General features: G+C 45.8%; 1 protein-coding gene, 2 non-coding genes and 2 pseudogenes across 4 annotated transcripts; 4 read left to right on the plus strand and 1 right to left on the minus strand.

The window, feature by feature from the left end:
* Positions 11761–12366, plus strand: ORNANAV1R-PS4029 (vomeronasal 1 receptor ornAnaV1R-ps4029 pseudogene; annotated as a pseudogene).
* Positions 17892–18003, plus strand: LOC114808980. Its single transcript, XR_003756728.1, has one exon. It is a non-coding gene; the product is annotated as a U5 spliceosomal RNA (small nuclear RNA).
* A 7284-nt stretch (positions 18004–25287) lies between these two features.
* ORNANAV1R3031 (vomeronasal 1 receptor ornAnaV1R3031) lies at positions 25288–58603 on the plus strand. Of its 2 annotated transcripts, XM_029057276.1 has the most exons (5): positions 25288–25800; positions 28013–28082; positions 35037–35122; positions 52751–52976; positions 57168–58603. In XM_029057276.1, the coding sequence occupies exon 5, from the start codon at positions 57216–57218 to the stop codon at positions 58146–58148; it is 933 nt and encodes a 310-aa protein (XP_028913109.1). In that variant the 5' UTR covers positions 25288–25800; positions 28013–28082; positions 35037–35122; positions 52751–52976; positions 57168–57215; the 3' UTR covers positions 58149–58603. The 2 variants fall into 2 exon arrangements, with proteins under 2 accessions (XP_028913109.1, NP_001240352.1); NM_001253423.1 differs by lacking the exons at positions 25288–25800; positions 28013–28082; positions 35037–35122; positions 52751–52976 and having other exon boundaries at positions 57216–58148.
* On the minus strand, positions 54337–54474 carry LOC114808976. The gene has a single exon (XR_003756724.1). It is a non-coding gene; the product is annotated as a small nucleolar RNA SNORA7 (small nucleolar RNA).
* On the plus strand, positions 69691–70668 carry ORNANAV1R-PS3038 (vomeronasal 1 receptor ornAnaV1R-ps3038 pseudogene; annotated as a pseudogene).

The raw sequence follows: 71939 nt of genomic DNA on the forward strand, positions 1-71939 counted from the left end.
TCTCTTTCCAATTTTGGCCCTCCATCATTTGCCTTCCAGGCCTTGCCCCGAATCCCTCTCTTTCCAGTTTTGTTCTCCCAACCTTTGCTTTCCAGGCCTGGCCACCAAACCCTTCTTATTCCACTTTTGGTGCCCCAGACCTTTCCTTCCAGGCCTGACCCAGAATGCCTCTCTTTCCAGTTTTGGCCCCCCAACCTTTGCCTTCCAGACCTGGCCACCAAACTCTACTCATTCCAGTTTTGCCCCACCAGCTTTTGCCTTCCAGGCCTGACCCCAAACAGATCAGTTTCCAGGTTTGGCCCTCCAACCTTTGCCTTCCAGGCCTGGACCCGATCCCTTCTCTTTCCAGTTTTGGCCCCCCAGTCTTTGCCTTCCCGGACTTGCCCTGAACCCTTCTCTTTCCATTTGTGTCCCCTCCAGCCTTTGCCTTCCAGGCCTGACCCAGAGCACTTCTTTTTCCAGGATTGGCTTGCCAGCCTTTGACCTCCAGACCTGGCCAAGAATGCTTCTTGTTACAGGCCTGGCTCCCCACAGCCTTTGCCTTCCAGACCTGGCCCCAAACCCTTCTCTTTCTTGACTTGGCCCCCCACCCTTTGCCTTCCAGGCCTGGCCCCGAACCTTACTCGTTCCAGTTTTGGCCCCCTATTCTTTGCCTTCCAAGCCTGGCCCTGAACACTTTGCGTTCCAGTTTTGGCCCCAAGGCCTTGGTCTTCCAAGCCTGGAGCCAAACGCTTCCTGTTCCAGGTTTGGCCCCCCAGCCTTTGCCTTCCAGGCTTGGCCACGAATACTTCTCTTTCCTGTTCTGTCCCCCCAGCCTTTCACCCCACACATCCAATCTGTCATCTAACACTGCCAGTCTTACCTTGACAATATCGCCAAGATCTGCCCTTTCCTTTCCATCTAAACTTCTACCGTGCTGGTACAAGCTCTCATAATATCCTAACTGGATGATTGTGTTAGCCTCCTCTCTGATCTCCCTTCCTCCTGTCTCTCCCCACTCCAGTCTATTCTTCATTGCACTGCCCAGATCATCTTCCTACAGATATGCTCTGGGCATGTCACTCCTCTCCTCAAAAACCTCCACTGGTTGCCTATCAACCTTCACATGAAACAAAAACTCCTCACTCTTGGCTTCAGAGCTGTCCAACACCTTTCCCCCTCCTACCTCACCTCCCTTCTCTCTTTCTACTGCCTACCCCATACACTCTGCTCCTCTGCCGCTCACCTCCTCACAGCCCCCCGTTCACGCCTGTCCGCTCAGTAGTCCCTGGCCCATATCCTACCGCTGTCCTGGAATGCCCTCCCTCCTCACATCAGTCAAACTAGCTCTCTTCCCCTCTTCAAAGACCTACTGAGAGCTCACCTCCTCCAGAAGACCTTCCAAGTCTGAGCCCCCCTTTCCCTCTGCTCCTCCTCCCCTCCCAATTCCCCCCTCTCCAGACCTCTGCTTTTCCCCCTTCCCCTCCCCTCAGCACTGTGCATATTTGTATATATTATTCATTACCCTATTCATTTTGTTAATGATGTATATATCTCTATGATTCTATTTATCTTGATGATGCTGTTTTGTTTTGTTCTGTTTTGCTTTGCAATCTGTCTCCCCTGTTTAGACTCTGATCCCGTTATTGGGCAGTAATTGACTCTATGTGTTGCCAAATTGTACCTTCCAAGTGCTTAGTAAAGGGCTCTGCACATAGTAAGCACTCAATAAATACTACTGAATGAATGAATTCAATCTCAAACTCTCCCAGGGTAAGAAATTGCCCAGACCCTAAACAGAACTATAACCTTTAAGTTAACCTGATCCGGCTCTAACAATAGCAATAATCCTAACTCTAACCCTAAAGCCCTAAACCCTGGATCAGGCTGGCCTTAACCAGAATTTAACCCTAGAGCTTACCTTGTGCATCAACCTGACCCTAACACTAGCCCTCGCCTAACCTTAAACCTAATCTTGACTCCCAGAAATGGGTCTGTGGCCCCTGTGTCTGTGGAACCTTTCAGCCACAGTTATGTCTCTCAAATGGTAACTCTTCCAGGGCAAAAAATTAACATAAACTTACCCCTGGGCCTAAACCTAACACCAAACTACACCTAACCCCTAAACCTAGAATTCATCCCAACTTCAAACCTAACACTAACACTGAGTCTAACTTTAGTCCTAATCCTAAAACTAAATCCAAATCCTCAGGGCTGCCTGTCTAGGGGACTGTGGAGGGGGGAACATTCAGCCCCAAGATTGGTGCTCAACCTACAATTTTTGTTCTGGGTGAAAATGTTCCCTGATGTTAACCCTGGCCCTCAACCTAATCCCAACTCTATCCCTACTCCTACGCCTACCCCAAAACCAAAGCTTCACCCTAATCCTATATCTAAACATAACACTAACCCTAACCTAACTCTAGACCTGAGGTTAACCACAACACTAACACTAGGCCTAATGCTATTATTAACCCTAGGCTTAGCCCCAACCTTAACGTTAAGCCTAACCCTAACCCTAAACTTCACCAGAAACCTAGCCCTGGGCCTAGCCCAAACCTTAACCCTCTCCCTAACTTTAACTCTTGCCCTAACTCTAACCCTAACTCAACTTGCCCTAACCCTAACCCTAACCTTAACACAAACCATAAGGTAAAATTAATCCTCAGCCTGAGTCTAATCATACTTCTAAGCACTAATCCAAACTCTAACACCAGCCCCAACCCTAACCATAGCATTAACACTAAACTTGGCCCTAATCCTAACCGTAACCTCAACCATAATCTTCATCCTAACCCTAACCCTAACCCTCAGCCCTAGCCCCAACCCTAATCCCAAACTAATCTTAACCCTAGCCCTACAGTTAAGATTAGTTAACACTAACCATAACACTACACCTCAACCTAACCCAAAACCAAACCCTACCCTGAAACCTAGCCCTAGCTTGACTCCTGACACTGACCCTCACACCAACTAGGTTTGCCCTATACCTCACCTTAGCCAAGCCCTAGGCCTAGCCTAAACTCTCGCCGTACCCTAGCCCTACCCTTAACCTTCAGTGGCTCAGTGGAAAGAGCACAACATTTGGAAGGAGTTGCGCCCAGCAAAGCAACAAAAATAATCTGCGCCGGGACCGGCTCTCCTTTCGAGCCGCACCTTGGACCACCAGTTCCTTTATTCCTGGCTGAATCCGCCACCTCGTGGGCTCAGGATCTCCGCTCCCTTGGAGCTGCACCTTGGACCGCCCGTCCCTTATTCCCGGCTAGCTCTTTGGCTGCTCACCGCCGACTCATCTGCGCCAGGCCACCTCTTCTTTAGAGCCGCGCCTTGGACCGCTGGTCCCTATTCACGGCTGAACCTTTCTCCTCCTGTCATCACCACCACGTAGACTCGGGACCTCTGCTTCCTTGGAGCCACGCTATCAGTCCTCAGTGACCTGTCCCCGGGCTTATCGTCAACTCTCCAACCTGGATTTCTGTACCCCCGCTCTAGGATTCCGACACTGAGGATCCCCCCCGCCCCCCATGCCACCATGGGCCCCACAGCCACCAGATCCACGAATAACTCCCTGACCTCCCCACAACTTTCCCTGACCCTCGTAGCCCGTCCCGGTAGCAAACCCTATCCCCAGAATTCTATTCTCCCCAGCACCGGCCCCCGCCCCAGAGTCTTGGGACGTTGTGTTCCCCTGCTCGGGCCGTGGGACATTGTGCTCGCCTGCTCCTCCCACCCCCGGGCCTTGGCAAATTGTGCTCCCCTGCCGCCCCTCCCCCCCCCGGGCCGTTGGACATTACCTTCCCAACCGCCCTCCCCCCACTCCGCATGGAAGTGGCCATCCTTTGGGAAGCCCTCACTCCCTCCTCTCCTGTGAGGTGATTGATTTCCCCCGCCCCCTTCCCCTATCCCCGGGCAACAACGCCCTTGTTCTCACTATGTGACCTTACCTTAGCCACCACCTGCACGCGCAACCCACATTGGACATCCTCAGGGCTCCCTCCGCCGCCTCAGAGACATTTGGACCATGAACCCCAGCACTCTCCTTGCCTCTAGCCTTTTGACTTTGATTTTGATCAGGTCGACCCTTAGTCAAGTCAACACCCGACCCTAGTCATCACCCGCTTATTAACAATATTTTATTGTATCATGTTACTATATTACCGCTTTCACATGTTATTGTTAATTGTTCTCAGTGCTGCCATCTACCTCTCTGGCCTCACCATGTCCTTCCAACCCCCCTCCCCTCATCTGCTCCTTCCAGTCCTCTCCTTCCCCTTCCCCTCTCTCGCCCAGCTCTTCCTTGCTCTCTCCTCTGCCTCCTCCCTTCCTCCCCATCCCCTCCCTAGAACCCCACTTTACCAGCGCCACCCTTCTTCCCCCCCCCATGCTCCTCCCCACCAAACTCCCTCCTCCCACCCTCCCCCCTTCCCTCTTCGCCACCCACACCCCATCCCAGTCCTCCTGTCCCACCGCCACCCCTCATCCCCTGCTCCCCGTACAGAGCCCCGCTATCTCATTCCCATCCAAACCCTCCCCTCCCCCCGCTCCCTTCCCCCTCCCCGCTGCACACACAGCTACTTTCAAGTGTAGCCTCTGGAATCTCGACTCCATTACAGGTAAACTACCTTTCATTCTTGACCTCCTTTCCTGCTCTCTCCTCCTCTCCTTGCCCTTACGGAGACCTGGCTCACTTCTGAAGACACGGTCTCCTCCGCTGATCTCTCCAGCGGAGGCCTCTCCTTCTCCCACTCCCCCAGACTCACCGGAAAGGGAGGAGGCGTCGGCTTCCTTCTCTCACCCCGATGCCGCTTCCGCACTATCCCTCCCCCTGCTTCCCTCTCCTTCCCCTCCTTTGAAGCCCATATCATTCGCCTCTACCACCCCATCCAGATATTTGTAGCCGTCATCTACCGCCCTCCTGGTCCCACCTCCGACATCTTCAACCACCTTGACCCCTTTCTCACCTTCCTTCTCTCATTCTCTCTGCCCACTCTGATCCTCGGAGACTTCAACATCCACATGGATGTCCCCAGTGACTCCTCTGCCACCTGCCTGCTATCGGTCCTCGACTCTGCCAACCTCCTGCTCCATCACACCTTGCCCACTCACCAACTTGATCACACCCTCGATCTCATCATCTCCTATCGCTTCACTATCTCCTCCCTCACCAACTCTGAAATCCCTCTCTCAGACCATAACCTTCTCACCTGCCTCCTCTCTCATACTCTCCCCCCCGCAAATCTGTATTACTCCCCCACAGAGACCTCTGCTTTCTTGATCCCAACCATCTCTCCAAAAGCATCTCTCCCCACCTTGCATCCCTATCCTCTCTTCCCACTCTCGATGACCAGGTTAAGGCTCTCAACCCCACTCTCTCTTCTCATCTCAACTCACTCACCCCTCTTTCCCTCCACCGCTCTCACTCCACTAACCCCACAGCCCTGGGTCACTGCCTCTGTCAGCCTTTCTCATTTTTATGTTCGAGCTGCTGAGCTCGCTGGCAAAGGTGCAAGCACCAAGCCAACCTTATCGACTGCAAATATATCCTTTCCTGCCTTAACTCTGCCCTCTCCTCCGCCAGGGAAAACTAATAATAATGTTGGTTTTTGCTAAGCACTTACTGTGTGCAGAGCACTGTTCTAAGTGCTGGGGGAGATACAGGGTAATCAGGTTGTCCCACGTGAGGCTGACAGTTTATCCCCATTTTACAGATGAGGGAACTGAGGCAAAGAGAAGTGAACTGACTTGCCCATAGTCACACAGCTGACAAGTGGCAGAGCCGGGATTCGAACCCATGACCTCTGGCTCCCAAGCAGAGGCTCTTTCCACTGAGTCACGCTGTTTCTCTACTTTTCTTTCATCATTGACAGCCATGCCTATCACCCCCGCCAATTGTTCCAGAACTTTAATTCTCTCCTCAGGCCCCCTGTTCCACCCCCTCCCCTATCCATCACCCCCAACGATCTGGCCACCTACTTCATCACGAAAATTAACAGAATCAGGTCTGAGCTCCCCAAAGCCACCCCTCCCTCTTCTGTCTCCTCCCACCCTCCCACCAACCCTCTCCCCTACTGTCCCATCCTTCCCCGCAGTATCCTCAGAGGAGATCTCCTCCCTTCTTGCAAGTGCCACCCCTTCCACCTGTGCTTCGGACCCCATTCCCGCTCACCTTATAAAAAACATTGCCCCTTCGCTCCTCCCCTCCTTAACTTCAATCTTTAACCGCTCACTCTCCAATGGCTTCTTCCCCTCTGCCTTCAAACATGTCCATGTCTCCCACTTCCTAAAAAAACCCTCTCTCGACCCCACTTGCCCTTCCAGTTATCGCCCGATCTCCCTCCTACCCTTCCTTTCCAAGCTCCTAGAACGAGTCGTCGACACTCGCTGCCTAGAATTCGTTAACTCAAATTCTCTCCCGGACCCCCTCCAATCTGGCTTCTGTCATCTTCACTCTACCGAGACTGCTCTCTCAAAGATCACCCATGACCTCCTTCTTGCCAAATCCAATGGCTCCTACTCTATCCTAATCCTCCTTGACCTCTCAGCTGCTTTTGACACTATTGACCCTCCCCTTCTCCTCCACACCTTATCTCACCTTGGCTTCACGGACTCAGTCCTCTCCTGGTTCTCCGCTTATCTCTCTGGCCGTTCATTTTCAGTCTCCTTTGCACGCTCCTCCTTCCCCTCCCATCCTCTAACTGTTGGGGTTCCTCAAGGATCATTTCTTCACCCTCTTCTGTTCTCCATATACACTCACTCCCTTGGTGAACTCATTCGCTCCCACGGCTTCAACTCTCATCTCTATGCAGATGACACACAAATCTACATCTCCTCCCCTGTTCTCTCCCCATCCCTTCAGGCTCGTATCTTCTCCTGCCTCCAGGACATCTCCACCTGGTTGTCTGCCCGCCACCTAAAACTCAACATGTCCAAAACTGAGCTCCTCATCTTCCCTCCCAAACCCTGTCCTCTTCCTGACTTCCCTATCACTGTGGATGGTACAACCATCCTTCCCGTCTCTCAGGCCCGCAACCTCGGTGTCATCTTTGACTCAGCTCTCTCGTTCACCCCACACATCCAATCTGTCACCAAAACCTGCCGGTCTCACCTTTATAAAATCACCAAGATCCACCCTTTCCTCTCCACCCAAATGGCTATTTTACTGGTACAGGGTCTCATAATATCCCGGCTGGATTAATGTGTCAGCCTTCTCTCTGGTCCTCCTGTCTCTCCCCACTCCAGTCTATTCTTCATTCCACTGCCCAGATTATCTTCCTGCAGAAACTCTCTGGGCATTTCACTCCCCTTCTTAAAAACCTCCAGTGGTTGCCTATCAACCTCCACACAAAGCACGAACTTCTCACTCTAGGCTTCAAGGCTCTCCATCACCTTGCCCCCTCCTACCTCTCCTCCCTTCTCTCTTCCTACTGCCCACCCTGCACGCTGCATTCCTCTGCCGCCCACCTCCTCACCATTCCCCGTTCTCGCCTATCCCACTGTCGACTCCTGGGCCATGTCCTCCAGCTGTCCTGGAATGTCCTCCCTCCTCACCTCCGCCAAACTAATTCTCTTCCCCTCTTCAAAGCCTTACTGTGAGCTCACCTCCTCCAATAGGTCTTCCCAGACTGAGCTTCCCCTTTTCCCTCTGCCACCTCTGCTGCCTCTCCATCCCGCCTTCACCTCCCCTCAACTATGCCCTCTTTACCCTCCTTTCCCTCTGCTCCTCCCCATCTCCCTTCCCCTCCCCTCAGCACTGTGCTCATCTGCTCATTTGTATATATTTTTATAACTCTATTTTGTTAATGAGATGTACATCACCTTGATTCTATTTATTGCTATTGTTTTTGTCTGTCTGTCTCCCCCGATTAGACTGTAAGCCCATCAGTGGGCAGGGATTGTCTCTATCTGTTGCCAAATTGTACATTCCAAGTGCTTAGTACAGTGTTTTGCACATAGTAAGTGCTCAATAAATACTACTAAATTGAATGAATGAATGAATGAATGAATGAATGAAAGAAAGAAAAGGTAAGACTCCCAGCTAGCAGGAAGGGAGGGAGGAATGAATGAGGAAAGGGAGGATAGTGATTATCTAAGGAATAGTACAGCAACAACAGTGTATTAATAAGATCGGCATTCATTTATCTATTTTTATGATATTTGCGTGCTTACTATGTGCCAGACACTCAGCCACGCGCTGGGGTAGAAACAAGCCAAACAGGAAGGACACAGTCACCAAGCCTGTTGGTGCCCTGTCCCATGTGGGGCTAACTGTCTTAATCCCCATCTCACAGATGAAGCAACTGAGGCATTGAGCACTAAAGGGACATGTCCAAGATCACACAGCAGACAAGTGGCAGAGCCAGGACTCAACCCAGTTCTTCTGACTCCCAGGCCCATGCTGTATCCACTCAGCCATATTTATTATTATTTATGAAGCAGAGTGACATAGTGAAAAGAGAGCAGGCCTGGTGGTCAGAGGATCTGGGTTCTGATCCCAGCTCTGTCAGCTGTCTGCTGTGTGATCTTGGGCAAGACACTTAACTTCTCTGTGCCTCAGTTCTCTCCTCTGCAAAATGGGGATTAAGATGGTGAGCCCCATATGGGTCAGGGCACCATCGGATGCATACATGTCTGCTAAGCCCTTCTAGACTGTAAATTCATTGTGGGCAGGGAATGCGTCCATTTATTGCTATATTGACTCTCCCAAACACTTAGTACAGTGCTCTGCACACAGTAAACACTCAGTACATACGATTGAATGAATGAATGAATGAATGAATGAACATAGACTGCGTTCAACCTCATTAGCTTGAATCTACCCCAGCACTTAGAACAGTGACTGGTACATGATAGGAGCCCAACAAATACCAAGAAAAAATAAGCCCATCCCATTCAAGTGTAAACACTCTTAGCTCATCTAATATCAACTGTCTCACTGTCTATTCTTTGCTCATGTCCTCCCTCCTACTCCTTCAGATCTGACAGACTACTCCTTTCCTCACCTTCAAAGCCCTAATTGTATTGACTCCAGGAAATCTTCCATGAATAATCTCTCCTCCCTCCACCTTATCCACCCTCCTTCCTGTGTCACCTATGTGCTTAAATCCATACCCCCTAAACAATCACTCAATGGTATTTACTGAGCGCCTACTGTGTGCAGAGCACTGTACTAAGCGGTTGGGAGAGTACAATCCAACGGAGATCATTGACACTGTTTCCTGCTCTCAAAGAGCTTACAGTCGAGAGGTAGCCTCCTTGGAACCGTGTTTGGCACATAGTAATCTCTTAACAAATGCCATCATTCTTATCGTCTTTTGCACTCAGCCCATCTCCTTCCCCACTCCCACAGCAGTAATGTACATCGCCTTACACTTGGTCGCTTCCCTTGCCTTCAATTTATTTTATTGTCCCCTCCACTGGATTGTAAGATCCTCAAGGACAGGGCTCGCATCTACCTACACTGTTGTACTCTCCCAGAGTGCTTCTGCACACAGTAAGAACTCAGTAGATACCACTGAAGATGAAGACAATCAGAATCATTGTGGTCTAGTGGGTAGCGCACAGGTCTGGGAGTCAGAGGACCTCGGCGCTAATACTGGCTCTGACACCTGTCTGCTGGGTAAGTCACTTCATCTCTCTGTGCCATTCTCACCTTTCAGAACCCCTCATCCACTCTCTCATCTTTCCCAACCATCTCTCTAAAGATCTCCAACCTCTTTTCAAAATCTACTCCCTCAAACTGCATCCATCTCTTCACTCCTTTTTAAAACACTTGGACCCCTACTTCCTTCCCTAACCTCGGTCTTCAGCAGCTCATTCTCCAGTGGTTCCTGCCAATCAGTTTGAAAAAAATCCTCCCTCAGTCCTCTGCTGCCTTCAAATTATCACATCTCCCTCCTACTGTTCTTGTCCAAAATAAGGTTTTGACAACTACTGAATCCACTTACCTTTAACTCCCACCTCAACACCTTAAATTTTGTTTTATACCTCACCTTCCACTCCACAGGAACTGTTCTATCTATTCTATCCCCCTAATATACGACACCAACACAGTCTGCCCCTTTTCTCTCCACTGAGAATACTATCGTACTGGTCGAAACAATTGTCATATCCCATCTAGATTATTGCATCAGCCTCCTTGCTGACCTCCCTGCTTCAATCCCTCTCCTCTACAGTTCATACTTTGTCTACTGGATCATTTTTCTAACAGATTTACTCTCTGCACACTTCTCAGAACCCTCCAATAGTTGCCCATCCATTTCTACATCAGGCAGAAATCCTTCACGTTCAGTTGTAAAATACTCAATCAACTTTCTTTCTGCACCTAATCTTCATTTCTCTTTCTCTACAAATCACCCCATATACTACACTTCTGTAACACCAACCTACTTACTGTGTCTCAATTTCATTTGGCTCACCATCAACCCCTTGCTAATGCCCTCGCTCCTGCCTGGAACTCCTTCCTGCTTTATGTCCTAAAGACCACCACTTCCCCATCTTCAAATCTCTACTAAAATCATATGTCTTCCAGGAAACCCTTTCTGACTAGTGTCTCATCTCTCTACTCAATTTCTTTCTATTCTGTACCTAGTGGGAAGAGAACTGGCCAAGGAGTCAGAGGACCTGGGTTCTAATCCTAGTTCCATAATTTGCTTTCTGTGTCACAAGCTTGGGCAAATCATGTAACTTCTCTGTACCTCAGTTTACTCATCAGTATAATGAAATTCCTGTTCTCTCTCCCCTCTAAATTATGAGCTCCATGTAGGACAAGGACTATCTCTAACCTGATGCTTTTGTATAAACCCCAGTGGTTAATACAGTGCTTGGCATATAATATAAATGTTTAACAAATACCACAATTCTTCCCCTCCTCCTCATCCTCCTCTCCTTCCTCCGTTTTCATTCTTTCTTCATCTTCATTCTGTCTTCTCTTCTTTCTGTTTTTTCCTCCTTCATTCTGTTTTTTTTCATTCTGTCCTCCTTCGCTCTTGGGTACTCACTCTAATTCCATAGCACTCAGGTAAACCTCTTTCTACTCTGTTACTTACCTTACCTGTAATGTATTTTAACATTTGTCTCCCTTAATAGACTGTATGCTTCTTGAGGGCAGGGATCCTGTCTACTTACTCTATTGTACTCCCACAAACACTTAATATAATACTGTGCATATAGTAAGCATCCAACAGATACCATTAATTTATTTACCACTGATTGACTGACAAATATTTTCTGCCCTTAATCACTCCCATCAACCCCTGAGAGCTCAGCACATAGAAACTTTAATACCACTTTGATAAATTGACCTCTTAATTAATTTTAGATCCTTTGCCTTTTTTTCCAGGAGCCAGATGTTTGACAACCAATTGTTTACATAGTGTTTGTGCCATCCACTTTCCTCCAGCCTCATTACAGAAATTTGTTCCTGGAATGATGAGCACTGATGTAATCAAAAGCATCTGTTTTCTCTGCCTGATTGGACTGGGCACTGCGGCAAACTCCTCCTCTTCGCTTTCTATTTTTCCATGTTCCTCCTAGGTCTCAAAGCAAAACCCACAGATCTGATCATCATCCATCTGGCCCTGGTCATGATGTTACTCTGCAGGAGAATCATCACAGCAGCTGAGATGTTAGGGCTGCATCTCAACCCAAATGATGTCGGGTTTGTGATTCTCTCCTATTTGCCATGGCCTCTCCATCTGCATCACCTGCTTGCTGAGTGTGGTTCAGGCCATCACCATCAGTCCCAGCAACTCCCACTAATTTCAGCTCAAAGTTAGCATCCCAAACTCATCTTCGCCATGTCAGTCATCTTGTAGATCCTCAACCTGCTGATAAGCACCCCTCAATGTCACCAACATTCATGACAATTGTTTGATTGTGCCCATCAACACTTTCCTCCAGAGCCTAATTCTCATCCTCATGACTCTCCGTGGTGTCCTTTCTATAGGGCTTATGACCTATTTCAGAGGTCACATGGTCCTTCTCCTCCTTCAACATCACCGCCAAGTCCAACATCTCCACAGCTTCCACCTCTCCTCTGAGAACTCCCCAGAGAGAGGGGCCACCAAAACTATCACTCTGCTGGTTACCTGCTTTGTGTCCTTTTACTTTGGAGATTATATCCTCTCCATGTTTCTAGAGACAACCATGAAGAATAATGCCTCCCTTTCTAATGCTAACACATTTGTGGTCAATGGCTATGCCATTCTCGGCCCTTTTGTGCTGCTCACCTGTGACACAAGAATCATTAAGTTCCTAAGAAATTTTTCAGGTAAAAGTCCACATAGATTCTGATGCTCTCTGCAAACCCTCTTCTTCACACCAGAAACCTTTGTGAAGCTCCTGCCTGAATGTGGAAGACTCTGAAAGACACAGGTATCCCTTGAAGATGACCTGGATGTCCATCCACCTCTGCATCAAACAAAAAAACTTCTCACCATTGGCTTTAAAGCACTCAGTTGCCTTGTCCCCTCCTACCTCACCTCACAACACTTCTACTCAGCTCAGTGCATGCACTTTGCTCTGCTGTTAACCTTCTCACTGTACCTCGATCTCGTCTATCTCACTACCGACCTCTGGCCCATGTTCTGCCTCTGGCCTGGAACACTCTCCCTCCTATCCAACAGGCAATTACTCTCCCCACCTTCAAAGCCATACTGAAGGCACATCTCTTCCAAGAGGCCTTTCCTGTCTGAGCCTCTTCTTCTTCTCCCACTCCCTCCAAGTCGTCTTGACTTGCTCCTTTTATTCATCCCCCTTCAATCCCCACAGCAAATATGTACATATCTGTAATTTATTTATTTATATTTATGTTTTTCTCCTCATTGGGACTGTAAGTTCACTGTGGGCAGGGAATGTGTCTGTTTATTGTTGTATTGTACTCTCTGTAGTGCTTAGTGGAGTGTTTTGCACACAATAAGCATTCAATAAATACGATTGACTGACTGACTGATCTGGATTTCACTGAGGGGTCGGATTGAAGTACTGAGAAACTGACTCTCCTGAATTCAGTCCTTCCATTCACTCTAACATCTCCCAGAACACTACTAAATCTGTCTGTTGCTACTGTTGTGTGGCCTTGTATGCATCTATTTCTGTCTACAAAGTTCAATATCAACTAAATTCACGTGGGACTTAGACTCAGATTTTCACCTTCTCCTCCATCTCCCATTTCCCCAGTTCACATGTCTTTAACTAACACCTTTATGTGAAAGACTCCCAAAGCTACTTCTCCAAACCTGACCTCTCACAGAATCTCCAAACTTGTTTCTCCACCTGGCCCCGTGACATAAGTACAGGGCTGTCCCACCAACCACATAAACTCAAATGTGAACTTCTCATCTTCCTAAATCCTTATTTATTTTGATAACACCCACACCATCCCTGTCCCAGGAAGTCACAATTCTCGCATCATCCTAGATGCTTCCCTGTCTTTCAGCCTTCACATTCAGTCATCAGCTAAAGCTTGTTTATTCTTTCTCCATAACATTTCCCAAATCTATCTTTTGCTCTCGACCTAAACACTATCACCCTGATCTAACTCCTGTCATGTCATGATGAGAGTACTGTGCCAGTTTACTCGCCAGTATCACTGGCTGCAGCCTCTTCCCCCTTTAGTTCTGACATAGATAATTTTCCTGAAGTAAAGCTTAGCACACATGCAGCATTCCTATAAACTTGTAATGACTGCCTCTCCCTCCTTTTGTAGCAAAAACTCTTTATCATTAGCTTCAGAACTCTCCACTAGCTTTCTCCAGTTAACATATCTGCTCTCTTCACCTGCTGTTTCCTCAACCCACAATCCTCACTCTTTTATCAATCAATCTACAGATTCATATAGACATATAAGACTAGGATGCACATACACACAGGTACATAGAAAAGCAGGGTTGCCTAGTGGAAAAAATATAAGCATTAGGGGGTCCTGGGTTGTAATTCCAGCTCCTCCACTTACCTACTCTGTGACATTGGGCAAATAATTTAACTTCTCTCTGCCTCAGTGTCCTCATTTGTTAAATTGGAATTCAATACCTGTTCTTCCTTCCCACTTAAACTATGAGCCTTTTAGGTATATACGCCAGGGCTTAGTAAAGGATTTGGTTCATATCAAATGCTTAATGATTATTATCATCATCATCATTGTTATTGTTACTATTGTTATTATAAAGCTTTTACATATAAAAGGGAAAGTCCTATACATTTGGGACTAAATAAATGGGGCCTCTTGAAAGAGAGGGTTTTTGGAAGCTCTGCTCAATATCATTTCTACCTCATCACTTTGACCTCTGATCTTCATTCACAGTGATTTTCAGGAGGGTAACATGTACATCACAGTGGCACAGATTAGATTGTATTAAATATCACTAATCTTTTCTGATTCGTCTTCTCAGCTGACTAACTGCAGAACAAAGAGGCGAAAACAGTAGCCTCTGAGGAGGACTTACATAGTGTGTGAATTGTAGAAAGAGTCCTTTTCCTTTTTATTCTCATTCACTCTAGTTTTTAATACTCACCTGAGACTTTTCGGGGTTTGGGGAAGAAAAATAGTCCTGTTGGCACCTTACTTGAAATAGGCAGATGACTGATCAATCAATCAATCAATCAGGCAAGCATAATTACTAAGCACTTACCTTGTGCAGAGCATTGAAATAAGCACTCCGGAATGGGCATTAAAACAGAGTTGGTACACACATTCCCTGCCAACGATGATTTTATATTCTCGAGGAGATAGACATTAATATAAATAAATAAATTACAGATATGTACAAAAATTCTGTGAGGCGAATGGAGGAGTGAATAAAGGATGAAAGTTGCAAGAGCGTTGCAGAAGGAAGTGGGAGAAGAGGAAATGAAAGCTTAGTCAGGGAAGTCTTTTTTTTTCAGTGGTATTTATAAAGATCTTACTATGTGCCAGGCACAGTAAAACACAATGGGGTAGATACAAGTTAATCAGGTTGGATATAGTATTACTGTATTCTCCCAAGTACTTAGTACTATGTTCTGCTCACAATAACTGTTCAATTAATACCACTGATTAATTGATTAATGGGTAGTTTAATAAAATCTCCTGTCCTGTTATCAGCTCCCTTATAAATTTCTTTATCCTGGTATCTTGGAAAGAGTCTGTGCCCAAACTCCACGTCCCCTTACCAAACTGGTTTTTTTTATGGTATTTGTTAAGGACTTTCTCTTTGCCAGGCATGGTACTCGGGTATTGGGGTAGATACAAGCTAACCAGGTTGAAGACAGTCTATGTCCCACATGGGACCTACGGTTTTAATCCCCATTTTACAGAAGAGATTACTGAGGCACAGAGAAGTTAAGTGACTTGCCCAAGTTCACAGAGCCGACAAGTGGCAGAGCTAGAGTTAAAACCTAGAATCTTCTGATTCCCAGGTCCATGCTAACTAGACCTGAAGGTAGATTTAAGAGTCACCTGTAGAGAGGTGGTAGGTGAAGCCAGAGAATGGATGAATTCTCCAATAGAGGGAATGTAAATTGAGAATTAAAGTAAGATTCTTATAAGTGGCTGTGTGATCTAGTGATAAAAACACGGGCCTGGGAGTCAGAACTCCTGGGTTCTAATCCTATTATTTATTGAGCACTTACTATGTGCAGAGCACTGTACTAAATGCTTGGAATGTACAATTTGGCAACAGATTACTATCCCTGCCCATTGATGGGTTTACAGTTTAATCACGGGTTTACAGTCTAATCCACCACTTACCTGTTGTGTAAATTTGGGCAGTAACTTAGCATGGCATAACACTTAGTTAATGTCAAACTTAGCATGTTCAAAACAGAACTTCTTACCTTCCCATCCAAACCCTGCTCTCCCTGTGATTTTCCCTTCAGTGTAGACAGCACCTTCTTGTCTACATTCCAAGTGCTTAGTACAATGCTCTGCACATAGTAAGTGCTCAATAAATACTATTGAATGAATGGATGACAAGTGGCAGAACTGGGTTTACAACCCATGACCTCTGACTCCCAAGCCCATTCTCTTTGCATTTAAGCCATGCTGCTTCTCTGGGTTGGGTTGGGATGTACATAATCCCTATCTCACATGGGGCTCGTGGTCTTAATCCCCATTTTACAAATTCAACCCTCATAATTAATCTGTCACTAAATCCTCTTGATTCCACCTTCACAACAATGCTAAAATCTTCCCTTTCTTCTCTTTCAAACTGCTACCATGTTAATCCAAGCACTTAACCTAAACCACCTTGATTACTCTATCTGACTCCCTGCTGACCTCCCAGCCTCCTGTGTCTCCACGTCAGTTCATATTTCAATCTGCTACCCAGATCATTTTTCTACAAAAACATTCAGGCCATATTTCCCCCGACTCCTCAAGAACCCCCAGTGATTGTCCATCCACCTCTGCATCAGACAGAAACTCCTTACCATCAGCTTTACAGTTTACCCCACCTGTCTCAACTTGCTGCTCTCCTACTACCATCCTGTCCACACGCTTCACTCGTCCAATGCCAACATACTAACTGTACCTCGACCTCATCTATCTCAACACTGACCTCTTACCCACATCCTGCCTTTGGCCTGGAATGCTCTCCCTCTTCATATCCTACAGACAATTATTCTCCCCAGCTTCAAAGAGGTTTTTGCCTACTAAACCCTCATTTCCTCTTCTCTCACTTCCCTCCGTGTCACCTTTGCACTTAGATTTGCTCCCCTTATTCACCTCTCCCTCAGCTCTACAGCACTTATGTACATCTCTGTAATTTATTTATTTATATACATGTCTGTCTCCCCACCTAGACTGTAAGGTCGCTGTGGGCAGGGAACTTGTCTATCAACTCTATGTTGTATTTTCCCAACATACTCAATAAATATGATTGATTGATTGACTGATTATCATCTCAGTGCCTCAGTTCCCTCATCTATAAAGTGGGGATTCAATACCTCTTCTCCCTTCTATTTACACTGGGAGTCCCATTAGTGAGAAGGACTCTGTATTAACGTGGTAGGAGTTTGGAGGGTGGATTTTAGTGATGTTGTGAAGGTGGGACCAACAGGATTTAGTGATGGATTGACTATGTGGGTTGAATGAGAGAGAGGAGTTAAGGATAACGCCAAGGTTCTGGGTTTGTGAGACAGGAAGGATGGTGGTGCCATCTACAGTGATGGGAAAGTGACAGGGAGGACAGATTTTGGAAGGAAGATAAGGAGTTCTGTTTTGGACATCTTAAGCTTGAGGTGACATGAAGTAAAGTGTCAAGGTTCTCCATCCCAGGGCATCCTTAAGAAAAGAATAAGCTCTTTGGTTATTTCATTATTCTCCTTTCCAGAGTATTGAGTTGGCCCTGATGATCTTTGCAAGTCACTTCTAAAGATTCTACAGGATTCTGGAATTTGAAGACTTTCTCTAAATGCATTTTGACCTAGTAGAGGATTTTTCTTTCTCCCAGTTCATAATTATTTTGAAAAAGCGGCCACACAAATCTGTTGCATTCCTTTGTGTATTTTTCTTCCAGGACGCTGCACCCCTCCCACTTTAGATCTCTCCGCCACCCCGCTCTCCTGCCCTCCCCGCTGCTTCTAGACTGTAAGCTCCTCATGGACACTTAAAGTGTCCACCAACTTCCTAGTTTTGTACTCTCCGGAATGCTTAGACAAGTCCTCTGCACACAGTAAACACTCAAGAAATACCACTGATGGATCGATTGATTGCTTCTGATCTAGAGAAAGGGGCACCCCTGGAGCATTTGCATACCCATAATTCATGGCGTTTGGGACAGCAGTCTAATCATCGATGAATGGACTGAAAAGGGAATTCATCAGTTGTCTACCTGTCCAGTTTCTGTCTGTGCCCCCCGGGGGCATGACCATTCCTCCCAGAGAATAGGATTGAAAAATGCTGACATTGCCCACTGTGACCTACTTGGCCTTATAGGATAGCTTGCTTCTTTTCAAAGAGACTAAGTATTTTGCATTTTACTAAATGTTTCCATGGAAAGGACAATGCACAGGTTGAATACAGTTTTTGAGGCAGTTGATGGTAGATGCTCTTTTTTCATGTCTGAAAAGGAGGGATGTGTTTGGCTGGGGGTGCTGACTGTACTAGACAATGACCATCCTGTCTCCGTTCTGTCTTCTTCCAACATTATCCTAGATATCCTGTCTCCGTTTAATCTCCTTCCTGTGGTAGATCTATCATTTTAAGTTTGGGCACGATGTGTCAATTACGTTATCTTATATGGACCACTCCTCAGAACTGGTTCTGATTGGAGGCTGGAGTACGGGCAACACAAGGGGATTGGGTAGTTTGGGCGCGCACTGGAAGAGTTGCGGTCGAGTGGAAAGCGGAAATGCTTGCATATAAAGGTACCAGTTTGGGACAGCTCGGGGCTGATCCTCACTCGTAACCCCTGGGGTGAACGGGCAGGCAGCCACTTGCCGCCCTTTCCTGCTCTCTCGGCTTGCTCTGTTGAGTCTGTTCATTTCTACACCAAGGTCACAAAACCCTCTCATGCGATTGTGAGATCAGAGTCGTTTCTCTGATAAAATTCCATAACAGTTTTAGCGACTACAAAGGGACCTTGTGCTCAGGATTGGACTGACCAGCTCGAGAATCTCCAGGGACCAGGTGCCCAAGAGCGCTCAAAGGAAAACTGTAAGTAAGCCCGCTTTTAGGGTCCAGACACCCCTTCCTTGAGATTTCTCGAGCCTAATTTCGAGCGCCCGCAGGTTGAGCAGGTAAGCGGGTAGGATTCTCTCTGTGTTTCACAGAGAGGAGACTGTGCAGTTTCCGCAGAGAGGGGACTTCTCCGGGTTTGGAGAAGGGGATCGCCCTAGAAGACGTCCTGTGGGGAGAGTCTTTCCTGGTTTAAGGAAAGGGGCTTCCCGGTACAGAGAAGGATGGGGTCTCGTCAGTCTAGAGATGGCTTCTGTATTCAAAAGTTGTCCAATCCTGGGATCAAGGTAAACTTCCGTTAAAAATGGAATGATGAAAAAGTAATTAAGATGGTGCTGTGACTCTTGGATAAATTTAACTGATCTGCAGGGTCTCTATTTTTGGCCAGAAGGGTACTTTTGATCCTAAGGCTCTGCAGACTTTATGTGAAATTCTGATCTACTTAAGACCCGGTGAGATGTGTTATTGGTATTGTTGGGTAAAATTGTCAGAGCGTTTGCCGGGTCCCATGAAAACCCAAGATAAAAACTCCCTTACTAAAATTAATTCAAATGCACCAGAGAAGGCAGATGTTGAGCAACATTTGATACACCTAAGTTGTGGTCAGTCCTCGGCAGTCCCTATAAAAACCCTTGACTACCCAGCCCACGGACCTTCCTTATATCCACCTCTCCCGGTTTCCCCTCCCTCGCTACTGCCAATTTATAGTGCCCCTTCCACCCTCCTGGCAGATACCACCCTTCTAGCCCCAGTGTAAACTTCAGGCCATGCTTAAATGTGAGGAGGAGGGAATCACGCTAACTATTGAGAAGCTCCTTGGTAAACCGGACCTGCTGAGCACAAAGAGCTAAGCTTCCCTAATGGTAGTTGCTGAAGTCCCCGTGGAAACCGATGACCCTGTTTTGCTTACTTTGTCACCAAGCCTTTGGAGCTCTGGCCTGACAGGCGTGGGTTTTGTCCAGGGAACTGAACCGATTAAGGTCAATACCCTGCTCCATAAATCTCCTCCCTGTGTCCGGCAATATTCAATGTCACCTGAAGACTGTGCAGGGTTGGACCCAATTATCTCTGACTTCTTGGAAATCAAAATCTTCATTGACGGCATTTCTCCCTGCAATACTCCAGTGCTGCCAGCACCTAAGCTAGGGAACCCCCCAACTTACTGTTTTGTACAGGACCTGTGGGTCATTAATATTTATGTCACCCCTATTTATGCAGTAGTCCCTAGCCCAACCTCAGTAATTAACAGAATTACATCACGGGCTCGGGCATTTACCTGTATTGATTTGACTGGGTTGTTCTTCACTATCCCAGTTTCCCCTGAAAGCCAGTACCTTTTTTCTTTTACTTGGGATAACTATCAGCTGACGTGGACACGATTGCACCAGGGGTTCGTGCATTCCCCTACTATCTTTTCTAGAGCCCTTTACAAGGCTCTTTTACCGGTCCAATTTCCCAGGGCAGTGAGAATGTTTCAATATGTAGATGATATTTTGATTACTGGGGAATCTGAGGAATTGTGCAGGCAGGGCTCCCTGATGGTTCTGCAACATTTGTTTGCTATTGGCCTCAAGGTTAGCCGTAAGAAGTTGCAGTGGTGTCAAAGGCAGGTAAAATATCTGGGGTTCATTCCCTGGGCAGGGGAGAGAGAGATTGCCCCTTGTCATGCCAACCTCATCCAGGCCTTGCCCCAGCTCACCACCAAGAATGACCTTTGGGATTTCCTCAGAGTGGCAGGATTTTGCCGGATTTGGATCCCTGAATTCGGACCGATAACTCATTTGCTCTTTCAGCTCCTGAAGAAGGAATCCCCTAACCCCCTTGATTGGTCCCCAGAGGCAGAGTCTGTCTTTCACAGCCTTAAAGTCAGCTTAAGTTCAGCCCCTGCTCTAGGGCTGCCGGACTAGGAAAAACCCTTCTTACTCTATGTGCATGAGAAGGTGGAGGTGGCCTCCAGCGTCCTCTGCCAAACACTGGGGCCGCATTGCCGCCCAGTTGCATATTATTCGATCCAACTCGACCCAGTGATGTTGGGACAGATCCCCTCTATATGCTGTATTGCTGCAGCGGTCCTGCTTTTAGAAAAGGCGCAGGACATTCTTCTAGGCCACAAGATTATTCTGCATGATCCACATGATGTAGTCCTTTTGCTTCGGGGTGCTGCTACACAGTCGCCGTCAGTTTCTCATTTAACCCGATATGAGCTGGCCTTGCTTGCAAATCCCCAGGTTCAAGTGGAAAGGTGCAGAGTTTTGAACCCCGCCACACTCATGGTCCCCGATCTCCTGGCTAGGGGTGGGGAGGAACACAATTCAGAGGAGGTTGTTCAAACTGTGGTGGTGGCCTGCTCTGATCTCTGTGATACTTGTTTGGAGATGGCAGATGTGGATTTGTTCACTGATGACTCGTCTTTTATGTACCAGGGTAAACGCTACACTGGCACCGCGGTGGTCACTGACGATTCTGTTTTATGGGCCAGATCTCTCCCTTCCTCATGTAGTGCTCGGGCAGCTGAGCTCGAGGCTTTGATTCAGGCCTTTCACCTGGCTAAGGGATTGTGCGCTAATATTTACACGGATTCTAAGTACAGCTTTGGCATTTGCCATGTGATCGGTGCCTTGTGGCAGAGCTGAGGTTTCTTGACCTGCAGACGAAAACCGGTAGTGAATGGTGAGTGAGTAGCCCACCTTTTAGCTGCCATCAGACTTGCTGCTGCTCTGGCTGTTACCCATGTTAGAGCGCACACCCGGGGAAATGACTCGGTTAGTCTGGGAAACCAGAAAGCTGACCAAGCATCTCACTGGGCTACGTGACACATGCCCGAGCCTCCTCTGGAGGCTCTCAACACCGTGGTCACCATGCCTCAGCCAGGTTTTCTAATTACGGAGGAGGAGCGATCCGAATGGCCCACTAAATGTAAGGTGTCGAGCGTAATGGGTTTTTCTGGGTTCCAGATGACCGCCCTATACTTCCTGCAAGTGCTCTTTAAGTCATTTGTCTACAGACTCACCAGAATACCCACTATGGAGCCAGTGCCCTGGCTGCCGCAGTTTTACATCACTGGTTTGCTCCTGGTATCCATCCTGTAGCCAAGCGAGTAACGATGGCCTGCCCAATCTGCCAGAGCTTTAATGCCAACCGACCTCGGGCCCTTCGCTGGGGTGGCCAAGCCTGGGTTTACCATCCCTTTGAGGGGCTCCAGATCGATTTCATTACCCTTTCTAGGGTTGAAGAGTATCATTATGTTCTGTCCATCGTCGACCACCTCACAGGTTGTTAGAGACCTTCCTGGCCCGGCATGCTACTGCTGCGTTCATTGCTAAGATGTTTTTACGGGAGTTTATTCTGCGTTTTGGGCTCCCTTCTATCATTGTTTTAGATTGGGGTTCCCATTTTACCAAGTCCGTTTTGGCTGAGGTCTATCGCTGTCTAGGTAAAGAGAAGAGCCTGCACACTCCCTACCATCTCCAGAGCTCAGAAAAAGTTGAGAGGGCTAATCGGGAATTGAAAACTACGTTAGAGAAATTGTGTATGGAGGTACATTTAAAGTGGCCTCAGTTCCTCCCAATGCGCTGTTATGATTGTGTTCCTGTCCTTGAGGGGACTTGAAGTTCTCCCCATATGAATTACTGTTTGGTCATCCCCCTTCCGCTGGGGAGGTCCCAAGACTGGATCAGTCTATCACTCTCACTGGAGGTGATGAAACGTTGGCAAAGTACTTAGTCTCCTGGCAGCAGGAATTGAACACCTTCCAGCAAGATGCCATCAGCTGCCAGGCAGTACCCTTTTATCAGTCAAGTCAGCTGTCGTGGACGGTTCTCTGGGCAAGTGACCTGTAGACAGTGGAACTGACCCCACAGAGAATCAGCAACCCCCCACACAAATTCCTGCTCTGTCTCAGACAGTCCTTGACTGGATGGATGATCTCATGAGACTCAGGAGGACTTCGGCCACCATTATTGGAATGATCTGTGATCCTGCAGTAGTTAGTTCACCTAAGATCAAAAGGAATTGTACTAGATGATTGACCATCCTGCCTCCGTTTTGTCTCTTTCCAATATTGTACTAGACATCCTGTCTCCATTTAATCTCCTTCCTGTGGTAGATCAGTCATTTTAAGTTTGGGCAGTGATGTGAACTGGTTCTGATTGGAGGCTGGAGTACGGGCAACGCAAGGGGATTGGGTAGGATTTTGGGTGTGTGCTGGAAGAGTTTTGGTCGACTGAAATGTGGAAATGCTTGCAAATAAAGGTACCAGTTTCGGACAGCTCAGGACTGTTGGTCACTTGTACCCCACTGGGGTGAATGGCAGGCAGCCACTTGCTGCACTTTCCTGCTCTCTCGGCTGCCTCCCTTGAGTCGGTTCATTTCTACACCAAGGTCATGAAACCCTCTCATTCCATTGCGAGATCAGAGTCGTTTCTTTGATAAAATTCCGTAACAGTGACTCAGTGAGGTGCTGTGCTGTGTGCTTGTGGTCTGCTTAGTGACTTTGGGTAAGTCACTTAACTTCTCTTTGCCCCACTTATCTCATCTGTGACATGGGGATTAAGACTGTGAGCACCCTGTGGAAACAGGGACTGTGTCCAGTCTGATTAGCTTGAATTCGAGTCTGATTAGCTTAAATCTACCGCAGCAGTTAGTGCAGTGCCTGGCACATAGTAAGCACTTTACAAATACCACACACACACATAAAAATGTGCAGAGGTTTGCAGCGGTACCCCAAGCCCCGGGATGCCTAGGGATATCCCTGCCCTGAGGACACTGTGAGTGTTTTTGTGGGGAGGGGTGTGGAAGAGAGGTTTGGTCCACCCAGGGAGGCCTTCTTTATCCCAGCCCATGCCAGCCTCTTCCTGAAAACCCTACACGATGTTATAGAGGCAGGCTTAACGGATAGATTATGGGCCTGAAAGTCTGAAGGACCAATCAGTACTCTACTACTTGTCCGATGTGTGACCTTGGGGAAGTCACTTCACTTCTCTGTGACTCAGTTCTCACATCTGCAAAATGGGGATTGAGACTGGGAAGCCTATGTGGGACATGGACTGTGTCCAGCCCTAATTTTATCTACCCCGGTGCTTAGTACAGTGCCTGGCACATAATAAGCTCTTAATACCACAATTTTTATTATTAGCTACTTGTTGGTCGGGGACAGGGCTTCTCAGAAATAGAGCCAGCTTAGTGGTAGCCCTTAGGTCCTCTCCTCTCATGTTCCCATCATGCCCCCCAATCTCTGTACCTCTTTGCCCCCTCATATCCCGTCTGCACCTCGGGGCGTTCCTGACCAGCAGTTACAGTTGACCCGGCTTAGCCTGAAATAGGGCAGCTCGTCTTGCAAGTTGGCCTCCCCTCCCCTACTCTCCAATTTACCTTGCTTTCCCTCTCCCTCATCCCCCTCTGGGCGAAGTAAATTTCCCACCACCAGGGTTCTAATCTCGGCTCTGCCACATGTCTGCTTTGTGACCTTGGGCAAATCAATGGGATAAGAGCATGAGCCCCACGTGGGAGAGGGACTACGTCCCACCTGATTAACTTGTATCTATTTTAGGCGCTTAGGGCAATGTTCGGCCCAAAGTCAGTGGTTAACAAATACCATTATTGTTGTTATCATTATTAATAATACTAATAAATGCTTCAGCACCTCGGGCCTCGCCTGCGCCAGTGCCGCCCGGGCCAACGCTTGGACCTGCGGGCGCGGCCAATGGCCCGTGGCGAGGCTTGGGGTCCGCGGGCTCGGAGAGCGAGGAGGGGGCGAGAGCAAGGAGCTGAGCATGCGCACATCGGCCAGGGAGAAGGGTGGCGGGGAGGGGGGCGGTTGTCAGCGTGCGCCCTGGCGGCGGAGGTTGGACCTGCAGCGAGAGCCGCCTCCTGCTCCTGCTCCACCTGCCGCCGGCCCCGCCGCCGCCGCCCCCGCGATCTCCAACTACCCGAGCAGTTTGGGGCGAAGCCCGCCGTCCCGGGCTCCCCACGAGGAGCAGGGCCGGCCGGCCGGAGCCCCAGGCCCCCCGGCTCCGGCTGCCTTCGGACTCGAGACTCCCGTGGGGTTTAGGGATCCGGGGACGGGGCGGGACGGGTCGACGCTGTGGCCGGGATGGGTGGGCGCTCCGTGCGGGGGACCGAGCGAGATGATGGAGCGGCGGCTGCGGGAGGAGGGGGAGGGGAGTCTCTCCCCCTCTTAGACCGTGAGCCCGTTGTCGGGCAGGGATCGTCTCTCTCTGTTCCCGAATTGTAGGGTCCAAGCGCTTCGTCCTGGACTCTGCACATAGTAAACGCTCCATAAATACGAATGAATGAATTAATTAATTAATTAATGGGGCGGGGCAGCCCTGGAGGCGAAGCTGGTCCTGCTGGTTGAGTCCGATGGGGGTGCCAGGTTGGGAGATTGAGGGTGGGGGGTTCTCCCGCCCCCTTCCTCTCCCCTTCCCTATCCCCCCAAATCCCCAGACTGCCCAGGGGGAATTTCCAAAGGGAAAACTCTGATTCACGCAGAGAAACGGTTTCCCAACGACTTCGCTGGGACTCAGGGGGAGGGGGGCGGGGCTCTTGTGAGGGGAACAGACCCCGCCCCCCCTTCATTCCCAACCCCAAAGCCCCATCTCAATCAATCGTATTGATTGAGCGCTTACTAGATGCAGAGTACTGTACTAAGCTCTTGGGAGAGTAAAACCCAGCAGAATTAGCAGACTCATTCCTTTTCCCTAACAAGTTTACAGGCCCTCCCTTCTCTTCCCGCTGATCTATTACCATCCCCTCCTTTCGGTCTCTTCTCTCCTTCCCTTCTCCCCCCGTCTTCCTCTGATCATCTTTCCCTCCCTTCTACCTCCTGTCTCCTTCCCTTCTGCCCCCTCTCTCCCGCCCCTCCCTCTCCAGTTCACATTCACTCAGTATTTCAGTTTTCCAAATAAATGTGTGTTAGGAGACTCTGTTGACATTACTCTTGCCATCACGGCTCATCTTGACTAAGTGAGAACTGACAGGTTGGACGAGCCTCACAGTATCTATTTTTCTCCATCAATCCGAGACAACAAAACAGTCACTGACTGGAATAGTATCAGTAGTTTTCTTTGACAAGGCTTCCTTCACCGTTTTTTTTTTAGTGATTAAATGACGGGCAGAAGAGCTGAGGAAATGTAGGTTTGGCATCACAGTGGCTTTCCCTTCCTGCTCAGGTGAGTGCTCTTGAAGTTCTCTTCCCCTCTTCAAAGTCCTATTTAGAGCTCACCTCCTCCAAGAGGCCTTCCCAGACTGAGCTTCTCCTTTTCCCTCTGCCCCCTCTGCTGCCCCTTTACCTCCCCTTCACCTCCCCTCAGCTGAACCCCCTTCCCCCCGCTTTCCCTCTGCTCCTCCCCCTCTTCTTCCCCTCCCCTCGGCACTGTGCTCATCCTCTCAATTGTATATATTTTTATTACCCTATTCATTTTGTTAATGAGATGTACATCACCTTAATTCTATTTATTGCTATTGTTTTAATGAGATGTACATCCCCTTGATTCTATTTATCGCTATTATTTTTGTCTGTCTGTCTCCCCCGATTAGACTGTAAGCCTGTCAATGGGCAGGGACTGTCTCTAGATGTTGCCGATTTGTACCTTCCAAGTGCTTAGTATAGTGCTGTCCACATAGTAAGCACTTAATAAATACTATTGAATGAATATTGAACGAATGTATTGAATTCTCTTTAGACTACTACAAAATAAGGAAAGAACTATTCAATTAATATTTCATCCTTTCTTTCTTGGATGATAAAAAAAGGAAAGCAGTGTGGCCTAGTGGAAAGAGCCCAGGACTCGAAATAAGATTTGGGTAGTATGGCTTAGTGGATAGAACATGGGCCTGGGAGTCTACCCCAGTGCTTTAAAACAGTGCTTGACACATACTAAGTGCTTACCAAGTGCCGTTTTTATTATTATTACCATTGAATTAATAGTTATATAATAATAATAGCAATCCCCATTTGACAGGTAAGGAAAATGAGGCCCAGAGAAATTAAGTGACTTGCCCGAGGTCTTGCAGCAATCAATTGACAGAGAGGATTAAAAACACACATCCCCTGATTACCGGGCCCATGCGCTTTCCACTAGACCATACTGCTTTTTGCACACATATACATATAAATACATTTGTGTTAGTATAGCTCTCCTTTGCTTTTGAAGATAATGTCATTCACGGTGAAATTCCATCACTGAGGGAAGACTATCATAGTATACTACTGAAATAATAATTTCAGTAAACTCAACAAGTAGAGTACTTGCTATCTGTAATTTATGTATGTATGCATATATATTAATGTCTGCCTCTCCCTTTAGATTGTGAGCTCGTTTTGGGCAGGAAAGTCTGAATGTTTATTGTTACATCGTATTCTCCCAAGGGCTTAGTACAGATTGTTGCACACAGTAAATACTCAGTAAATACAGTTGAATGAATGAATGAAAAAAACTTATTCTTGAATAGGCAGTGAAAGTGAGAACCCAGGTAGACTTTTGTAATAAGCCTCTGTATTAATAGAGGCATTCCAGAAATAAATTGAGGCCATACAGAGGTAGAAGACAAACATTTAGATGATAGAAAATTGAATTTTATATCAAGTTTGGGGTTTTCATAATAAAGTAAGTGTGGTAAGAGTGCATCCATCTTGTAATGCAGAAGCCCTTTCATAAGAGACTGTTCTTTGACCCCGTGAACAACAATATCAAAGGAGGAATTTGAGGAAGAACTTCTCACCCCAGGGGATCAGAACTCTGGATGAGGTGGATCTTAGGAGCCTAGGGGAAGCCAGTCAGGGCAAAGATCTCAGTCGGGGCTCTTGGCATTAAGTAAAATCAAGAGTAAAAATTTTATGAATGAAATACATGAAATTGGATGTCCCTAGATCATATATTGATTATATTTTTATAAACACATTTCCTTGTCAATATTGTAAGTGATCATTGTTCAATATTTATGAAACTCCAGAAGGTTGTATACTCCAAGTTAAACCTAACCGCAAGGCAGTTCATATTAGATCAGCATTCTGAGACAATGCTCTTTGTAAAATCTGAACCCCAAATGCTTACCCCTATTTTCTAGAAGGGTGTTTGCAATGCTTTCTTATGCTGTCCAGTTGTCTCTGACACAACAACGCCATGGACACATCTCTCCCAAAATGCCTCACTTCCATTTGCATTCGTTCTGGTAGTGTACCCAAAGCCAAATGATTTTATTACATTTTAAGTTTTATTTAATCTTGCAGTTTATCAACAATGTTACAAGAACCATATCCATTCAATGTAAAATTTATTAGTGATGATATCTAATCGATTCCAAGGGGCAAAGGGTAATGAAGCAGAGCAGAGAATATTTTTTTCCTAATTAATTTCTTTGAAATATTCTGATTCTTTCTAGTGGCTCCTTGTGACCTTGAAGATGATTGGATAGAAATTCCAATGATACTAGTAAAGAAAAAAGGAGATTTGTACGTATTCTAGGACTACCTTGTCCTGGAAGGTCTAGTATTTCATATGAAGAACATATAGTACTCTATACAGTAATAATGATGATAGCATTTGTTAAGTACTTACTGTGTATCAAGTATTCTTCTAAACACTGAGGTAGATACAGCGAATCAGGTTGGACATAGTCCAGGTCCCACGTGGGGCTCATGGTCTTAATCCTCATTTTGCAGGTGGAGTAACTGAGGCCCAGAGAAGTGAAGTGATTTGCCCAAGGTCACACAGCAGGCAAGTGAAGGAGCCGAGTTTAGAACCCAGGTCTTTCAGACTCCCAGGCCCAGGCTTAATCTGCCAGGCCACACTGCTTCTCAATATATATCCTATGCACATCTACAGATATGTGCATATTATGTATGTAGGTGTATATATTGTTTGGTGGATAAAAATAGCCACGTATTTTAGAGTTGTTTGTGACTACTTCTTCTTGGAACTTTCCAGTTGGAGGAAAACACTGATTACAATAATAACAAAGTCAGGATTATTTTAGCTAGGCACTGTGGGATGAACAGAGAAACCACACCTTGTCAAATTTAAACAATAAGTGATATTTATTGAGCACATACTAAAAGCAGAATACTTGGGAGAGTAAAATGCAATAAGTTTGTAGACATGATCTCTGCCTTCAGGGAGCTTACAGTCTTGTATGAATTTAAGTAAATGTGATATTTCCCACTCAGGGTCACACCTGGAGAGTTTCCATTTCTCTGCCAGTCTCGACCATGGGAGGGAAAGTCAAGTAGAGGCATTTCCATTCCTAGCTTGGGCAGTGGCCAGCGAGTGGAAGGGAATCTGCCCCAAGTCAAAACTCACTTTTGCTGGGCATCAGCAGCATGGGAGAGAGTCGAAGGTGGAGACTAAAATTTACCGTGCAGAAGGAGGCAATGGTAAACCACTTCCATATTTTTACCAAGAAAATCTATGAATACACTACCAGAATGATTGCAGATGGAGGTGTGGTGGTCTGGAAGAGATGTGTCCATGATGTCGCTATGGGTCAGAGATGACTCGAGGGCATGACAAGAATGTATCTAAGTGCTATAGGGCTGGAAGGGAGGATGAGTGAAGGGAAAAAGGGTGATGCAGAAGGGAATGGTAGAAGAGGAAAGGAGGGCTTAGGGAAGGCCCCTTGGAGGAGATGTGCCTTCAATCAGGTTTTGAAGGGGGCGGTGGGGGGAGAGTAATTGTTGGTTGGATGTGAGGAGGGAGGGCATTCCAGAACAGAGGCATGATATGGGTGAGAGGTCGGTGGTGAGATAAATGAGATCAACGTATACAGAAAAAATTAGTATTAGAGGAGCAAAGTGTGTGGGCTGGGTTGTAGGAGAGTAGAGAGGTGAGGTAAGGGGGCAAGATGATTGAATGCTTTAAAGTCAATGGTGAGGAGTTTCCGTTTGATGTGGAGGTGGATGGGCAATCACTGGAGGTTACTGAGGAGAGGGGAAACATGACCCAAATGTTGTTGTAGAAAAAAATGATCCAGGAAGCATATTGAAATATGGACTGGAGTGGGGCGGGTGGGAAGCTAGGTGCCCATCAAGAAGGCTGATATAGTAATCAAGGCAAAATAGGATGATTGTATTAACATAGTAGGAGTTTGGATGGAGAGGAAAGGATGGATTTTAGCAATGTTTTGAAGGTGGAACGGACAGGATTTAGTGATGGATTGAATATGTGGATTGAATAAGAGAGAGGATTCAAGGATAAAAACAGGGTTCAGACTTGTGAGACGGGAAGGATGGTGGTGCCATCTATAATGATGGGAAAGTCAGGAGGGGGGACAGGGTTTGGGTGGGAAGATAAGTAGTTCTGTTTTAGACATGTTGAGGTTGGACAGAGATTGGAAACAGTCATTAATTAATTCATTCAATCATATTTATTAAGCGCTTATTATGTGCAAAACACTGTACTAAACACTTGGTAAACTGCAATAAAACAAAAAAAAGTGACAATCCCTGCCCACAACGAGTTCATACTCTAGAAGTGGGGGGAGACAGACCTCAATACAAATAAATAAAATTACAGATATATACATAAGTGCTGTGAGGTTGGAGCAGTGGGGGTGAAGAGAAAAGGGAGCAAGTCAGGGCAATACAGAAGTGATTGAGAGATGAGGAAAAGTGGGGCTTAGTCTGGGTAGGCTTCTTGGAAGAGATGTGCCTTCAGTAAGGCTTTGAAGAGGTGGGGAGTAATTGTCATATTTAAGGATAGGAAGGTGTTCCAAGCCAGAGGCAGAATGTGAACCAGGGTTTGGCAGTGAGGCAGGCAAGATCGAGGCACAGTGAGAAGGTTAGCCCTAGAGGAGCAAAGTATGTGGGCTGGGTTGTAGAAGGAGAGAAGGAAGGTGAGGTAGGAAAGGGTAAGGAGATGGAGTGTCTTAAAGGCAATGGTGAGTAGTCTGTTTGATACGGAGGTGGATAAGCAACCACTGGAGATTTTTTGAGGAAGGGGGTGACGTCCTGAATGCTTCTGTAGAAAGATGATCTAGGAAATGAGGTAAAGTGTGGACTGTATGCAGAGGCAGGAAGTTGGAAGTCAGCAAAGAGACTGATGCAGTAATCTAGGCAAGAGAGGATGAGTGATTGTATTAATGTGGTAGCAGTGTGGATGGAGAGGAAAAGGCAGATTTTAGTGATGTTGTGAAGGTGGGACTGACGTGATTTGGTGACAGATTGAATATGTGGATTGAATGAGAGACAGAGGAGTCAAGGATAACACCAAGGTTATGGGCTTGTGAGACAGGGAGGATGATCGTGCCATTTACAGTGATGGGAAAGTCAGGGAGAGGACAGAGCTGGGGTGGGAAGTTAAGGAGCTCTGTTTGGACATGTTAAGTTTGAGGTGACAGGAGGACATCCAAGTAAAGATGTCTTGAAGGCAGGGGGAGATGCGCACCTGGAGAGAGGTAGAGAAATCAGGGGAGGAGATGTAGATTTGGGTATCATCTGCATAGGAATAACAGTTGAAGCAATGGGAGTGAATCAGTTCTTCAAGGCAATGAGCGTAGATGGGGATAGAAAGGGACCCAGTACTAAAACCTTGAAGGACCCACACAGTTAGGGAGTGGGTGGCAGAGAAGGAACCCATGACCAACAGTCAGTTTGGAAACAGGCCATGTCCCCTGTGGGGCTCACAAGCTTAATCCTCATTTTACAGATGAGGCAGTTGAGGCATAGAGAAATTAAGTGATTTGCCTGAGGTCACAAAATAGACAAATGGTGGAATCAGGATTAACCCCACTCCTTCTGACTCCCATACCCATGCTTTAACTACTAGGCATGGCTGCTTCTCCCAGCATAGTTATAGCAATATTGAAGCATATGCAGTCAATCAAGCAATCAGTTGTATTTATTGAATGCTTTTTGTGTGCCAAGGACTGAACTAAGTGCTTGGCGGGGGGGAGGGGTACAAAATAACCAACTTATTCCCATGAAAGAAAGACTCCTCACTCTTGGCTTCAAAGCTCTCCATCACCTTAACCCCTTCCTACCTCACCTTCCTTCTCTCCTTCTACAGCTCACTCCGTACACTCCGCTCCTCTGCCTCTCACCTCCTTACAGTTCCTCATTTGCGCCTGTCCCACTGTTGACCCCTGGCCCACGTCTTACCACTGACCAGGTATGCCCTCCCTACTCACATCCGCTAAACTTTCTTCCCCTCTTCAGTGCCCTACTGAGAGCTCACCTCTTCCAAGAGGTCTTCCCAAAGTGAGCCCTCCCTTTCCCTCTGCTTCTCCTCTCCATTCCCCCTTTTCCCACCCTCTGCTTTTCCCCCCTCCCCTCCCCTCCCTCCCCTCCCCTCCCCTCCCCTCCCCTCCCCTCCCCTCCCCTCCCCTCCCCTCCCCTCCCCTCCCCTCCTCTCCCCTCCCTACAGCTCTGTGCATATTTGTATATATTATTTATTACTCTATTTATTTTGTTAGTGATGTGTATATATCTATGATTCTATTTATCTTAAAGATAGTTATGCGAGACTACTTGTTTTGTTTTGTTTTGTTCTGTTTTATTTTGTTCTTTCTCCCCCGTTTAGACTGTGAGCCCGTTGTTGGGCAGGGATTGTCTCTATCTGTTGCTGAATTGTACATTTCAAGCAATTAGTGCAGTGTTCTGCACTTAGTAAGCGCTCAATAAATATGATTGAATGAATGAATGAATGAGTTGGTAGACATACTCCGTGCCCATAAGGGAATGCAGACATGAAAATAAAATGTGGATATGTTACATACATGCTGAGGGGCGGACAGTGGAGTGGAAAAAGGGCTTAAAGCTATATTTTATACTGAGGACATTGTTGCTTGTCAAGCTTTCAAAATGGAGATTTATATTTAAATTCTTCTATAATCAAGAAAACATAACAGTATTTTGCCACATAATAGTACGAGGATTTATTTTTACTTTCCAAACAAGAATGGTGAAGAATGGCAGGCATTGAAAAGGCAAGCGGCAAAATTCTGTAAAGTCAAGGCTAAGGTTCATTCTTCTCACAGCGGCCATATGTAACAAAATTGGCCCAAATACAATTGTTAGGAAGTGGAAGCATGACTCCTAATAATAATAATTAATAATTATGGCATTTGTTAAGCACTTACTGTGTGCCAGGCACTTTACTAAGCACTGGGGTGGATACAATTAAATCCCATGTCCCTGTCCTAAATCCCAAGCAAATCCCTCTCCCACGTGGGGTTCATAGCCTCAATCCACATTTTACAGATGAGGGAACTGTGGCCCAGAGAAGTGAAGTAACTTGCCCAAAGCCACACAGCTGACGAGTGGCAGAGCTGGTATTATAATCCATGACCTCTGACTCCCAAGGCTCTTTCCACTAAGCCACGCTACTTTTCTGTCAAAGGAAGTTGAGAGGTTGAAAAGGATTAGGATGGAGTAGAAGTCATTGGATTTCGCAAAAAAGAGATCACTTGTGACCTTTGAGAGAGTGGTTTCTGTGAAGCGAAAGGGATGGAAGCCGTATTGGAGAGGGTAATCGAGAAAATTGGAGAAGAGGAACATGAGACAGCAGGTGTAGACAATTCATTCAAGGAGTTTGGAGAGGAATGGTAGGAGGGAGATGGGGCAATAACTGCAGGGAGCTGTGAAGTCAAAGAGGGTTTTTTTTCAATATAAGGGAGAGACATAGGCATATTTGAAAGCAGAGGGGACGAAGCCTTTGGAGAGTGAACAGTTGAAAATGGCAGATATGGTTCTGGGCAGGGAACGTCTACCAACCCTGTTATATTGTAGTCCCCCAAGTGCCGTCACACTTTCAGTATCTGTAAATTTTGGCTAATTCCTCCCTTCTAGAGGGCCATAGACATGTATCTGGCACCTGCTGAATTGCCCTAAGGGTTTAATAAAGTGCCTGGTTTCCGCGATTCAAAGACACAGTGATTGACTGGGTGTGCCCAGAGGAGAGGGGTGGGGGAAGGGCAGCACATATCCTTTCCGCATGAGCCCAGCTGAATCACCGACCCATAGAGCATTCTGCGGGGCCAAGAGGGCACAACGATGCCACCAATTCTCTCCTCCATCCACCTCAGGGACTCTGAAACTTCCAGAAGAACAGTGGCTTTTTATGGCGCTAGCGCCTCCTTGCAATGTTGTTAATTGGTCCCTGCCTTGGGCTGCTGAGCCAATGACCAGGTGCCTCAAGGGCACGTTCCTCGGGCCCCTGGGTGGAGCCGGCGACTGGGGGGAGGGGCACTCGGAGGAGCCGCCCGAGGGGAGGCAGTGATGCCAAGGGCCATACAAGCCCCTCCCCTGCACACGTGGCTCCTGAGCCTCCTTTCTGGCCCACATCTGAGCTCCAGGCCCAGAGCCACAGGGCTTCTGTCCTCTCTTTGTCAGGGGTTCCTCCCCACCCCGGCGCCTGTAGTTGCCACAATCCCAAAATTGGACAGGAGGACCGGTCCAGCCCCAGGGAGGCCCAAATTGTGGCTCTGCCTCAGCGGCCTCACTCCTAAAGCAGTAGAAGTCAGAAGAACCTGGGTTCTAATTTTGTCTCAGCCACTGTCTGCTGTGTGACCTTGTGCAAGTCATTTCACTTTTCTGGGCCTCATCTGTAAAATGGGGATTAAGATTTTGAGCCTCATGTGGGACAGGGACTATGCCAACCTGATTGACTTGTATCTCGCCCGGTACATAGAACAGTGCTTGACACATAGTAAATACTTAAGAAATACCTTTATGATTATGCTTATAATTATTATTACTCTGCCACCCAAGTGCTGTGGGGAGAGAGCTGCTCCGGGGGCTGGGGAATGGGTCAGGGACCAGTGTCCTGAGCCCGAGCCAGTTGCCTGAAGGAAATGAGGCTTTATGGTCAATAATCCTGCTATCTAGAGAATTCCTTCCATCCCCAATCAAGCCCTTGTTCCCCTGGCTCATTTTCCTTTCTGTGTCATCTTGCATTTGGATCTATGACCTTTGGACATTTAACATTCATTCAAGCTAATTTAATGAGCACTTACTGTGCTGTACTAAGCTCTTGGAAGAGTACAATATAAAATAAGCAGACACATTCCCCTCAACCCACAGCACCTTTAAATGATATATTATTAATGATTTATCTATTTTGATGTCCGTCTCCCCTGCTGGACTGTAAGCTTATTAATGGGCAGGGAGCATGTCTGCTAATTCAGCTGCATTGTGCTCTTCTAAGTGCTTAGTACAATGCTCTGCACATCTTAAGTGCTTAATAAATACCATTGATTGATTGATTGATTCCTTAAAGACTGGTGGCTATGAGGCCAGCCTAGCTGGCTCAAGTGCTTTAAACATCGCCTTCACACGAACTCGGGAAGACAGATGAGATGATCTGGGGGTGTTGGGAGGGTTGGGTAGGGGGGCTGGAGAAGCTGGGGCGCTGGGGCAGACTGGGTCTCCTGCTTACCATCCCTCCTTCTCCCTCTCTGCCTTCCGTGGCAGCTACAGTTTGGTGTCGGGGAAGAGAGGCAAATCTAACTGGGGTCAGAGTTCAGCAAGCAGCAGCAGCCTGGTCAATGGTTGGAGAGGTGAGTTTGGATCATAACTTTGCTAGGGAAGCAATGGATTTCTTGGCCGCCACTGCTTGGGCACTTTTAAAAACATGTTGCATTGTTTGTTCATTTCTGAAGACATTGAATCACTTAGAAGTCCTAGTACATATGTTGTTGTATATTTCTTTAGTCTTGTCCTCTATGCTGTTGAAATTGAATGGTTTCATGGGAGCAGGGAGTGGGGAGGGGCTATTTATAAATGAGTGGGACTGCAAAGGATTCATTATGCACATTTTAAAACAAAAACGTGATCTCGTTTTCTTCAGGGATTTTTGCTTGCTACCAAATCTACTTGGTTTTAAGGGAGTAGAATACTTTCATTTTCCAATGGCTTCTTCCCCCCACCCCTGGCCCAGCCCCACAGAACTTATGTACATATCTGCCTATATTTGTTTATATTAATGTCTGACTCCCCTTTTAAACTGTAAGCTTCTTGTGGGCAGGAAACAGGTCTGTTTATTTTTATATTGTACCAAAGTGCCTAGTACAATGCTCTGCACATAGTAAGTGCTCATTAAATATGATTGAATGAATGATTAGCTTTCAAACATTATCATATACCCCCATCCTAAAATAAAAAACCTCTTTTAACCCCACAGCTCCCTCCAGTTATAGCCCCACCTCCCTCCTACCATCTTCTTCTACCTCCTTGAGTGAATTATCCACACCAGTTGCCTCCACTTCTTCTCCTCCAATTCTCTCCTTGACCCCCTCTAATCTGGCTTCTGCCTCCTTCATTCCACAGAATCTGCCCTCTCAAGGGCCTCCAGTGACCTCCTTCTGGCCAAATTCAACACTCCTTCTCTATCCTAATCCTCCTCAGGCTCCAAAGCTGCCTTTGACGGGCTTTGGAGTCAGAGGTCATGGGTTCAAATCCCAGCTCTGCCACTTGTCAGCTGTGTGACTGTGGGCAAGTCACTTCACTTCTCTGTGCCTCAGTTACCTCATCTGTAAAATGGGAATGAAGACTGTGAGCCCCGCGTGGGGCAACCTGATTCCCCTGTGTCTACCCCAGCGCTTAGAACAGTGCTCTGCACATAGTAAGCGCTTAACAAATACCAACATTATTAATCACCCCCTTCTTCTGGAAACACTATCCAACCTTGGCTTCATTGACATTATCAATCAATCAATCAATGGTATTTATCGAGCAGTTAGTATGTGCTTGGTAGTAGTGCTTGGACTAATGTGAAGGCAGCTTGGAAGAAGAGAAAAGGGGAGACTTTATTGATATTGTGAAGGTCAAATCAACAGGATTTAGTAATGGGTTGAATATGTGGGTTGAATATGAGAGAGGACTCAAGGATTATGCCTAGGTTATGGACTCAAGAACCTCCAGGAGTTGCCCATCTACCTCTACATCATAAAAAAGCTCTTTACCATTGGCTTTTCCACCTTGCCTCTTCATTCATCAGCACATTCATTCATTCATTCGTACTTGTTGAGCAATTACTGTGTCCAGAGCACTGTACTAAGCACTTGGGAGAGTAAAATACAGCAGTAAACAGACACTTCCCTTCCCCCAGTGAGCTTACAGTCTATATGGGGGGAGGCACACATCAATACAAATAAATTACAGGTATGTACAAAAGTGCTATGGGGCTGTGAGAGGGGAAGAACAAAGGGAGCAAGTCAGGGCAACATGGAAGGGAGTAGGAGAAGAGGAAGGGAGGGGCGTAGTCTGGGAGGGGTTATTGGAGGAGTTGTGCTGTCAATAATACTTTGAAGCAGGGGAAAGTAATTGTCTGTTGGATTTGAGGAGGGAGGGCATTCCAGGCCAGAGGCAGGACTTGGACTAGGGGTTTGTGGAGAGAGAGGTGAGACTGAGGTATAGTGAGAGGTTAGCATCAGAAGAGTGAGGTATAAGCCTGGGTTGTAGAAGGAGAGTAACAAGGTGATGTAGAAGGTGGCTAGGTGATTGAGTGCTATAAAGTCAATAGAGAGGAATTTTTGTTTGTTGCAGAGGTAGATGGGCAATCACTGGAGTTTTTTGAGGAGTGGGGTGACAATGTCCTGAATATTTTTGTAGAAAAATGATCCAGGTCCAGTCCATGCTCTTCACTCCTCTAATGCCAACCTACCCACTGTACTCCAGCCACATCTATCTCTTGGCTATTTCTCAGCCATGTCCTGCCTCTGGCCTGGAACACCGTCCCTCTTCATATCCAACAGACGATTAATCGTCCCCCACTTCAAATCCTTACTGAAAGGACATCTCCTCCTTGATTAAGTCCTCCTTTGATTTTCTTACACTCCCTTCTGCATCTCCCTGACTTGGTCCTTTTATTCATCCCCTCTCCCAGTCCCACAGCACTTATGTACAGAGAAGTAGCTTGACATAGTAGATAGAACACATGCCTGGGAGTCAGAAGGTCATGGACTGTAATTCCAGCTCTACCACATGTCTGCTGTGTGATTGTGGGCAAGTGACTTCACTCTTATGTGCCTCAGTTACCTCATCTGTAAACCGGGGATTGAGACTGTGAGCCGCACATGGAACAGGGGCTATGTCCAACTTGATTTCCTTGCATCCACCCCAGTGCTTAATACTGTGTCTAGAACATAGCCTAACAAATACCATTATCGTTATTATCCATAATTTATTTATTTATATTAATGCCTATCTCCCCCTCTAGACTGTAAGCTTGTTGTGGACAGGGAATGTGTCTTTTATATTGTTATATTTTGTTCTCCCAAGTGCTTAGTACAGTGCTCCACACACAGTAAGCACACATTAGATCTGATTGACTCTCTGACTGACTAACCTCCACTGGAGCCCAGCACACAAATGTTCATGCCAGGACAGTGCATTGTGTTTCTAGGGAGTGAGCCTTCTAAATAAAAGGGAAAGGTCATGGAGGAAAGAGAGAGCAGAATGAAGCTGCTCTGGTAGAGATCCTACTTCCTCTCTGTGACTGTTTTCCATTTCCCTTCCATTAACCTCCCTTCTCTTTGTATTCCCTCTGACATGCTCCCTATTTTTCCTCTCCATATTACGTGACTCCTTCTCTCCTCACCTCCATTCCCCTTGCCTTCATGCCTCCTCCTGACCCGTGTTGACAGAAGAACAATAGCAATTGCCGTACTGGTTCTGATCAATGATTCATTCCACACAGTATTCTGTCTCCAACAATAGTAAAGGATATTTGGAAGCTCTGTGTGAGGAGCTTATGAATGAATCATGAGCCTAATGAATCATGCAACATACCCCTCTCCATCCTCAACGTTTTAGTGGTTCCAGATCCAGATCTATATCCAGATTCAAGAAGAGGAAAGCAGCAAGCAATATGTAAGCCATCACCCTCTTTAGCTGTTCTTTTCTTTTTTTCTCTTCTTCCTCCATATTCTTCCACTCTTTGTTCCAGGGAAGGGGGAACTTCTAGGGATGAGTTGTATGTTGTCCTACACCTCCTGGTTAACATCAAGTAGCATACATTTCTGTATGCTTATTTCTCTGAACTCCATATCCAGAGGATTTAGTAAGTTCTTAATAAGTTCTTATAATAAGTTCTTATAATAAGTACTCTGAACTCCATATCCAGAGTATTTAATAAGTCCTTATAATAAGTTCTTTAATAGTTCTTTAATAAGTTCAGACTGCCCTCCTGGACCCACCTCCGACTTCTTCAACCACCTAGACCTTCACCCCTTCCTCACCTTCCTTCTCTCCTTCTCTCTGCCCACTCTGATCCTCAGAGACTTCAACATCCACATGGATGTACCCGATGACTCCTCTGCCGCCCGCCTGCTATCCCTCCTCGACTCTGCCAACCTCCTGCTCCACCATACAGCGCCCACTCACCGACTTGGTCACACCCTTGATCTCATCATCTCCTACCACTGCACTATCTCCTCCCTCACCAACTCTGAAATCCCTCTCTCTGACCATAACCTTCTCACCTGCCTCATCTCTCACACTCCCTCCCCCTGCAAACCTTTGCTACTCCCCCACAGAGACCTCCGCTCTCTTGATCCCATCCATCTTTCCAAAAGCATCTCTTCCCACCTTGCCGCCCTGTCCTCACTTCCCACTCTCGATGATCAGGTCTCCACTCTCAGCTCCACCCTCTCTACTCATCTCAACTCTCTCACCCCTCTTTCTCTCCGCCGCTCTTGCTCCACTAACCCACAGCCCTGGATCACCTCCTCTGTCTGCCTCCTACGCGGGTATGCTCGACCTGCCGAATGCTGCTGGCGAAAGACCAAGCACCAAGCTGACCTCATACATTTCACATTTATCCTTCCCTGCCTTAACTCTGCCCTCTCCTCCACCAGGCAAAACTTCTTCTCCTCCCTCATCGACACCCATGCCCATCACCCCCGCCAATTTTTCCAGACCTTTAACTCTCTCCTTAGGCCCCCTGTTCCTCCCTCTCCCCCATCTCTCACCCCCAGTGATCTGGCCACCTACTTCATTCCAAAAATCAACACAATCAGGTCTGAGCTCCCCAAAGTCACCCCTCCCTCCCCTCCCCCCCCACCAACCCTCTCCCCTACTTTCCCATCCTTCCCTGCAGTATCCTCAGAGGAGATCTCCTCCCTCCTTTCAAGTGCCACCCCCTCCACCTGCACCTCGGACCCCATTGACGCTCACCTTCTTAAAACCATCGCCCCTGCCCTCCTCCCTTCCTTAACTTCTATCTCTCTTAACCTCTCAATCTCCAATGGCTCCTTCCCCTCTGCCTTCAAACATGCCCATGTCTCCCCCATCCTAAAAAAACCCTCTCTCAACCCCACTTCCCCTTCCAGTCATCCCTATCTCCCTACTACCCTTCCTTTCCAAAATCCTAGAACGAGTCGTCTACACTCGCTGCTTAGAATTCCTTAACTCCCATTCTCTCCTGGACCCCCTCCAATCTGGTTTGCATCCCCTCCACTCTACCGACACTGCTCTCTCTAAGGTCACCCATGACCTCCTTCTTGCCAAATCCAATGGCTCCTACTCCATTCTAATCCTCCCTGTACTCTCAGCTGCCTTTGACACTGTCGACCATCCCCTCCTCCTCCATACCTTATCTCACCTTGGCTTCACGGATTCCATCCTCTCCTGGTTCTCTTATCTCTCTGGCCGGTCATTTTCGGTCTCCTTCGCAGTCGCCTCCTCCCCCTCCCATCCTTTAACTGTTGGAGTTCCTCAGGGATTAGTTCTTGGCCCTCTTCTGTTCTCCATTTACACTCACTCCCTTGGTGAACTCATTCGCTCTCACGGCTTTGACTACCATCTCTACGCAGATGACATGCAGATCTACATCTCTGCCCCTATCCTCCCCCCCCTCCCTTCAGGCTCGCATCTCCTCCTGCCTCCAGGACGTTTCCACCTGGATGCCTGCCCGCCACCTAAAACTCAACATGAGCAAGACTGAGCTCCTCATCTTCCCTCCCAAACCCGGTCCTCTCCCAGACTTCCCTATCACCGTGGATGGCACGACCATGCTTCGCGTCTCTCAGGCCCGCTACCTCAGTGTCATCTTTGACTTGTCTCTCTCGTTCACCCAACACATCCAATCTGTTACCAAGACATGCCGGTCTCACCTTTACAATATCGCCAAGATCCACCCTTTCCTCTCCACCCAAATGGCTACCTTACTGCTACAGGCTCTTATAGTATCTCGTCTAGACTACTGTGTCAGCCTTCTCTCTGATCTCCCTTCCTTCTCTCTTGCCCCGCTCCAGTCTATTCTTCACTCCGCTTCCCGGCTCATCTTCCTGCAGAAGCGCTCTGGGCATGTCACTCCCCTTCTTAAAAACCTCCAGTGGTTGCCTATCAACCTCCACTCAAAACAAAAACTCCTCACTCTAGGCTTCAAGGCTCTACATCACCTTGCCCCTTCCTACCTCTCCTCCCTTCTCTCTTTCTACTGCCCACCCCGCATGCTCCGCTCTTCTGCTGCCCACCTCGTCACCGTCCCTCGGTCTCGCCTATCCCGCCGTCGACCCCTGGGCCACGTCCTCCCGCGGTCCTGGAATGCCCTTCCTCCTCACCTCCGTCAATCGAATTCTCTTCCCCTCTTCATATCCCTACTCAAAGCTAACCTCCTCCAAGAGGCCTTCCCAGACTGAGCTCCCCCCTTTTTCCCTCTGCTCCCTCTACCCCCCTTCACCTCTCCACAGCTAAACCCTCTTCTCCCCCCTTTCCTCTCCACCTCCCACTCTCCCGTCCCACCCCCTGAGCACTGTACTCGTCCGCTCAGCTGTATATATCTTCATCACCCTATTTATTTTTTGTATTTTGTTTAATGAGATGTACATCACCCTGATTCTATTTATTTGCCATTGTTTTTATGAGATGTTCTTCCCCTTGACTCTTTTTATTGCCATTGTTCTTGTCTGCCTGTCTCCCCTGATTAGACTGAAAACCTGTCAAAGGGCAGGGACTGTCTCTATCTGTTGCCAATTTGTATATTCCAAGCACTTAGCACAGTGCTCTGCACATAGTAAGCGCTCAATAAATTCTATTGAATGAATGAATGAATATTATGTGATAAGCACCAAAATAGATTGGACACAGTCTCTGTGCCACATGGGGCACAGTAGGAGGGAGAACTGGCACTTTATCCCCATTTTGCAGATGAGGTAACTGAGACACATTGCAATTTCCAGTTCCATTCCTGTTTTGCTACTTGTTAATAGTCCCATCTTCTTCTTCTCATGCAGAAGAGGAGGAAAAATCTGTCTTTACCCTCTGTTGTGTATTCTGGCTGGCAACCATAGCTCAGTGGAAAGAGCACGGGCTTTGGAGTCAGACATCATGGGTTTGAATCCCGGCTCGGCCACTTGTCAGCTGTGTAACTTTGGGCAAGTCACTTAACTTCTCGGTGCCTCAGTTACCTCATCTGTAAAATGGGGACAAAGACTGTGAGCCCCACGTGGGACAACCCGATTCCCCTGTGTCTACCCCAGCGCTTAGAACAGTGCTCGGCACATAGTAAGCGCTTAACAAATACCAACATTATTAACATTATTAACCATAGGATTTGGCTTGACCAGCGAACCCACAGCAATCACCATGCCTAGACGCCTATGCCAGTGCTGAGAACAAGAACCTCCTATGCCAGAGAGGTGAAATTCACTTGCATGTTAAGTTAGTAAAGTTCGGTTCTCCACTGCATCAAATTCTCTGCAGACACAGTTCCACCCTGTCTTTCTTAGACCAGTGCTCCCCATTATGGGAAGGGTCCCCTTTCCATTCTCTGACAAACCTCCCGGATTTTCTCATGTCTTCTTCTATTTTTGTATCTATGATTTTATGGTAGTGGTAGTACAGGAGGTCTGATTTCCTCTGCTTGCTTATGTGTTGGTTAGGGGAATTGGGAGAAGGGGTTTGGGCAGAGTGGAAAATATCTGAGGTTGCTAGTGGTGGAATAGGGAGAACTGCCCCCTCCCTCTAAATTCCACTCCTGCTACTGCCATTCTTGGGTCAAGGCAACAGGATGAGATCACTCGAGGGAAAACTCTCTCCTGTCTGGAGGGCAGGGACAATAAAACACAGAGGCAGGGGGCTTCCCCCATCCCTGTTGAAGATGCAGAATGTGGAGGAGAGGGGTGGGCAGTACAGGGAGCTCACCTCCTTAGCTTGGAAAATGAAGGGACTTGAGAATTGTTCCTCTTTGCTCTTTTCTCCTCACCACTCTGTCATCTACTCCCTCCACATCTCACCCTATCCCTCTCTGTTCCCTGACTTTGTGGTGACAGAGGGATGACACATTGGTGGCATCTGCAGGGGCCATAGGAATATTATTTGGAACTCCCAAGTGGTAAATGGAATAAATTTAGAGTGGTAGAAGGGGTGAAGGGGGATAGGGTGTGGGTGAGTGGGGAATGAGTTATGCAAGGCACAGAGTTGGCAAAATTCATTGTAATAGAGATTCAAGATCCTATTGGCTGGAGAGAGATCACAAGCCAATTGTCATAATGCTCAGGAAGCTGGGCTGGAAAGAAGAACTCTGAGGGAATCATTTTATTTGGTTGATTTCAGTGCCCAGGTATCATCCTGCAGCCTCTTTGGAATGATTTCTCTTGCCTTTACAGATTGATGCTGCAATTTGGAATGAGAGATGTAATTTCCTAGCCAACCCCCCAAAAAACAAACAAACAAATAAATTTCAATGAATTCAGCCTCATAGGAACAATTCTGCTATAATGAGTGGCAACAAAAGGTACATTTAGTCAATTTCCCCATTGTTGTTAGCTATCAAATCAGACATTGCTAGTATCCCTCACCTCTGATGGAATCCCAGGCAGCTGTCAAGAAATCAGGTACAGTTCTTAGTCCCAGTCCCAGGCTTCAAAAGCACTTTAAAGTCTGAATTTGACCAGAGGAGCCTTCTTCTTTAGTCCTATCCCCTCTTCTCAGCCCCACATTGCCCCTCTAGACTGTAAGCTCATTATTGGCAGGAATGTGTCTAGCAACTCTGTTGTGTTGTACACTCCAAAGCGCTTAGTACAATGCTCTAAACACAGTAAGCACTCAGGAAATATGATTGTTTTTCTAAATTGGCATTTACTCATCCTCTGAAGATGTCTGCAGCTTCTCTTTTCTTGGCCAGATGTTCATTTTTTTATCAGACAAAAGTTTCAATCTCTACACTGTGATCTCATTGCAGGCAAGGAACATATCTACCAGTTCTGCTGTACTGTCCCAAGTACAGTGCTCTGTACACAGTAGGCATTCAGTAAATATCATTGATTGATTCACTGATTGACTGAAATCTGGCTCCTACTTGAATTGCCTCAGGGTAGCTCCAGGTTCATGTTAGTGCAATTCCGATATCACGAAATCTTATTCTTGATACGTTTGTACAAAGAGTAATGGAATTTTAACTCACACAACCATCAGCCAATCAGCCATTCAGCTACTAGGATGGATGGATGGATGGATGGATGGATGGATGGATGGATGGATGGATGGATGGATGGATGGATGGATGGATGGATGGATGTCAAGGAGAGCTTTCCCTTATATAATTTCTAGAAGCATCTGGTTATTGCTATATAGCAAACAATCATGGGCTGGGTGGACCGTTCATCTGACACGGTACTGTTGTTGCTATGCCCTTATATCCCTGCATTATTTTCCCCTCTCCTGGACTGCTCTTATTCAAATTAATTAGATCACATCCCTCACCTCACCTCACCTCCATCAAAGACACTTCCAGTTTAATTTCCCCTCTATTCTCAGTATTCATTTACTCAGCCATCTCAGAAATCGTGGTTCATCTTATGTATTCATGGGTTTATTTCTTTTGTTGCTCAATTCACGTGTATTTTGGTATTTTTACCTGTACTGATGCACTATTAATCATCCTGTCATATTATAGGTGTTTGTCCTCTCCATCAGAATTTAAACACTTGGGAAGGAATGGCTCAAGTCTTTTAAACTAAATTCCTAAGTACCAACTCTAGTACTAATTTAACTTTTGATACTTATGATGAGGTTGATAAAGTTAGAAGAAAGGAAGAAATAGAACCAAGTAGTATTATGTTAACCTTAGTAATAAATAGGTTGTTGTGCTGAAGAATAGGAAGGCAGTATACAGTCACTAACACCTGGGGCATCCTGAGATCACCACTGGGGCCTTTCTCAATGTAGAAGAATCTTTCTCAGTGAAAGAATTAGTCTTCCATCCATACATCACTTGCTGCCCAGATCATTTTTCTAAAAAACACATTCAGCTCTCATCTCCTCACTCCTCCAAAGCCTCCAGTGATTGTACATCAACCTCCTCATGAAATACAAGCTCCTTACCATCAACTTTAAGGCATTCAATCAGCTCTCTCCCTCCTCCCTTACCTCACTCATCTTTTACATACGACTATCTGTCTGCCTGTCTGCATGCCAGGGGGCAGGAGTTGGGGGGGCCGAAGGGTAAGGACAGTGCGGGAGGAAGGTGTGTGTGCATGAGGAAACTGGGGCAGAGAGTGCTGCGGAAGGACAGTGTGTGTCTGTGGGGGAGGTGGCTGGGGAAGGATAAGATGAGTGTGGGCAGGGGCTGGAGGTCTTTGTGTGTGTTGAGTGGGGGGGCTGCTTACTAGTTTTGTTGTGTATCTCCCCCCTTCTAGATTGTGAGCCCTTTGTTGGGCTAGGATTGTCTTTATTTTTTGCCAAATTGTACTTTCCAAGCACTTAGTACAGTTCTCTACACAAACACTCAATAAATATGATTGAATGAATGAATGAATTTTACTCAACGCAACTTTCACATTTCAGCTCTCTAACCCCAACCCACTTTCTACCTCAAGCTTGTCTATTTCTCCACCAACAATTTGCCCATGTTCTCTCTCTCCCTCCTCCTGAATATCTGATGGTCCACTACTCTCCCCAATTATGTGTTTTATTGTATTTTCCCAAACCCTTAGTATAGGACTCGGCACATGGGAAGCTCTCAGTAAATACTATTGATGGACTGATTGACATGTGTTTCTTCCATGGTTAGAATCACCTCCTCCAATGTTGCTGTAGGTTTGTAGAACAGATGTGGGGAGGAAAAAGAACGTGTGGAGTGGGAACAACCTGCTCCTCCAATCTCACCCTGCAGATTTTCTAACCTCTTGCTGACTGGAATGATAATAACAAGATATTACAGGCATAATAGGGGCTGCAGCACTGAGGAATCTTTGGTTATGCATGAGTTTGGGGATGAGAGCATATAATAATAGTAATAATAATAATTGTAGTAGCAATATTTTTAAGAGCTTATACTCTGTGCTAAGCAATGTGGTAAACACTAGAATAGATATAAAGTAATCAGGTCAGTCACAGTCCCCATCTTAAACAGATCTCACAGTCTAAGAGGATGGAGAACATATATTTAATCCCCATTATATGGATGAGGAAACTGAGGCATGGAGAAGTTGAGAGACTGGATCAAAGTCACACAGCACTCAAATGAGAGAGCCAGATTAGAATCCAGGTACTTTGACTCCCCGGCCGTGGGTCTTTCCACTAGGCAATGCTGCTTCTCTTTGTATTAAATAAAGATTTATATCCTGGAAGAGCTGAGCTGTGGATGGAGCCAAGGATGATTGGGACCAGAAATATATTACATTGATGCCACCATGGCTCTCCTGGGTTGTCCCTGGCAGCAGACAATTTAGCAGATTACTGAGCATCCCGAAGGGAATTTGACTATTTCCAGAGATTATCTAGTTGGAAGGTCAGTGTATTAATGTTCCAAAACTCACTCATTTGCACATTTGTTAATCACCACCCAAGGGAAGGGAGAGATGAGAAAAGTGGCTGATAAATGCCGCCTCTAACCTTGATCAATCTATAGAGTGTGACTTTCTGCGAGCTCACTTCCCAGCTAGCAGGAGCAATGGAGAGTGGTAAGTTGGAAAATTCCATTTCTCTGCCAAAGAAATTCCATTTCTTCTGCTAAACTAGAAGTTGCTGTTCTATAGCGAAGTTTCCATTTTTGTCTGGAGCTCTAAGATGAACTTTCTAGATAGCTGCTCCCAGGAAAAACATCTCCCAGGTCTCTTTCATTTCCTTTTTTCCAGGACTTTCAGAACAAAGATCCTTCAAGATAAGGAAGCAATGTGATCTAATGACAAGATAACAGGACTAGATATCAGAAGATCTGGGTTCTAATCCTAACTTTGCCACTTGCCTGCTGTATGACCCCAGGCAAGTCATACCTCTCTATGCTCAGTTACTCCCACTATAAAATTGGGATTAGATACCTTATATAGTGAACCCCATGTGGGACAAGGACTTTGTTAGATCTGATCATACAGTATCTAACATTATTATCATTATTATTATCATTATCAGTTGAATAGATCATCTCCTGTCTGGGATTTCTGAAAATAATCAATTTTAACCTCATGATGAGAAAGTAATGTGTTGCCATATGAATCTCCCAGGACCCCAACAGCAATTGACAAAAAGGGTTGGGGTAGAGAGAGGTGCTTTGTCAGCACACTTTTATGTTGGGAAAAGACTGGAATATCAGTCAATCAATGACATTTATTGAGTGCTTACTGTATGCAGAGAATGATACTGAGTGCTTGGGAAAGTAAAGTACAGAACAGACATGTTCCCTGACATCAAGGAGCTTAAAGTCAGGAGTAGGCAGACATTAGAATAAACTATAGATAGGGGAAATATCAAAATATAATTATATGCACATTAGTCCTGTGGAACTGGGGGTGGGGTGAATATCAAGTGCTTTAACGGTACAGTTATAAGTGAACAGGTGATGAAGGGAGGGTGAAGAGTGGAAATGAGGGCTTAATCATGAAAGAAATCTTGGAGGTATGTGTGATTTTAGGAGAGTTTTGTAGGTTGGGAGAGTGGTGGTCTGTAGGTTATGAAGGTGGAAGAAGTTACAGGCCATAAAGAGGATGTAGACAAGGAGTCACTGGCAAGATAGGTGAGATAGAGGTACAAAGAGTAAGTTGGCGAGCAGGTTGGGTTGCAGTAAGAAATCAGAGAGGCAAAGAACAGGTGGAGAGTAGATTGAGAGTCTTAAAGTCAATGGTAAGGAGTTTCCTTTTGATGTCGAGGTGTATGAGCAACTCTCAGAGGCTTTTGAGGGGTGAGGAGACTGAACTTTCTTTTTAAGACGAATGATCCAGGTGACAGAGTGAAGTTAAGACAGAAGAGGGGAGAGGCAGGAAGAAGGGAGGTTAGTGAGGAGACTGTCAATATGTGATGTGAGAAGTGCTTGGATCAGCATGGTAGGCATATGAATAGAGAAGAAAGGACAGATTCTAGAGATAATGTGAAGGCAGAACCAACAGTATTTGGTGCCAGACAGAATATGTGGGTTAAGTGAAAGAGACAAATAAAGGATAATGGCAAAGTTAAGTGTTAAGTTTGAGGTGTTGGTAGGGCATCCAAGTAGAGATATCCTGAAGGCAGGAGGAAATAGAGGATTGCAGAGGAGAGAGGTCAGAGCTGGAGAGGTAGATTTGGGTAGATTTAATGGGTACAGATGGGGATATAGACTTTGAACTCCCTCCTCCAACTCCCTGCCCCTCACCCCACCCCCAATCCCTTGCCCCTAATGCCCTGGCCACCTACTTCATTAAGATAATTGACACTATCAGGCTTGATCTCCCTAAAGTCTCCCCTGTACCTCTCCACTCCCTCCTCACTCCTGCCCTTTCAACTTTCCCATCTTTCCCAACAGTATCTCCAAAGGAGAACTCCAGCCTTCTCTCAAAATCCACCTCCTCCACCTGCAAATCTGACCCCATTCCTTTCCATCATATCAAAACACTTGCCCCCTCCCTTCTTCCCTCCCTAACAGCCATCTTCAACAATTCTCTCTCCAATGGCTTCTTCCCCACTGCTTTCAAACATGCCCATATCTCCCCTATCCTAAAAAACCCCCTCCCTTGACCCCACGGCTCCCTCCAGTTATTGTCCCATATCCCTCCTGCCATTCCTCTCCTTGAGCGAGTTGTCTACACCTGCTAACTCAAGTTACTCTCCCCCAATTCTCTCCCTGATCCCTCTCAAATCTGGCTTCCTTCCCCCTCACTCCACAGAAACTGCCCTCTTAATGGTCATCAATGACCTCCTTGACAAATCCAATGTTCTCTACTCCATCTTAATCCTTCTCAACCTCTTAGCTGCCTTCGACACTGTCGACCCCCTTCTCTTGGAAATGTTATCTAACTTCAACTTTATCCTGACACTGTCCTCTCCTGGTTTTCCTTTCTCTCTGGCACCTCATTCCCAGTCTCTTTTGTGTGCTCCTCTTCTGCCTCCCATCCCCCAACTGTGGGTGTCCCTCAAGGTTCATTTCTGGGTTCCCTGTGGGCTGGGAAAGAGGGGAGAGCAGAGGGAGGGAGTGGGGAGATGGGGATGGGAGGAGAGGCAGAGGAAAAGGGGGTCTCAGTCTGGGAAGGCCTCCTGGAGGAGATGAGCTTTCAGTAGGACTTTGAAGGGGAGAAGTGAGCTAGATTGGAACATATATTTAATATGGTGGTTGAATGAAAGAGAGGAGTCAAGGATAACACCAAGAGTCAGTCATCTTACCAGCAGCAGAAACAGAGGCTTCCAGAGAAAGGGATCTGTAGGCATCCAAACCCTCCTCTTGGTGCAGGCTTGAATCACTGAAGATTGAAACAACTCAAAATCCTCTGCCAGCTGGCCTGGAGAATGATTGGGATTTCTATCAGCCCGTAAAATATCTGTTGGAGGAACGGGAAGCTCCTAAAGTAAATCAAATCAAAGTTGACTAGGGAAGTTTTTTCCAACATGGATCCCTTGGTAGTCCAGGACTGAATTCCTTCAGAGTCAGTAAGCATACATGCCCCTTTCAATGTTTCTGGAAATTTAGAGCCCCAAGCCCAGGCACTGGAATCTGGTGCTGCAGCTGGAGAGTGAACTGGAATCCCATGGAGATACCAGGGCCAGTGGACCTGCCTTGTTTAAGTAACCTGTGAGAAACTCTAATTTAATGTGTGTTGACTCCATCTTGGCCATTTTATCAAAGCACCTAACACCTTAATAAAGGCTCTGTCTTTTCACGTTTATCATAATCAACTATGTTAAAAGACCTGGGGGAAGGCGAAGGGGAAAACTCTGAGAAACTGTATTGGTAGCTGGGGCTAGTTTAGAGCTGGATAAAGCTGCAGAGTGCCAAAGGGGGTTTATTTTTAATTTGATGGTAAAACTTTGGGCTTATTATCCAGACTGGAACATCCATGCAAAATAGCAGTCAAGTGCTATAATAAGAGGAGAACGAATGTGTACATATCTAGAATTCTATTTGTTTATATTGATGCCTGTTAACTTGTTTTGATGACTGTCTTCCCCCTTCTAGACTGTAAACCTGGTGTGGGCAGGGATTGTCTATCTTTATTGCTGAATTGTACTTTTCAAGCGCTTAGTACAGTGATCTCAACACAATAAGCACTCAATAAATGCTATTGAATGAATGAATGAAAAATCAAATGATTAGAAATAAAATGATATAAAATAAAATGTAATACCCAATCATCCAGTTTATGCACCTCTTAAGTCATCCACAGGGACATTAATTAAACCCAATGAGAAATATCACATTAGAAATGTAATTGTTGTAAAGGGATAAGAATGAATAAAATAATTTATGAATAAATGAAAATGAATAAAAGAAGACTTTAAATAAAAATAATGAAAAATAAAGTAAAATTGAATACCTACATGTCCATTTAGTTTAACATTTGAGCCATTCACAGGTACTCCCATTAAAATGTCAGTATAAGAAAATCAGTTACTGTAATGAAAAGTGTCTGAATAATGAAAATGATGAAAAACAAAACAGTTCTAATATTTTATTTGAAAACACTGGCACAAGAAGAGCCCAGGTGATTAATATTTTCAAGTGAAAAATAGAGAATGATGGGTTCTCTGAGAACCCATCTCTGAGAACTACAAGAAGCAGCGTGGCTCAGTGGAAAAAGCACGGGCTTTGGAGTCAGAGGTCAACGGTTCAAATCCCGGCTCTGCCACTTGTCAGCTGTGTGACTTTGGGCAAGTCACTTAACTTCTCGGTGCCTCAGTTACCTCATCTGTAAAATAGGGATTAAGACTGTAAGCCCCACGTGGGACAACCTGATTCCCCTGTGTCTACCCCAGCGCTTAGAACAGTGCTCGGCACATAGTAAGCGCTTAACAAATACCAACATTATTATTATTATTATTATGGGTTCCTAATTTCATATTTTATGTAGAAAAGGTCTGCCTTCATTACCCATGAAGTTTCAAGAGATGGTTATAGATATAGTTGATTATCCTTTCCTATTCAAATTAAAGGTGAAATGGGTATAACAAAAGCATAATAATGTCATTTTATTTTCACAGTAAATTATTTTATCCTAATAAAATGAAAATATGTTAAAATATTAATAGAGGATTAGCCTTGTATTCTTACACTGAAAAAGCATCTACAATCTATTATGTCTTTTAACAGCTCATTCAAATTACATTTGCCCTTTTTCAAGACTTGAATGATTGATTGATTGATCAGACCTGCAGCCAACTAAATGCTCTCTGATGCAACAAGAGAGTCTCTGAAAAAGAGACTTTTCATCCATACAGAAATCCTGTACAGGACTTTGACAATATGCTTTTCAATTGAAAGGGAGTCATTTTGTTTGAAATAAAAATAGTTGTAGGGTACCTCTTTGATTTTAGGGAAGGCATAGGAGTGCCTCTTAATACGGTTATCTCCAGATTTCTAGAAAGGAGGGTTATAACTTATCTCTGAGACCCTGAGGCAAAACAGGGTTAAAACTTCATTCACTTATTCATTCAATCATTTATTAAGTGCAGAGTACTATACTGAGTGCATGGGAGAGTACAATGCAACAATAAACAGACACATTCCCTGCCTGCAATGAACTTACAGTCTAGAGCTGGTGACACAGACATCAATACAAATAAATAAATTACATGCATGTACATAAGTGCTGTGGGGCTGGGAAGGGGTAAGAACAAAGGGAGCAAGTCAGGGTAATGGAGAAGGGAGTGGCAGAAAGGGGTGCTTAGTTTGGGAAATCCTCTTGGAAGAGATGTGTTTTCAGTAGGACTTTGAAGATGGGGAGAGTCATTGTCGGATTTGAGTCAGGCGTAGGGGGTGAGGCATTCCGGACCAGAGACAGAACGGGGGCTAGGGTTTAGCAATGAGATAGGTGAGATCGAGACACTGTGAGAAGGTTAGAGTTAGAGTAGTGAAGTGTTTGAGCTCAGCTGTAGTAGGAGAGAAATGAGGTGAGGTAGGAGGGGGCAAGGTAACTGATTGTTTTAAAACCAATGGTGAGAAGTTTTTGTTTGATGCGGAGGTGGATGGGCAACAACTGGAGGTTCTTGAGGAGTACTGAAACATGTCCTGAATGTTTTTGTAGAAAAATGATCTGGACAGCGAGTAAGTATGGACTGGAATGGGGAGAGGCAGGAGGCAGGCAGTTCAATAGAGAAGCTGATAGAGTAATCCAGGAGGGATAGATGAGTGATTATATCAACGTGGTAGTAGTTTGGATGTAGAGGAAAGGGTGGATTTTGAGCTACAGGTTTAAAAAATTAAATAAATAAAAATAAATAGTGGTTTTTGTTAAGCGCTTCCTCTGTGCCAAGCAGTCTACTACGCACTGGGGTGGATACAAGCAAATCAGGTTGGACACAGTCCCTGTCCCATGTAGGGCTCACAGTCTTGATCCCCATTTTATAGATGAGGTAACTGAGGCTCAGAGAAGTGAAGTGAGATGCCCAAGGTCACACAGCAGATCAGTGGCAGAGCCAGGATTAGAACCCATGACCTTCTGACTCCCAGGCCTGTGCTCTATCCACTTGGCCCTGCTGCTTCTCTGATAATCCACTTCTGAATCCCAGGCCCGTGCTCTATCCACCACACCATTTTAGCTTGTCTTTGGGAATCTGAGGAAATCAGGGTTAAAATTTAAAAAACAAAAGTGAGTAGCTGAATAAAAAAGAAATTTGGAATTGAAATTTGGAAGACAGGCATTGTGGTGTGCAATGCTTAGGATATTGTGGGTATTCTAAATGTTGCTGGGCATCCAGGGAAGCGATTAACTTCCTTCTTGGTCTCTCATGTATTACCAACAATTTTCCTGTGGCTAAAGATTTGCATCTTCTTCCTTCTGCAGAAAAGTCTCCTGGGGTAATGGAGCGACAATGACAGTGGCCCAGAAGAAGCTGCTTCTTGTTCCCTCTCAGGCAATCTCCTGCCACCAGGGCCACTGCAGAGATCCCATTTCTCATAGGAACAGTACAGGTTCAGAAAATAGGATCAACAGGGCCATAGAGATCCATGCTTCTGTCTCTGAGGTCCTGTTGTAGGCAGAGAAGGCAACAGGGAGCAGAGCAGCGAAGGTCAGTGCCCTGCCCTATCTGTCTGTAGCCATCTCTCCTCCAATCTCCACTCCCTCTTCTTGTCTTTTCTTGTCTTATGCCATCAAGTCATTTCTGACCCGTAACGACACCAAGGACACATCTCTCTCAGAATGCCCTACTCTCCATCTGCAATCATTCTGGTAGTGTACCCGTAGAGTTTTCTTGGTAAAAATATGGAAATGGTTTACCAGTGCCACCTTCCACACAATATCTCGACTGGATTATTGTGTCAGCCTCCTCTCTGACCTCCCATCCTCCTTTCTCTCCCCATTCCAGTCTATTCTTCATTCCACTACCCGGATCATCTTCCTACAGAAACACTCTGGGCATGTCACTCCCCTCGTCAAAAATCTCCAGTAGTTGCCTGTCAACGTTTGCATGAAACAAAAACTCCTCACTCTTGGCTTCAAAGCTCTACATCACCTTCCCCCCTTCTACCTCACCTCCCTTCACTCCTTCTACAGCCCACCCTGTACACACTGCTCCCCTGTCTCTCACCTCCTCATGGTCCCTCATTCACGCCTGTCCCACTGTCAACCTCTGGTCCACATCCTACCACTGACCTGGAATGCTCTCCCTCCAGTGTGGCTCAGTGGAAAGACTACGGGCTTGGGAGTCAGAGGTCATGGGTTCGAACTCCGGCTCTGCCACTTGTTAGCTGTATGACTGTGGACAAGTCACTTAACTTCTCTGTGCCTCAGTTACCTCATCTGTAAAATGGGGATTAAGACTGTGAGCCTCATGAGGGACAACCTGATGACCCTGTATCTACCCCAACTCTTAGAACAGTGCTCTGTACATAGTAAGCGCTTAACAAATACCAACGTTATTATCTGCCAAACTAACTCTCTTTCCCTCTTCAATGCCCTACTGAGAGCTCGCCTCCACCAGGAAGCCTTCCCAGACTGAGCCCTCCCTTTCCCTCTGCTCCTCCTCCCCTCCCCATCCTCCCTTCTCCTGCCCTCTGCTCTTCCCCCTTCCCCTCCCCACTGCACTGTGCATATTTGTATATATATTTTATTACTCTATTTTGTTAATGATGTGTATATATCTATAATTCTATTTATCTTGATGATATTTACTCCAGAATACTTGTTTTGTTTTGTTTTGTTCTGTTTTGTTTTGTTTTGTAGTCTGTCTCCCCCGTTTAGACTGTGATCCCATTGTTGGGCACGGATTGTCTCTATCTGTTGCCGAATTGTACATTCCAAGTGCTTAGTACAGTGCTCTACACATAGTAAGTGCTCAATAAATACGATTGAATGAATGAATGAATGAACTCGAGTCTCCACCCTCGAGTCTCTCCCATGCCTCTGCTGCCCAGCATGGGTGACCTTTGACCTGTAGCAGATTGCCTTCCACTTGCTAGCTACTGCCTAAGCTAGAAATGGAATGGTTAGTCCTCTGCTTGACTCTTCCTCCTGTAGCCGAGACTGGTAGAGTACTGGAAACTTCCCAGGTGCGTCCCCGAGAGGGCACTCCCTCTTCATCCTGTCTCTTATCCTACTCTACCATTGTCTCCTCTCCATTCCTTCTGAGCCCCTTCCTTCACTGAGGGTCTTGCAGCACAACATCAGTTGACTGTGTCCCCCTAACCCCATTACTCAGCCTATGTGACTCTCTCCCAACTCAGATCTGGGATCTACTTTAAAAGATCAGTGAAGAGAGGTGTGAGTTTGGTAAAGTCATACTCACCAATCTGTGGTTCAGGGGTATTTTCATTAACCTTAAAGTCCCAACCATGGTCTTGGCATGCTTAGGGTGCATGCCAAGCATGTTTAGGATGTTTTCTATTACTGTCATTGCTCAGTGGCCAGGATTCTTGGCTTCACCCTCCATGTCTCTCCAAGTGCAAGGCGTTGACAGACCCAACCACAGGTGTCAATATGGGGGGGGGGTGGTATCTTTCCTGTAGAAACACCTTTCAAATCATAGGAATGGGAAATTTCCATAAGAGTGGAGAACTGACTCTCTCAACTCAGTCTCAAGTGTTGATCCCTTTGTCCATATTGGATTATTATGGGGAAAAACTGGTGATAGTAGATTGGTGTTGGACATTGAAAAAGAAGCCATAGAGTTCTTCCAATTATCTCTGGAGTAATTGTTGTAAATAAAATTGTAGACTGGATGGACCATGGGTGTGACTTAAGATGGCCCTCCTTATATAACTCAGCCTCAGATTCCATCCCTTTATCCTGTCCCAAACCCTGGTTGTATGAATCTCTTGTTGATTTTCCTAACCCCACTGAGTGCTGATGGAGAGAGGACCCAAGCAGGTTTTAACCAATTCATCTCCTCTGTCATTCCTGCCCTTGTGTTTTAGTGAGACTCCACGCTTCTCAACATCACCCCTCAACTCCTGAGTCCTCCAGCAATAATAGATATTCATCATGGCTTCCATGACAACTTACAGTATTACCAAGCAAGTCAGTTCCCAAAAGGAAGCCTTCTTTAAGAAACTGGATTTCTTAATTGAGGCCAAGCCACGGGCGTTAAATCCCCAGATGCTATTTTTCATGTCTCTACCCGATCCTTTCTCTGAGAACAACAGTCACACACAGAATACTAACCCCTGACCATGAAATGATTCATCAAATTCCAGATCTTGATCACATAGACAACTGCTCTTTTTTTCTTCATGACCCTATCATAGATTTGAGCCAATGGGAAGATAGGAGTGGTGGGGTGATATAGCTTTCTACAGGGGGAAGAGAGATTTACCACTGAACAGGGCTCAGTGCAGAGTGTAGTTTGTATTGTGCCATATGAACCTCTGATCACATTCATTCATTCATTCATTCATTCATTCAATAGTATTTATAGAGCGCTTACTATGTGCAGAGCACTGTACTAAGCGCTTGGAATGTACAAATTGGTAACAGATAGAGACAGTCCCTGCCCTTTGACGGGCTTACACTCGAATCAGGGGAAACAGACAAAAATCAGGGGAGACAGACAATAGCAATAAATAGAATCAAGGAGATGAACATCTCATTAAAACAATAGCAAATAAATAGAATCAAGGTGATGTACATCTCATTAACAAAATAAATAGGGTAATGAAAATATATACAGTTGAGTGGACGAGCACAGTGCTGAGGGGAGGGGAAGGGAGAGGGGGAGGAGCAGAGGGAAAGGGGGCAAAAGAGGCCTTAGCTGAGGGGAAGTGAAGAGGGAGTAGAGGGGGAGCAGAGGGAGCAGAGGGAAAAGGGGAAGCTCAGTCTGGGAATGCCTCTTGGAGGAGGTGAGCTCTAAGTAGGGTTTTGAAGAGGGGAAGAGAATTAGTTTGGCGGAGCTGAGGAGGGAGGGCATTCCAGGATCGCGGGAGGACGTGGTCCAGGGGTCGATGGTGGGATAGGCAAGAACGGGGAACGGCGAGGAGGTGGGCGGTAGAGGAGCACAGGGTGTGGGGTGGGCAGTAGAAAGAGAGAAGGGAGGAGAGGTAGGAGGGGGCAAGTTGATGGAGAGCCTTGAAGCCTAGAGTGAGAAGTTTTTGTTTCATGTGGAGGTTGATAGGCAACCATTCACATAGTAAATTGTTGAAAGGGCAGGTGGGATAAAGTCCCAAATCTGGCCTGAAATCTATGCAAAGCAAGTGTGATTTTTCAAATGAAGTTTTTTTGGAAGAGGTGTATTTTTTATCAGCTCATATCTAGACTGTAAGCTCATTATGGTTAAGGAACTTGCCTACCAACTTTATTGGATTGTACTCTCCCAACTGCTTAGTACAGTGCACTACACACAGTAAGCACTCAAATCCCATTGACTAATTGGTTACAAATTACTCAGGAAAAAACATAACAATGACCCTTGCACTCTTTGGTTTAAAAGTGCAAATAAATAGTCATGAAACCATGACATACATTTCACCAAAGAAGCCCACCCCAGGAGGGCTCAGATTAGCAGTATCAGTCCAGATCCTTGGCAGATGAAGATGCTCATGTGAGGAAGTGATCACAGGGCAATACCACCTTCATTATTGAGCCCTAATATAATGTTTACCAGTTCTTTCTTGGGAATTGGAACAAAATGATAGCATCCTATCAGAATGGTTTAAAAACATGGAATGTTTTTAACTGTGTCAATGTGTAAATGAAATCCATTTTCACTAATGGATTAATGTTTCAGTGGACTCTCTCCCGCTGTCTCTCTTTTCTTTCTCCCACCCAGGTTGCTCTGCAAGTGGCCTTCTCTGGGTCTAAAAGAAAATTCAAGACAATGGATGCCACTGAGATCTCTTTTGGGATCTTGTTTCTGCTACAGATCAGCACTGGAGTCTCAGTGAATGGATTCCTCCTCCTCTTCTATACCCATATGGTCTCCACCAGTCAGAAGTTCAGCTCCTCAGACTTAATTCTTTCCCACCTAGCTCTGGCCAATACCATAGCACTTCTCACACTTGGAATTCCAGAGACCATGTCAGTATGTGGTCTGAGAAATTTCCTAAACAATGTTGGATGTAAAATCCTCTTTTACTTTTATCGAGTGGGCCGGGGCCTTGCCATCTGCACCACCTGCCTCCTGAGTGTCTTCCAAGCCATCACTATCAGTCCTGGCACTGCCAGGTGGGCAGGAGCCAAAGTCAAATTATACAAGTGTATCCTCCCCTCCTGTATCCTCTTCTGGATCCTCAATATGCTAGTAGAGTTTGATAGAGTGATGAACATGACAGGTCCCCAGAACAGCAGCAGTCTTCAAAGCCCAATGGATTATAAATACTGCTCGAGGCTTAGTCTCAGTGCAGTCACCACCCTGGTATATGCTGTTGCACTTTCCCTTCAGGATCTGGTCTTTGTAGGGCTTATGAGTACAGCCAGTGGCTATATGGTGTTTGTCCTGCACAGACACCACCGGCGAGTCCAGCACCTTCATAAACCAAGCAACTCCCCCAGAGTGATGCCTGAAGTCATAGCAGCCAAGAGAGTCATTGCCCTGGTGACTCTCTTCGTCCTCCTCTATGGGCGACAGTCAGTCATGCTGAATATTATAATGAACATGAAAGAAAAGTCGCCTCTCCTGCTGAATAGCCACATGGTTTTTGCACACACCTTTGCAGCCTTAAGTCCATGCCTAGTGATTCATAGTGACAGGAGAATGAGAATGTTCTGGAAAAGGGAATCTGCTGCTTCCAACATAGATTCCTCCTCATAGGGTCCCAAACAAGCCACTTTCTCTCTCAGTGATTTCCCCTGATTTGGTTAGGGCAGGTACTTACTGAGGTTTTGGATCCTGTACTGTACAGGGCAATTTGAAGGTAACTGGAGTGGCAGGAAGGGTGACATCTTTTGCAGGTACCATAGAACAAGGCAAGCTTCAATTAATCCATCTTATTATTGAGGGCTTACTATGTGCAGAGCACTGTACTAAGCACTTGGGAGAATACAAGAAAAATGAATTAGTAGACAGGTTCCCTTTCCATAACAAGCTTCAAACGGTAGATGATATAAATTCTTACCTCAAGGTGGAATGGGGGGAAAGTGACAAATTATCTCTTGACTCTTCCAAGATGGCCACTTTTCTAAGCATTTAAGATGGAACACATCTTTTTCATTACTTTTTATGATATTTGTTAATAGCTTACTTTGTGCCAGGTGCTGAACTAAGTGTTGGGGTAGATAGAAGATAGTTGGATTGGACACGGTCCCTGTCCCACATAGGAATCACAGCCTTAATCCCCTTATTACAAATGAGATAACTGAGGCATAGAGAAGTTAGGTGATTTACCCAAGGTCACACAGCAGGTATATAGCAGAACCAGGATTAGGAGCCAGGTCCTCTGGCTTCCAGGCCCTTGTTCTTTCCATTAGGTCATGCTGCTTCTAAGAGACTTCAGCAATATAATCCCCACACAGGATTCAAGTCGCCCTTCCCTCTAACACATGTGTGGCAGCCATTTGTGTCGAGGAACGTCCACTTCCTCATCCTTTCCTAGCAATCAGGCAATCAGTCAGTCAATTATATTTATTGAACACTTACTCTGTGCAAATTACAATTTAAGCTTTTGGCAAGAGTACAGTATAACCATAAACAGACACATTCCCTGCCCACAATGAGTTCAGAGTCTAGGGGGTGAGAGACAGACATTAATATAAATGACTTCAGATATATATGTAAGTTCTGGGGGGCTGGGAGGTGGAGGATGAATAAAGCGAGCAAGTCAGGGTGACACAGAAGGGAATGGGGGAAGAAGAGAGGAGGGCTTAGTCAGGGAAGGAAGTCATTTATGATAAGGCTTGGCATTGTTTTTCATGTATTTAAATTCCAGGGAGCTGTGAGTTGGCAGGGAATGCTTGCTTCGAGGGGTCTGGAGCTGGAAGCTGGGCTCTGCTTGCTCAGCACTCTGGGAGAGATAGGGAGTGCTTCATTTGGAGGCCTGTAGCTGTAAGTCACTGAGCGAACAGGCCTGAAACAGCTATCCCCCATGGTGACTCAGAGCTGGCAGCTAACACATCTCCCGCCCTCTTCCGGCTTTCTGGCCCGCTACTGGCTGTTCCACTACAGTCTGATTTTCCCTCCCTAATGGCAGGATCCAAGGATAAGTCCAGTGGAGCTCACTCCGAAGGTGTAGAGCTATATCTCTGATCATTGTGAGAAACACCAGTGAACAGACCTGTGGCAGCTTTCACCATTACTGCTGCCAGACTTCCTGAGGAGGGATAACTTGAGTTTCTGCCTGAAGGGATGGAGAGGCTACCTGATTTTCAGTCCATCCCTGCCCAGGTAAATCCTTCCAGGACTCTCCCAGTGAAACTCCCTAAGGCCCACAGCAGCCGTCTAGGCCTATTAATAATTATAAGAACTGCCCTTGTAGTTGACCTGCTGCTGCACCTCTGACCATTGCTGGTATTGCTGGAATTCCTGGACAGGCATCCTGAGTCCCTGGACAAATAGGTGAGAACCCTGCAGCTGATCTACTCGCCCACCTCTGTCCTGCACTTCCTGTTTGAGAAGTTAAAGAGGGTGGGGAGAATCCCATGCAATCAGAAAGCTGGCCTACCTCTGTTGACAGTGCTGCAGTGAGGTTTAAGTGGGTTAGATGCACAGAATCTTAGGCCAGTTGACTGAGAAACAAAGTCGGCCAGCTGGTTCACTGCTACCCTGGCCACTACTGCCAGGCTTCCCAGTGGAGATACTCTGAGTGCCGACCCAGGGAATTGGGCTTGGTTCCAGACTGCCAACCTGCTCCTCCACCCCTACCCCCATTACTGCTGCCAGTCCTCACCATTTGAGGTAAAGATAAGGTAGAATAAAATGTTCTGGGGTAGACATGAACTAATCAGGTTGGACCCAGTCACTGTCCCACATAGGGCATACAGTTCTGAATCCCTGCTGGGAATGGTGCTTTGGGTCTCAGCAAGATAGTTTGCTATGATCTATTCTCCCCAGTTTTTCATTAAACAATCTATTGAGGTTGAGTTAAAGGGTCACATCTCCCTTCCTGTGAAAAAGTTGGGTTCCTCCTCCCTGGTATCAAAATGTCTTTCTCTAGCAAAATTCTTAAAGAAAACAGTGTCTGCAGCCTGTATTTGGGTCTGCCATGCTGTGCATCTTATTTATTTTGTTAATGAAGTGTATCTCCTTGATTCTCTTTATCTTGATGATGTTGTCTGGTATTGTTTTGTTCTGTTTTGCTTTGCTGTCTCCCCCATTTAGACTGAGCCCATCATTGGGCAGGGATTGTCTCTATCTCTTCCCGAATTGTACATTCCAAGCACTTAGTACAGTGCCCTACACAGAGTAAGCACTCAATAAATACTATTGAATGAATGAATATGAAGGGTGAAACATACCATTGGCCATTGGTTAGAGACATGAGATCAGAAAAAAAACCACAACAAATATTGGTTGGGGCTTTAATTTTAGAGAAAGGGCCCTTCATTTCCCAGCACCATTCCATTTGTAAGAATGCCTCTGCTGGGTCTAACCCTCTCGGGTCTTGGGGAAGGACTCAGATATGAGGCTGAATCATAAACTGGGGCATAGGGATATGGAGGCCGGGGCATAGGGAGAAGGAGGCCAGGGCAACTATTCATGTAATGGGGGAACAGGAGTGGAAGAAGTAGTGTAGGTCTGAAAGGAAGAGGAGAGAGAGATAGAGGATGAAATGGAGAGAGGCTATAGGGAAGAACAAACAGGAAGGACAGCACACTTACCTTTGTTGTTTTAACACCCTCTTGTCTCTGCCTCCAACATGGCCCCCAGGGCTACATCAGAGACCTCTGGATATGCTGTCTCTGTCTACCAACTAGTCATGTTGGGTGTTTACTCATTCATTATCCTGGTATTGTTGGTTTGGGGAATGACTGCAAGGAAACATGAACTGGTCTCTTCCAGATCCATTACATTGTAGCCGATTCCCTCAGGGAACATGGTTGCAGGACAGAGGGAGAAATTTACCTTCTCTGAATTCTTCTCTCTGGATTTATGAATGCCAGGCTAGAACTATCTATACATTTTTTCCCCTCCTCTAGAATCTTAAATTCTGGAATCCAACAAGGAGAATATTTCTTCATTCAATTGTATTTATTGAGTGCTTACAGTTTGCAGAGCACTGTACTAAGTGCTTGGAAAGTACAATTAAGCAAAAGATAAAGACAATCCCTGCCCTACAATGGGGTCACACCAACAACGGGGTCACAGTGTAGAAGGGGGAGACAAACAAAACAAGTAGACAGGCATCACTACCATCAAAATCGATAAATAAAATCAGATATATACACATTATTAAAATAGAGTAGTAAATACATATGAATATGCACAAGTGCTATCGGGAGAGGATGGGGAAGAGCAAAGGGAGGGAGCAGGGACAATGGGGAGGGGAGGAGGAGCAGAGGGAAAGGGAGGCCTCAATCTTGGAAGGCCTCCTGGAGGAGGTGAACCCTCAGTAGGGCTTTGAAGAGGGGAAGAGAGTTTGGCGGATGTGAGGAGAGAGAGCATTCCAAGTCAGAAGTAGGATGTGGGCTGGGGTCGATGGCAGGACAGGCGAGAACGAGGCACAGTGAGGAGGTTAGTGGGTTGGTCCCAAAATGGCTGAGGGATCTCTTCCCACAACTAATTGGTCCCTGACCTTCTTTCCCATCTTCTTATATTAGTAATTTCCACAGTTTCTTCTTCCCACTTTGTCTGAGTGTGGGACTAGTCTAGGTAACTGTCACAGGGATGTTGAGGACAAGTAGCTTTTTAAATGGGCAGGAGATAGTGTCCAGGGTAGTGGACATGTATCAGATACACAACAGAGACTGAGTGCTTAGATTTTCTCCTAGTGAGATCATGGCAAACACTCTACATGCAGATTTGTCAACCAATCAGATTCTGGTCCAGGGAGCCAATCAGAGGAGGGGACTGGAGTGGTAGACATAGATGTTTTAAATGGAGGAATCCAAACAACAAAAGTGTTTGTCATGGAGCTGGAGGCTAGCAAGTCATAGTTTGACAAGGTGCACACCTTCCTCTTCTAAGTTCTTTCTACATGGGTGCTCTTTTGGAGCCTCAGAACTCTAAAACTGGCCTCCACATGATCTGTCCTAAATCCCCTCCTTCATCTAATTTTCCCATCCCAAAATGACAACACCACCATCCTTCCATTTCCTTAAGTCTATACCCCAGTCATTATCCTGGACTCCTTCCTCTCCTTTATCCCTCATATTCATGTTGCTAAATCCTGTCTACTCTTCTTATATAGTGGAGGAAAGTGAGGCACAGATAGGTTAAGAGACTTGCCCAAGGTCACATAGCAGGCAAAGGGAGGAGACAGGATTAGAACCCAGGTTCTCTGGCTTCCAAGCCGTTGCTTTATCCACCAGGCCATACTGCTTCCCAAGACGTGCAAACTGCATTCCCTTCAAGTCAATCTCACCATATCAAGGTCTATCCACTGTCACTGACCTGTCACTGTTGCTTCCTCCGGACTCCTACCTGGAATTTCTTCCCCCTTCAAATCCTGCAGACCACTGCACTGACCATCCTCAAAGAACTTTTAAAAATATCATCCCCTCCAGGAGGCCTTCCTGATTAATCTCTCTTCTCCCCACTTTATATCCCCCCAACTCCTACTTTGGCACTTCTCCCCTACATACATGCATTCTTAGCCCCATAGCTCTTCGGTACATATCTTTAACTTATTGCTTCGCCTTATCTGTAATTTATTTTAGTATTGTCTCTTCAACTTGATTGTAAAATCCTTGAGATCAGGGACTATGTCTACTACTTCTTTTAAAGTCTTCCAAGTGCTTAGTACAGTGCACTGAACATAGTAGGTGCTCATTCAATAGTACTGAATTTATTTATTGATTGATTGATTATTCCTGCCCAGACCCTTTGCTAGGGGTAAGACCAGAGTTGGAGAGTTGGAGAGTTAAAGATCTCCTGGCAATCAGGATTTCCCCTCTTAATTGTATATTTCACTCTGCTGTTCAGATAATTTTTCTAAAACATTATTTTGCTAATGACTATCCACTCTGCACAAACCTCCAGCTAATATTTCTCTCTATGAACAGAAACATAAATTTACTTTCCAGCACTAAATCATCTCTCTTCCCATTTTCCTTTCCCATGACACTTCAAATCATACATTTCCGTATTCTAAATCGATCAATCTGTGGTACTCATTGAGTGCTTACTATGTGCAGAGCACTCCACTAAGCCTTTGGGAGAGTACAATACAACAGAATTAGTAGACATGTTCCCTGGCCATAGCAAGCTTACAGTCTACAGGGAGAGACAGCTGGTCTTTTCACCTCACTGTTGGGAAGAAGGGTGGACTAATGGAAAAATAATAGACCTGGGAGCCAGAAGACCTGGATTTTCTAATCCGTAAGATGCAGGACCTGAACCCAAGGGACCATGAGGGTCAAGATGTCCCACCAAGGGAGACACTGAGCCTTTAAAAGCAGCAGAGCCAGCGCTGCAGCTGCCATCTATGTGGCTTGCAACAGTATCTCACAACAGTGTCAGGATATGGCCTCCACATACAGCTGTAGAACCAACATAAGTGCTGCAATGGAGGACAGAGAGCTTGTGGAAGAGGGGAAATCCAGACCATACTGTTTCCCTACTCAGCTTGTTCACGACCTTCTACTTTCCTTTCCCTTCCCCCTGCCCAAGACCTGTCCATCTTCTCAGGAAATGGTAGAGAACTCACTTTCTCTCTTGAGGAATGTTCTTGCTCAAACTGAAACACACTGCCAGGCTGCCATATTTTCAGAGCAGGAACTTGGACAGGTAATACTAAAGATATTTGCCAGGGAGAGTGGGATGGAGAGCTGGTCTCTGCAGGAACCAGGGATGAGCCAGGCATGTGGTTTGGCAGCATCCAACTCGTTGCCAGGGATTCCCTATGCTACATTGTCTTCTTCTTCTGCTCCTACAAAATGGAAACTTCTAATGTGTACTGCTCTGTGCTCTCTGATCCTCAATGCAGAGTGCGAGCAACAGCAAGACAATGGGCCTTGAGGCCTCCTCTTGGCACTGCCATTAATTAATTAATTCATTCACTCACTCATTCATTCATTCAATACCATTTATTCAGTGCTTACTGTGTGCAGAGCACTGTACTAAGCACTTGAAAGTACAATACAGCAGTAAAGAGAGACAATCCCTGCCCACATGGGCTTACAATCTAAAGGGGGTGGGGGGAGACAGACATCAAAACAAGTAAAGAGGCATCAATATAAATAAATAGAATGTATTTATAAACAGTGCTGTGGGTCAGGGAGGAGGGAAGGGTAATAAGCAGTGACATTGTAAAGACAAATAGCATGTCTCATTAGGGTGGATGGGGTGGGGAGTGGTTAGGATGATGGCTTGATAATCCTATACATGGCACACATAGATTCAAATCCTATCCTTATTGGCACTGGGATTCCTTGCTTCCTAGTGTTAGCACTTCACACCTGCTCAGGAGGCCATTTGGTGATCAGATTTTAAGGATGAGCAAATTCAGTTTGTATTTTCTCCAAAATCAGAAATGCCCAGATCACAGCATGTGGCTCTATCAATAGGGGATAGACTGAGGACAAAATATTGATACACTCATTCATTCATTTGATTGTATTTGTTGAGTGCTTTCTGTATGCAAAGTACTCTTCTCAGTCTGTACTCATGGAGAGTGCAATATAATAATAATAATAATAATAATGGTATTTGTTAAGCACTCTATCCAATGTGCCAGGCACTAATAAGCACTGGAGCAGATACAAGCAAATCAGGTTGGACACAGTCCCTGTCCCATATAGGGCTCACAGTCTTAATCCCTGTTTTACAGATGAGGTAACTGAAGCACAGAGAAGTGACTTGCTCAAGGTCACACAGCAGAAAACTGGAGGAGCAGCATTAGAATTGATGAACTTCTGAATTCCAGGCCCATGTTTGTTGCACTAGGCCATTCTGCTTTTACAATAAACAAAAGCATTTCCTGCCCACAATGAGCTTAGAATCTAGAGGGGTTGTGGATCACACCCTGGACTTCATGATCCTTTGAAAGCTCGTCTTTGGCAAAGAGGGGCAGAAGGAGGGAATGGTAGTGAAGGAGAGAGAGAAGAGATAAGGGAGGTGGAAGTGAAGACAGGAAAAGATGGAGGCAAAGAAGGTAAAAGGGAAGGAGGGAGATGAACAGAGACAGTGGACAGTAGATATGACCCTAATGTCCAGAGTGTAGAGGACCAGGAACTGTAGGAGCTTCAGTTCCCAGAATGAACCAGATGATGAACAGGATCTGGCAGAATCCTCAAGATGCGCAAGGTGGGGAAGAAGAAACATTTCCTACCCAACAACAGGCTCACAGTCTAGAAGGGGGGAGACAGAAAACAAAACTAGTAGATGGGCATCAATAGCATCAATATAAATAAATAGAATTACAGATATAAACACATCATTAATAACAAATAGAATTTATGAATTGATTGAATGAATGAATATTAAAGGACATATGGCTGGGAAAGTTTCTAGCAAGGGACTGTGCTGCAGGAGTATCCCCAGCCATAATAATAATAACAAGAAGAAGAATTATTATTATTATGGCATTTGTTAAGCACTTACTATGTGCCAAGCACTATTCTAAGCTCCCGAGTAGATACAAGGTAATGAGGTTGTTGCACGTGGGGCTCACAGTCTTATTCATTTTACATATGAGATAGCTGAGGCAGAGAAGTTAAGTGACTTGTCCAAAATCAAACAGCTGATAATTGGCTGAGGCAGGATTAGAACCCAACCTCTGACTCCCAGGCTGATGCTCCAAGTGTAGCTAGATGGCTCCTGGAAGAGCTGCAAAGGAACTGGAACATTTTCAGAAATTGTTCAATTTGGCACCAATGAGTCTCTGTCTCTCCAGAGCACCTCTAATATGTCAGTTAACAAGTTCACATTGTGGGGAAAAGCTAATGAAAGTATCTAGTCCCAGATTGTTAGCAGTCAGGAGGGGTATCTGGGAAGAAATGTTCCCTTTTGGAATGTCAGAGTGGATTATTGCTTAGCGATTCATTCATTGATTGAAGCACACTCTGATCACTCCTCGAGAGAGAGGAGAGAGAAGAAAGCTGATAAATGCTGTTTCAACCTTGTTCTGCCATAGACTGCCTGACTGTGAGCTGCCCTTCCAGCCAGGAGAAGTGATGATGACAGGTGAGTAAGAGGTAGCCATTCTCTCTTTCATTGGGTTTCAGGTTTGGGCATCTGAATGGGGATTATTCACAGTGAGGCAGGGAATCTCTGTGCAGGGTTTGGTGTATGGGTGGAAGTTGTTTGACACTGTCATAACAAGAATGTCTGGGTTGTATCTCCAGCTCAGGAGCTGGCTGGGAGGAATGGAGAGGGAGACAAGAATTAGAATAAATAATAATAGTAATAATAATAATGATGACATTTGTTAAGCACGTATTATGTGCCAAGCGCTGGGGTAGATACATGGTGATGAAGTTGTCCCACTTGGGGGTCACAGTCTTAATCCCCATTTTACAGATGAGGTAACTGAGGCACAGAGAAGTTAAGTGACTTGCCAAATGTCACACAGCTAGTAAGAGGAGGAGCTAGGATTAGAGCCCACGACCTCTGTTAGATGGGGGACACTCATGACTGGACCTGCCACCTCAGGACCTGGATGGACAGAACAGATAGGAAGAGGATTGAGTGTACATGAGGACCGGTGTCACCGCCTGTAAGGGTCATAGTGAGATGAACAAAGTATACACAGTGTCATTTGAACTGACCGTAAGACACTCCAAATAGGGGATTCAGTTCTGTAGAAGCGGGGTGGAAGTGTTCCCAAACAGATGAAATTTGCATGAGTCATATTAGTTTTCTTACTGAATTATTTTTTTTGGCAGAAATATTTTTTTCTTCCCTCCAAATCTACAAAGCTCTTCCTGGTTACTCACCTAGAATAAGCAGTGACACTGAGACATTAGAAGCAGTATTACCTAATTAATAAAGCACAGGCCTGGGAGTCGGAAAGACCTGGGTTCTATTCCTAGCTCTGATACTTGTCTGTTGTGTGACCTTGGGCAACTCACTTCACTTTTCTGTGCCTCAATTACTTCTCTAAAATGGGGATTAAGACTGTGAGCTCCTTGTGGGACATGGACTTTTTCCAACCTGATTAGCTTCTATCTACTAGCTTGTATGCAGCATGGCCTGTTAGATAGAGTTCAGGCCTGGAAGTCAGAAAGACCTGGGTTCCAATCCCAACTCTGCTACATGTCTGTTGTGTGACCTTGGGCAGTCACTTAACTTCTCTATGCCTCAATTACCTCATCTGTAAAATGGAGATTAAGACTGTGAGCCCCACGTGGGAAAGGGAATGCATCCAACCTGATAACATTGCATCTACCCCAGTGCTTACAACAGTACTTGGCATATAGTAAGTGCTTAACAAATAGAATTATTGTTACTATTACCCCAGTTGTTAGTACAGCTGTTAGTACAATTAGTACAGTTAGTACAGCATATAGTAAGCACTTAACAAATATTTAAAATATAGCCTCATTATTGAGCCTACCAAGTGATTGCCTCATCTAACAGTAGCAGTAAAAATAATAATAGTAACAGTAGTAGTAGTAATATTTTTTGAACACCCATTAGGTTTAATGCACTGTACCAATGTTCAGGAAGTATAACACATGCAAGTGACACATTTTACGCCCACCAGAAGCATATACTGCAAGGGGGAGGCAGTCATGAAAGTATTTACAAACTGAATAAGCAAAATAAATAATTGAAGGTTCAACTGAGAAAATGTACATACATACATGCTAAGAGGGAATATCAGTAGTATAGTCCACAATTGAGAAAATATATATAAATAAGTGCTATGGGGGAGTATAGGTAGCATAGCCCATGAACTATCAGGAGACTCACAGGAGAAAACAATAAGAACAAAATGCTGCCTCCATTACTGAGAAGAAAGAATGGAATGGTGGACAAAGTATGGACCTTAGAATCAAGAATCTAATCCAACTCTACCACTGGCATGTTGTGTGACCATGGTTAAATCAGTTAACTTCTCTGAACCTCCGTTTGTTCACCTGCAGAATGAGGTCAAAATACCTCCTCCCTAACCTTTATTCATTTATTCAGTCGTATTTATTGAGTGCTTACTGTGTGCACTGCACTGTATTTTGTGCTTGGAAAGTAGAATACAGAAAATAGAGACAATACCTGTCCACGGCGGGCTCACAGTCTAGAGGGGGGTGACAGACATCAATACAAGTAAACAAGCATCAATATAAATAAATATAATTGTAGTTATATACATATATACATAAGTGCTGTGGGGTGGGATAAGAAACAAGTGAGTCAGAGTGACGTGGGAGAGAATGGGAGCTGAGGAATAATTTGGCTTAGTCTGGTAAGGCCTCCTGGAGCAGCTTGTGCCTTCAATAAGGCTTTGTAAGGGAAAGAGTGATTGTCTGGCATATTTGAAGAGCAAGGGTGTTCCAGGCCAGAGGAAGGACATGGGCCAGGGTTTGGCAGCGAGACAGGCAAGATCAAGGCATAGTGAGGAGGTTAGTGCTAGAGGAGTGGAGTGTGCAGGGTGGGAAGTAGAAGGAGAGAAGGGAGGTGAGGAAGGAGGGGGCAAGGTGATGGAGAGCTTTAGAGTCAATAGTGAAGAGTTTTTGTTTGATACGGAGATGGATAGACAACACTGGAGATTTTTGAGGAGGAAAGATAATCTGGGCAGTGGAGTGAAGTATGGATTGAAGTGGAGATAAGCAGGAGGTCGGGAGGTCAGAAAGGAGGCTGATACAGTAATCTAGGAAGGATAGGATGAGTGATTGTACTAACGTAGTGCTTTGGATGGAGAGGAGAGGGCAGATCTTGGCAATGTTGTGAACATGAGACTGACAGGATTTGGTAATAGATTGGATATGTGGGTTGAATGAAAAAGGATGTCAGCCCTGAGTGAGATAGGTGTCTGCATACAAGAACTTGACATACAGTAAGTGTTTACTCAAATGACCTGAGACACATGTTGATATTCTTCATAACCTTCTAGGAGAAAGTGAGTATGCAGAATAGATAAACAGAACATGTTAATTTATTCCTACTTATAACCTGTTAAATTTATATGATTCCTGTCCATGTATTATGTCTTAATGAAAACTAGTGAGCTCTCTTTCTTTTCTCTTCCTTTTCTTTCTCTCTCTCTTCCCATTGTGCTCTGCAGAAGGCATCCTCTGAATCAGACCGAGGATCCATCTTAATGGAACCCAGTGAGATCTCCTTGGTGATTGTAATTCTCCTGCAGATTGACAGTGGGATGTCAGTGAATGGATTCCACCTCCTGTTTTATGTCCACACAGAGTCTGCCAACCACAAGCTCAGCTCTTCAGACATGATCCATGACGATTTGGTCTTGGCTAACACCATAATCCTTCTCACTTATGGAATTCCAGAGACTATGTCAACTTGGGAACTGAAAAATCTTCTAGGTGACATCGGGTGTAAAATTCTCATTTACTTTTACCGTGTGGCCCAGAGCCTATCCATCTGCACCACGTCTCCTGAGTGTCTTCCAAGCCATCACCATAAGCCCCAGCACCTCCCAGTGGACAAGACTCAAACTTCAGTTACCTAAATGCATCCTGCCCTCCTGTATTCTCTTTTGGATCGTTGGTTTCCTGATAGATGTAAGCACAGCGATGCACATAAGAGGTCCCCAAAACAACACCAGAGGTCCAGGCATGTATGATCTTAAATATTGTGTATTAGCTTCTCTAAATGCAGAAACTGCCCTGGTAATTGCAGTTGTGCTTTCTCTATAGGATCTGTTTTTTGTGGGCTTCATGATTGGGGCCAGTGGCTACATGGTGTTCGTCCTTCATAGACACCATCAGCAAGTCTAGCACCTTCATTGACCGAGCCACTCCCTCAGAGACCTGAGGTCAGAACAGCCAAGAGAGTCATTGCCCTGGTGGCTCTCTATGTCCACCTATGTGGGCGACAGTCCGTCATGTTGAGTATTTTACTTAATAGGAAAGAAAATTCTCCTGTGCTAGTGAAGAGCCATGTGGTTTTGTCACCAACCTTCTCAGCCATTAGTCCATTCCTGGTGATTTACAGTGATAGGAGAATAAGATCATTATGGAAAAAGCAATCTCCTGTTTCCAACATGGATCCTTCAGAGGATCCCAAGGAAGTTGCCTGTTCTCCCACAGTTCTTCCTTGTGTTCTGAAGTGAGATTGTCAGGGACCTGCAGAGTGGAAAGATAAGGTGCTTGCCCATGTGGTCAGAGACTGAACTGCCTGAAGGATCCAGTCCTCAAGCCTAGAGGAATGGTGGTGTGCCGACTTCTGCATTTCATAAGTACAGTCCAGTATTAGGTCAGTCAGAAAAGGGGTTTGAGTTTGATCCTGTTCCCTGAGAATTGCCAGATTTATTAGCCAAAAGACACACCGAGTCATCATATGGGCCAAAGATTTGAAAGGAAAAATTGAGAGAATTTACTGAGAGGGAGAGAGAAGAATGTAGTGGGGAGGAGGAAGATAATCTTGGTTGAGGAGGCATACGGATATGGCACTTTTTAAGCACTTACTATTTGCCAGGCACTGTACTAAGCACTGGGGTAGATATAAGCTAATCAAATTGGACACAGTCCATGTCCCACATGGGACTCAAGTTTTACTACCCAATTTACAAGTGAGATCACTGAGGCTCAGAGAAATTAAGTGACTTGCCAAAGGTCACAGGACAGACAAGTGGCAGAGCTAGGATTAGAAACCAGGTCCTTTTGGATCCTAAGTCCATGCTCTTTCCACTAGGGCATGTTGCTTCTCTATATAAGTCAAGGGATGGAAGGAAGCAAGGATTGCCCTGTTTCTGGGTGTATGGGAGTTTCTTGGATGTCAACCCCTCTTGCCTGCCCCCCAAGAGGGTGGTTACCTCAAAGGCTGTGTCTCTGATGGTCAAAACACACACCATTCATTCATTTAATCATTCATTGAATCAATTATATTTATTGAGCACTTACTGTATGGAGAGCACCTTACTAAGCACTTGGGAGAGTACATTACAACAATAAACAGACATGTTACCTGCCCACAACAAGCTTACTTTGTATAGGGGAAGACAAAGCCAGACAATAGAAATAAAGAAATTATAGATATGCATTTAAGTGCTGTGGTGCTAGGAGGGAGGATGAAGAAAGTCAGGGTGATGCAAAAGAGAGTGGGAGAAGAGGAAAGGAGAGCTTAGTCAGGGAAGGCTTCTTGGAGGAGATGCACCTTCAATAAGGCTTTGAAGGGGAGGAGAGTAATTGTCTGTCAGATATGAGGAGGGAGCATGTTCCAGGCCAGAGATAGGATGTGAGTGAGAGGTTGGCGGTGATATAGATTAGATCAAGATACTGTGAGAAGGTTACCGTTAGAGGAGCAAAGTGTGTCTGCTGGGTTATAATAGGAGAGTAGAGAGGTGAGGTAGGAGGGGACAAGGTGATAAACTGCTTTAAAGCT

The sequence above is a fragment of the Ornithorhynchus anatinus genome, unplaced genomic scaffold, assembly GCF_004115215.2.
Source record: "Ornithorhynchus anatinus isolate Pmale09 unplaced genomic scaffold, mOrnAna1.pri.v4 scaffold_80_arrow_ctg1, whole genome shotgun sequence".
Lineage (NCBI taxonomy): Eukaryota > Metazoa > Chordata > Mammalia > Monotremata > Ornithorhynchidae > Ornithorhynchus > Ornithorhynchus anatinus.

Excerpts from the sequence above, each read along its gene's own strand:
- ORNANAV1R3031 (XM_029057276.1), top strand. The coding sequence starts at position 57,216 with ATGGATGCCACTGAGATCTCTTTTGGGATCTTGTTTCTGCTACAGATC.